This window comes from Martes martes, assembly GCF_963455335.1.
Source record: "Martes martes genome assembly, chromosome: 2".
Classification (NCBI taxonomy): domain Eukaryota; kingdom Metazoa; phylum Chordata; class Mammalia; order Carnivora; family Mustelidae; genus Martes; species Martes martes.
The window spans coordinates 135492457-135550933 of record NC_137889.1 but is presented as its reverse complement, the minus strand read 5'-3'; the positions used below and the strand labels follow the sequence as shown (position 1 = coordinate 135550933).

The window sequence follows — 58477 nt, the reverse complement described above, 5'->3', positions numbered from 1 at the left end:
GAAAGGGTCAGCATAAATGGAGTGTAGCAACTGAGAAGGAGGGAGGGTAATGTGAGAACTGGTTGCAGAGGTGGTGAGAAATCGAATCCTATAAGGCCTTGCAGCCAGGGTGAGCTGATTAGATCTGGTCCAGAGTGCAAGGGCAACAGCTTACGTGATCTGACTTAAAAGGTCACACTCCTACTCCATGAGAAGGCAAGAGTAGAACCAGAACCTGTCACTAATACTAGGATAGTCAGGATGGTGGTGGCCATTAGCTGCTGGACATTTACCCTGTGCCTGGAACCCTTTTAAAGCGCTTTTACCTGCAATACATTGATTAATCCTCACAACTGCTTTCTCCAATGGAAATTATTAGAATTTCCATATTACACATAGGAAAAAATAAAGCCTAAAAAAGTAAAGAAACTTGTCTCTGGCTAGTTGGATTAAAAAAAAAAAACTCCTTTTCTAATTATGTAATTAATAATAGTTATTTTGAAAAAATTTTTCTTAAATGACAAAAAGAAAAAAATAAATCACTTGAGATCACATCATTCTGACTTAACCACTGTTAACATTTTGGTACATGTATTTACAGACTCTGTGCTGTGGAAATATATTATCTACTATTTTCAAAAGCCATAGGACTGCTTACTTATATGTGACATAATTCTTAGATTACAGGGTTTTTACTTTTTATTATTAATTTCAGAAATATTGTCCACAAATCTGTCTTGAATGAAGGTATGAAAAAAAATGTCAAATTGTAATACATAGTAAACGATGGTTTAAAATTATAGCGTAAGTTCAGATTTTTTTTAACATAATGGAGTTCTCCAAAAAAGCATGTTTCTGTCCTTTCTTGTGCCAACAGTTCAAAACTCATGCGTCAGACACAAATTGCTCCCAAAATGGCCATCCCCAGTCACCCGCTCCACTGCGCTTGTTTGGGTCGGTCAGTGGCAGAGGCCGCCTCCGGGCAATCCCTTGCGTTCCTCTCCAGCACCCCCACACGTGCAGCCCCGAGCCCAGCACCTGGGGCCTGATGCAGCAGCACAGCAGACCCAGTTTCTGCCCTCCGCTTCAGCCTCTGTAGCCAGAAAAACTGAAAAAACTGGGCTTGAGGAGTAGGTCATCTTAAAAAACTGAGGGTCTGGGCGCTCAGTCGGTTAAGCGTCTGCCTTCAGCTCAGGTCATAATCCCCAGGGTCCTGGGATAGAGACCCACATCAGGCTCTCTGCTCAGTGGGGAGTCTGCTTCTCCCTCTCTTTCTGCCCCTTCTCCCACTCATGTGCTCTCTCTCACTCTCTCTCTCAAATAAATAAAATCTTCAAAAAAAAAAAAAAAAAAAAGGAAGAAAGAAAGAAAGAGAGAGAGAGAGAGTCATCTCAAATAAGAGACCCCTCCGTAAGAACGTACTTCCAGAGATAAATGCCTCTGCCAGCCAAAGTTAGACATGTAGGTGCCCCCCATTCGTCCAGCTTGATGACACCAGAAAATCATATAGGAAGCTTCTCCTAGAACTCTTTCTCTACTCTACCTTCCTCTAGAACTGTTTCTCCACCACTGTCCCGTTACCTCCCTTTCCTTTCTGTACATCCTCATGGTGAGGACAGTCATGGTTCCAAGCCCGCTACCACTAGTTATGTGACCTCAGTCACGTTATTTAGACTCTGACCCTCAGGTTTCCTCCTCTTTATTTGGAGATAATCCTTGGCGAGATCATTTTCAGGATTTAAGGAAATCATCAGGTTCAAGCTCCTGGGATACAGTAGACTGTCTCTACATGTTGTTCCCTTCTTGCTACTCTCCTGTCCTCCCATGCCCACCCTTCCAACGATCTCATTCTCTGCACTGGCATGTGTGGTGTGGTTGAAGGCCCCATGGACCTTGGTTTGAGCCCCAGCTGGCCACGTTTGTGTTGTGGGACCCTGGGTAAGTCTTCGAACTCTCGTGGTCTTGGAGATTACTGTCAGATAAAAATGAGGTCACAGATACCAAATTACTTTTTATTCAAGATAAAGCTCTCCAAAAACTAGGAGAGAATGGTAATAAGAGAAATGGCCCTTGGATGAAAATGATCCTATAAATAAGATAAATCCACTGTATAATCAAAAAACTTTCAATAAGCATTTTCAGAGGGACCATTTTGAAATAGGAAAGTTAATTGTGAAATACCCAGATCTTGTACAGGATTGGCGGAAGGGAAAAGAAAACTGACTTGCCCCCTCTCTTATCATATATACAACTGAGAATGAACAAACATAGCCTGCTTCAATTCACTACCTTTGGCCACACTGAATGGGGGACTCCCAGGGGAAGCCAGTCCAGAGAGAGAGAAAGCCCAGGCTCTGTGGAGGAGGGGTCCCACCTTCTGAACAATAACAAGGCTGCTGCTCTGATGGGGAGCCCGTGCTCAGCCCAGGCTTGAGGCACGGACCAGATGCCAGGTTGGGCAGAGATGCTCAGGGTTTACAGAAGATGAACCCCCACACCCAGGCCGATCAGCTAGGATTGTTCTCTGTGGAGACAGAGCGAGGCCTGCCACAGGGCCCTTGTCTATCTTCCTCTATCTTGAGCACAGGGGCTTTGGACCTGGGCTCTTTAAAGATATTCCAAAAGTTTGGCCTACAGCCTCTTTTCATGGGAATTGAGCAACAGACCCAGCAAGGAGGAGCAATGGGACCTTAAATGACCTAAAAGGACACTCTTCATTCAAAAAGCCTGGCATCCAGCAAATTACATTCAGAAAAGGGATGCTTTAGCATGAAGGTCCTCTGGGTATGGGCTGCTTATGGGTCAAAGGTGTCATTTCAATGCCAGGGATCCCCAACATGTCATCATCTTGTCCTGGTCCATGACTGGAGCTAACGGGCCTGTGGGATATTTTCATTTCTGGCTAATGCGTTCAGAGTTGGAGTCCCATTTGGACAATGAGGACAATGAGGAGCCCACTTTGTTCTGCATCTCTGTTCTAGCGGATGGCACCTGCACCCTCAAGGTGACATTTCACAGCCTACGTCATCACAGCAAAAGGTCAACCTCGAAACCTCCCCAACAGAGGAGGAGAAGTATCCTTTGGCTGGATGCTCCAGAAAACATGGGTGACTCTATCACAGTCCAGAATATCCGTATCTTAATAAGCCTGATCTCTTCACCCAGAGTGCCCAGCAACCTAAGGCAGGTTGGGCTGCTATTGGTGGCCCATGGAGCAAAAATGTGGTCCTTCTCTAAGACCACATTGCCTTCAGAAAGTGAGACTGGCAAAATCGGCACACACAAGGGATTTGACTAGACTTCAGAGGGACTATACGGAGACAGTGACTAAATTTGTGACTGAGGAATTTGGCGATACCCCAAATCCCCATCAAAGTAACTTGACTGTGATATCGGGAAGGTAGAAACAGAATGCGATTATGACTTTAAAAGCGTAAATCTGCCTAGTTGCCTGTATAGGAGGCTATGCGGAGAAACCGGTTTGAAGAGACTAGAGCAGGTGGAAAAGAAGCCCGAAGTCTCAGGAGAGGCTGGCAGGGCCACCTAAGCAGGAGTGAGTGGGGTGGGTGGGCAGTCTCATAATTTCAGGAATTATATCAGAAGTATTTCTCTTGGGGACCACACAACTAATCTCATTTATTCTAACTTTAGGCTAACGAAGCAAACATTTGGATGGAATTTGTCTTCTCAAGTATATTTATCCACAAAGGAAGACTGTGCTTGCCATGACAACGTGGGTATTCCGGTCTGTTGGTCATAATTTGGGTATGTACATCAGTCTCTGAGGTCTGGTCAATGTGAATCCATTTGAGGAAGGGCAAGATCAGGGCCTCAGTGAATGTGGGGTCATTTGTGGCAAATGAGTCAGCTGGAAATACCCTTCTATTCACTCAGTATACAGTAATGTCAATAGAATATACAACATACCCACCCCCCCCCGCCCATGGTCTCATTTGCATATGAAGGATGGCAGGACCTAAAAGCCTGAATTATAACCAGGTAAAATAATTTATAAAGCAGTAAAAGCAAATAATACTTGGGAAAATGCATTTGGTTTTGACGGTAGTGGTGTTTTTCAAATTTCGGCATCCTATTGATTTTTCCAAAGTAATTTCTAAAGCAGGTGCCTCTTTGAAAATTGTTTCCCGCTTTTCTTTCTTTCTTTCTTTTCAAATTATGTCACTCAGCAGCTTCAGCAGACCCAAGCCCGACACGGATTTTCATATCCCACCACACAAGGACCACAAGAACCAGGCACGCTGCAGAGGAAGAATACTTGCCCAGAGTGGACCCAAACAGGGAGAGCTGGGCTGCCTCTTCCCTTCCCCCATGCCCCAGAAGATCTAAATTTAGTTTACTGGATATACTGCAATGACATTAACATGTTGCAAGAACAAGAATCAAGCAAAAGAGAAAAAAAGAAGCTTAATGTGATGCGAGGTATTTTAATGCCATAGCAACTATGATGTCTTCTCTATTATTCAGTTCACTTCCTCAGGTCGGGTTATTCTGCCCTCTCCTGCTCTTCCTGTTGCCATAATCAAATCAGGTCACCCTGAATTCGGGAGTCCTCTTCATGACTGCAGTCATGTCTATTTCCAGCAGGATGAATTTTCGCCATCTCTTCCTTTGCTCCCCGGACCTTTATTCGGTGCCCTTGATGTTCATTGTTGCTCTTTGCTGTGCACCACATGCTGTAAATGCTTGCCCTTCATGCACATCTCCTCCCCCACACCTTCTCCTCGCTGCTCCTCTCCCTGCCCCTCCCTCCAGCTTCTGCAGTTGTCACTAACACAGCCACTTGATTAGTGACTCAGTAATTCAGGATCCAAGCACCTTGATTCTCCTGAATGGCCCAAGTCTCTCTTCTTAGATTAAGATAAAGATCTCTCTCTCACCCCCCAGATCTGAGCGCTGTGAAGTTGAGATGACTTGAGTCTTGAATATTCAGTCTGTTAGAGTTGCCCTGGCTTCTTCCCCTTTCCCTTTTCTGTGCACGTCCCTGGGGCTCTTCACGCTCTACTTAACTTTCCCCAGGAAAAGAATTTTTAGAGCCCACTTACAGATGGAAAAACTAAGGTCCAGAGAGCTTAATTGCCCAGTCGCATGGTTTGCTCCTGAAGGATACAAAACCAATGGGGTGAAAATTCAATCAAATTGGCGAGCTCGGTGGGAAACAATCTAGTTAAGGGGTGAGCAGTGCCAAATTAAGACGTGATGCTTATTTAAGAGTTCCCTCACCCATCCTGCTCTTGTCTCCCTGTTGGCAGTATAAACAAATCATCAAAACAGAGCCAGGGTATCAGCCACAGTTCCCCCAGGACACCTGAGACGGTCCTGCCTTCTAAGATTGTGAAGGCTCAGAAGACCATGGTGGGGGGCGGGGGGAACCTCCAGACCTACCAGCATGGCTGGATGAGAGATCACTTATCCTGGAGTCACCAGCTCGGGGACACTGACCAGCACTAGTGAATCTCCCATGAGCTCCCTTTCCACTAGGTTTTTCACAATTCATTTATTGCATGGTGATGAATTGCTAGAATTTTCACCCCTAAATGTAGGAAGGTGCATAAAATACAAGATGCCTCTAAAAATATATTGATCGCAAGAGTTCTAGGAGTCCTATAAGCAAGCACCAGCCTTCTCTGGGGGAAGGATATGGGCAGTAAAATGAAGAAGATAACTCAGTATTGTGACTACTCACTGCAGAGGAAGAGGGACTTACGTTTCCCAAGCTGAGTGTGAAGAGAAGGGTATGTCCCAGGATGCCAAGGAAGCAAGACTGAGCAGCTTAGAAAAGTCACGTCTCCGTGGGAGTGTAGAGGCAATCCCACCCCGGCCCTGGCTGTCCCGGGTCCCGTGCGGGCCCCCTCCTCCTGGTGGGGCTCGCTTGCTGCGGTGCTCCTGGATCTGCTGAGTTAGGAGCTGGGCCCTGCTGCCGCCGCTGCATATGGTGATTAAGAGCTTGATTGATTTTCTAGCCCGTGACCACATTGGTGGGGACAGAGTACGACAGAGGAGAATGGCGGGGAGCCAAGTGCAAAGAGGGTTTATGAAATGAGCTCTCAATGAAGGACACTGTGGGAAAGAATGCGATGGAAGCAGATTGGGGGCCGGTAGATGTGGGAAAGTAGAACAACTCAAAATCACTCTTCGGACTGGAGCTAAAACAAAGCACTTCGCCAAAGCACAGGAAGACGATCCAGTCTGTGAGACTCGACCCTGTTTATAGAAAACAAAGTATTCATCTCTGCAAAATCATCGTGGACAATGCTTCACCTTCACTCTGTACCAGGCACTGTGCTGGGTTCTGGAGCTACAGATAAGAAGATGATCAGAAACATGCATGGAATGATTTGTCAAAACGTAAATGTATGTGAAGGGAACCATTAAAACTGTTTTGCCTAAACTCTGGGCCCAGAGCCAGCAGGGATGAATGGGAGGGGAAGGGGCCTCTGGCTGTGTCCCCACTGCCACTACTGGCTACCTCGGTGCAAATCTGAGGAAGGTTCTCAGGGAACTTTTATTCCCTGTTTCTTATTCTGACAGGAAGGCCCCGGGGGCTTCCCACCCCCCCCCCCTTACAGCCCAGAGGAGGTCTGCTTCAGGGATGGGGGCCAGGTGCAGGGCTCCAGGTGCTTCCAAAGCCTGGGTGGAAAGTGAACACTTGACAGGGTGGCGGGGTGGGGAACCTCACAGCACCCGGGGACAGTCGAACATCCTCCTCTAAACCTAAACTTGGGGCAGCACACTTGGGATGTGATTTCTCCCCACGCCCCCACATACCTGCCTGCATGTCTATGGTTCCACCTGTGTGTGGTGAGGGGCGATTTCTTCCAACCCACCTTTCACCTGCTCGAGCTCCCTTTGACTAAAGGAATCAATTATTTTTGCTTCCTTTACCCTTCAGCATCTTTTTTTGCCCCCTGGTAAACTGGAGAAGAAGATGAGGATCTGGTGTGTTTTTGCGCATCCATATCATACATAAGGGAGGAAATGATATATTTAATAGGGGGAATTAAGAACAAATAAAATTCAAAACCAGTGAATGACCAAGCTCAGTACCTGATGGCTTTTGTTTAAAAAAATCAGAAATAAACTCCTCTTTCTGCGGTTCATGTTTGAAAATGACGACATAACGTGGAGTGGTTATTTCATTCTCCACTGCAGGAACAGCTCTGTGTGGCTTTAAAGCCCAGGTATCTGCACTGGAGGACTTGAAGGAGGTGCAGCTTGAGCCAGAAGACTTCAGAGGGGTGTAGTCTAAGCCAGGGGACCTCAGAGTAATCTAGCCTCAGCCAGGGGCCAGGAGGGGGGTGCTCAGTGGTCAAGCCTCAGCAGTGGGGCTGTGTGTGGGGGCGCCCTCAGAGTGGTCAAGCCTAGGCTGGCAGAACTCTGAGTGGCCTAGACTAAGCTGGAGGGTTCCTTATACCAGCACAGCCTCACAGGAGGAAATCAGAGTGGTCTAACCTAAGCCAGGGGACCTCTGAGTGCTCTCCCCTAAGCTGGGGATCTCAGAGTCGTCTAGCCTAAGTCTGAGCAGCCTTATACCAGAGTAGCCTAAGCCTCTTATCTCCTGCAGGAGGAATTCAGGCTGGCAAGGGGAGGGGGCTCCCAGGCCCCCCCTGCAGGTCAGCTGCACCAGGACCCAAGTGTCCTGGTCCAGGACCCTTCCCTCTGTTTCTAAAGCAGTGAAAAGGGATTGAAATTCCTGGCAGTGTATGGTACGAGTGTCCAAGTGTCCGAGTGTCCCTAGCATTGTTCTTTTTTTTTTTTTTTCACAAAGGGAACATGAATTTAAGGAGAAACTCACAATACTCGATAAAAATATCTAGCATTTAAGCATAAAGCCAAAAACAAGGCGTGGTCGCCCGGGTGCTGGAAGTACGCTGAAATCCTGAAAGTCTCATTTGTTGTTCAGGAAACAAAATGGAGCAACTTTTCTCTGCTCGCTCCTGTCCCCTCCTCCCGTGGCTGTTCCTGGCAGATGCCCAGAGCAGCACCCTGTAATTCCACGGGACATTGTGTACATTTGCATCCGTTCAACCAGCTATTTACAGCCGCCCTTTACCGCCACCTGTAAGAGGCAATGCCATAACGAGTCTAAGTGGCTGGGCCGGGAACTGGGTGCCCCGTGACTTTCTCCACTTGAAGAGCCCGAATCTATGGAGTGGTTGGCCCTTGAAGGAACAAGGAGACAGCTGGGGCATCACACGTACAGGGCGGAAGGCGCGAGAAGGAGGCGCGCCAGACGGAGAGTCCTTCCTCGTTAGCTCCGCTCGGTGGCTCCTTTTCCATTACCGCAACCGCGAGGGGGAACCTGCCGGGCCTTCCGCGCGGCGTGTTTCCTGCCTGATAACGAGCCCGCTGCCGTTTGGATTTGCTGAATTTCTGAATCACCCGAGCCGCCCGACAGTCCCGAGGAGGGTGGGGGCTCGGTGCGCTGGGGTGGGAGCCCCAGTTCGGCGGAATCGGGGCTGGATGTCACCCCCTGGAGTCCAGGAAACCTGCTCACGGATGTGATGCCGCGACGCAGGGACACCTGCGCTCCCCTGCGTGCCGCACTCGTGCAGCTCCGGGTGGCAAACGGGGTGAAGTGGGGGCGAGGGCGAGAGGAAGTTGCGGTGCTGGAGCGTCAGAAACGCTGCCTTGGCTTCCCCTGCTCTTTGGAGGCTGTCCCGAGGCGGAGCTGGAGGGCTCTGCACGGCGGACTTCCAAGTTGCCCCCGCACAGCTGGAGGTCGGGAGTTCTAAGCCCCCCGAGGGCGGTGCCCCAGCGGTCCCAAGTACCCGCGAGAAGCCCGGTGCACCCGACCGCGTGCGGCGCTCGGAGCGCACCAAGCCGAGCAGAAGCAAAAGATAAACCCCGCTGGGCCCGGGGGCTGGCCGGCTGCGGCGCAGAGTCAGCGCGGACCCGGAGCGCCTTTCGTTTTAAGGAGCCTTACTTCTGGGAAGGGACAGGGAACTGTCAATCAGCGAGGGAGGGAGCGCACCGGCGCTGGGTGATGTCAGCGGATCATCTGCTCGATAACAAAGAGGGGGTATTACAGGAGAAAGTTGCAGCGGCGGCGGCGGTCACGGCGGCACCCCGGAGCCTCCGAGGCGAGGGGCCAGCGGGCGAAGGGAGGGGGGGGGGACGGCTGCTGCCGCAGCAGCTTAAGACCAAGGAATTGAAAGGGCTGTAGGGGGAGGCAGTGCGAACCAGCCCCGACTGCCCCTCCTCTTCCTCCTCCTCCTCCAAACTCGCAGGGTTCAGCCCCAGCGCTCGCTCAGCCGCCGGAGCACCCGGACGGACGGGAGGCAGCCGCGCGGCCCCGAGCTGGGCACGGTCCCCAGCCGCCATGGATAGCGACGACGAGATGGTGGAGGAGGCGGTGGAAGGTACAGCGTTTCTCTGGGGCTGGGGGAGGAGGCGCCGAGGGCTTGGAACGCGGAAGGAGTGGCGGGCAGCGACCGGCGCGGCGCCGGGCCCCGCGGCCCCCACTGTCCCCTACGCGGGTGGCCCGCTGCCCAGCTCGGGCACGGGCCGGGCGGCCACGGCCACGCCGCCGGGAGCGCGCACTGCGCGGCGGAGCGCAGGCCGGGAACGGGGTTCCGCCGGGCCGGGGCCCCCGGCAGGGTACGGCCGCTCCAGCCTGCCGGGCCAGCGCCTGCATCCGCCCTCGGAGTTGCGAAGCTGCCCCGCACTCTGGCCTCGCCCCTTTCGGGGATGGAAGGTGGGGGTGCGCGGGAGGACAACCCCCTGAGACCCGCAGCCTCGCGGAGCGCTCCCTCCCGCCCGGCTTTGGCAACCCGAGCCCCTCTCCGGCTGCCAGCCCTTTCCTTCCGCTCGCCGCTGCGACCTGCGGTGACCGCGGCCGCGTCCGGGTTCGTCCCCCGGCGCAGCGCACGGGGCCGACCCAGGCACGTGGCAGCCGCGGCCGGGGCGGCCGCTCTTCCGAAAAGATGAAATCATTGCAGGGCAACCACCACGTTCCGGACCCGGGGCTTGAACGCACGCCGACCGGGAGGCCCTCCCCTCCGCTGCCCCCGAGCGAACTCAGGCAAACCGCCCCTCCCCCTTCCTGCTTCCGAGCTCGGGTGCCGCCGCCGCCACGCTGTGCAGGCGCGCCGCAAGCCCTGACCGAAATTGCTGGGTGACACTTAACTTTCTGAATTCCATGCCGTTGGCTGTGGGTGATATCACCGCCTCGGTGTCGTGTTTCTCCGCCCCTTCTCTTCTAGCGCCCCTCCCCCGACTTTTCTCGCCACTTTGTTTTGCTGAGTTTCCCCACCTCTTTTTTTTTTTTTTTTTTTTTTGCTAGTTCTAAAAAGCGAGGTGGGGACGTTATACAATCTAGTTGTTTGTATCAGGAGATGTTATGATTTTGTAACAGTGAGTACTGGAAAATACTCCTTAGCATGTTTACTTTTTTGATTCCACCCCAGACAGCACGTCGTGATGTTTTGCAATGTTGTGTGGTATTATTCCAGAATATTTTAAACCAAGCGTCCAAGTAAATAACGTTAAGATTTTGGTTGAATCTGGTTTCTATCTAATTTGTATAAACAAGTTGTCACAAAAGGTAATGAAAAAGAAAGTAGCAACAATGTACAAATGCATAAGGATATATAGTTATTGCTACACTGGGAGAAGAAATCAATTTTTATGTTTTCATAAAACATAATTAATCCCTTTTGCAGTGATCTCGAGGTCTTACGGTGAGATTAAGTATAATAATAATTCTGAATTCTCTGGAAGATATCCATCCTGATGTAACTGTTAAAACTTATTTCTCTATGCAGCTTCAAAGAGTGTTAGGTGTTGTTGTTTTAATTTCACAATGTTGTGAATTCACAGAACTGTTTATCTAATAATCAAATTCAGTGTTGGGGGCTTCTGGCCCCAGAGACAGTGATTGAGAGGGTCCATTGGAAGCCTTCATTTAATTTAAATTATTGATTTCTTGTGCCTTCATGTTATGAAGGATAAAAAATGTGCTCTCTTCAAATTGTTAGGGCTTGTTCTCATTCTTCAAAGCTTACTTTTATTTGTAAAAATTTAATGCAAACCCTTGATCACAGGCAGTGCTCCCCAGGTTAAAAACCACATTCCTTTTTGAAGCTGTTTAGAAACATAAGGCCCTGTTGTTCATGGTCCCTGGGTTCCTTGCAGAAGGTGAACAAGCAGATTTAGAAATGTGTCTGTTGGTTAGTCCTTTATATAAACAAGGAAGAATCTGTTATATAGGACCAACTGTATGCATTACTGTCCCAAATCAAGAATATGCTTGAGGGTGAGGGGGTCACTAGTAATACTCATGCTGGCACAACTAGTTCAAGCCTTGAATGTTTGGGAGCAATCCAGGACACATGGTCACTCACTGTACCTGACAGTAAACAATGAGAGTAGGACAGAATCTTTTAGAGTCCTTAGAAGCATTTAAGGCTCAAACTCTGCTTAGTGGGTGTGTGTGTATACACGAAGTGAACTGTACCAGTGGGCTTTTCTCCAGCCATTGTTGGCCTTTCTAGTGCCATCTGTAACAGTCTTTGCTTATCATCTAACACGACCTTGGGAGACTGGTAAAAGGCTCCATAAACAGAGCCTTTCGTCTCCACAGTTCCGTTGTCTTCACTATTATGATCACTGCTGTAATTGTTTAGTTCTTACTGTGTTCAGACTCTGTGCTAAATGTTTCACACAAATGTTATCCACTCAGTCTTATGAAGTGGGCACTAATAGTATCCTAATTTTACAGGGGAGGGAACTGAGGTACAGAAGAGTTAAGAACTAATCCAGGGACACTCAGCGAGGTAGGAGATAGGCTTAGACCTCCAGAACCTCACTCCACCATACCAGACTGTCTCCCCACATTTTTCCCTTTTTTTTTTTTTTTAAGTTTTTAGTGAGTCAGTCAAATATATGCAATACTCAGTAACTGGGTTTGGAAGCAATAGTTAAGTACTATGTCAGTACCAGTTTTTATCACTGGAGAGCTTGGTTCTGACAGAGTTCAGTGACTTTCAGAAAAATATATTTGGGGGAAGAGAATTTAGCTGACAGCCTCTCCAACAGACATCGTTATTCCTCTTTTTCTTCTTCCTTAGCAATTTATCCTGGGGAAGAAATTGGTCTTCGCAGGAGTAGAGCTGAAATGTTGGTTCTGTCAGGGTGGAACCGTAGCCTGGGTAAAGTTCTAGGCTCTGAGTGGATGAATCCCGAGGGGAGGTGGCCAGTGGAGGGAGTAGCTGTTTACTGCTGCTGGGTAGGCAGCAAACCCTGGGCCTCAGAGGGCCCAAGAAAGCCACCTGAGATCCTGCTGTGGCTTTTTAAAAACTCTTCCAGGCTTATTAGTTCAGTAGGAAGTAGTGTTTATTACTAGATTTATTTCTTTGTCTACCCATAGATAACAAAGATGAATACATTGTGGTCTCTAATAGAATTTTAAATACATCTATCCTATCCAAACAGATGAATTATGGTGGTTGAGAGGAAGTAAAAATTACTTCCAGCTTGGGGAGGGAGATGGAGAAAGATTTCCCAGAAGAGGTGGTATGGAGTTGATTCTAGTGGAAAGGGGGCCTCAGTGATCGAACACAGAGGTTGGTACCTTGTCATTATGGAGGCACATTCAGAGACTAAACATTTGGTTCTGCCAGAACAGAGGGCCTGGGAGAAAAGTGGACAATAAGACAGGGGAAGAGGCTGTGTGTCAGAGGCTGAAAATGTGGATTGTGTGCTGAAAGCCATGGGACGCCACCGGGGCTTCTTAGAGCTGGGAATGACAGGAGCAGAGTTCTGCTCTGGGAAGGTGAACCAGCAATGGTGAGCAGGATAAGGGATCACCTAGAAGATTCCTTGAAATAATCCACATATGTGGTAAAGCAGGCAGGAAAAAAAAAAAAAAAAAAGAAAGAAAGGCTTGGAATAATATAGGAGATACTGAGGAAAAATACTCCAAAAAAAGCAAGTATCAGAATGTCTGAAAGTAGGGAGAGAGGATGAAAACAAGCAAGCCAGTATTCCACTGCCCGCAGCTCCTCAAAATACTAAAAATATTTTTAAGTCCCCTTAGTATCTTATCCTGCCTGTCTCTAACAAGGCTGGCTCGTGCTCTGTACTTGGGGAAAATGCATGCCAAGTGCACTGGTAGGACCCCTTCCCCGTTGGCCACGCACTAAAATTATGACCCTCTCAACTAATAATTGAGGTCTCACGAAGAAATATTCTCAAAAACCAAAGTATGCTTTTAACACCCAGTGTAAATGCATCATCGTGAGGGGCCTGTTCTTTGCACTAAAAAGAATCAGTTTGCCTTTTATTATTACTACTTTTTTAAGCAGCTCTATTCTACAAAACCAACAGTGCATGTAAGGGTCTCTTGTTCTGAAGGAAACACACTAGACACAGGCGTGTGCTCATGCGCACGCACGTGCAGACGTGCACGCACGCGCACACACACACACACACGCCCTACTCTCAGATCTCCTGTGGGTAAGCCTGAGGCAGTCAGCAGCAGTGTGTCTGACCCAGAGGGAATTTCCTTTGCGGAGATGGACCGTCACCGCCCAGAAGACAGGCCTGGCTCTCATCAGGTGAAGAAAAAAGCTCAGAGGTAACTGGAGGGGTAATTTTTAACTTTCTAACTGTTCAGTAGATACTGATCTTTAGGACAAAGTGAAAAAGTAAAAGTATGAGACTGTTACATTTTTTCCTTCTCTAACCTCTATAAATATTTAAAATCACACTGCGGTCGGATCTACAGCACATGGGCTGGGATGGTATGATCAACGCAGAAATAGTCATTCCAGTGAATTTTCCTGTTGTTTGAGTCTGGTGTTCAGCCTCTGTTTATCGGGAACAGAAGGCTGTTGGCTGACTCGGAGCATTTTTACAAATTGACCTCAATCAGAGCAAGGAGGACTAGTGTTTCTCTTTGAGTTAGGTAACGCTTGGAAGTGATAGGAATTTGCAAGCAGGACATGCTGTAGGAGATCCTGGTGTTTTTTTGAGAAATACTGTAATTCCAGAGGCTTCTTCCACTTCTCTTCCTGGGTCCCAAGAATACCTACCTTTTTAGGGATACCTTCTTCCGCCAGCAGCAGGAAAGAAAGGATATGCTGCTAGTTTGCTCTTATCTGGAGAGAAAAAGATGGAAAGAATTGGGGAAGGGGCTTTCAGTATTCATTAGCACCGTTCAAAGTGGTTAATATGTTTTTCAGGTGCAAGGCGTGGGCTTCCTCAGATGAGGAGATAAGCTTGGAATGTGAGGGCTTGTTGTGAGGTGTACTTGAGATAACAGGAAAGGATGCCCTCTATTGCCAGATGCCTAATAGGCATGCAGACTTTTTTCTTCTCTGTAGAGCAGCGGTATTGACTAATACTGACCAGACAACTATTCCATGATGCTGTTATCCACATGGTGTTTGAACAAGAGCTATACCAGATCGTCTACAGAAGCTCTAATGTTGAATGGAGGTGGGAGGGCCAAACAACCAAATCTCTTCTCTTCCCTACATTACTTTCTTCGGAAAGTCTCTTTGTTGTTGTTAACTGTTGGGGTGGTTTCAGATACCAGGTTCTACTGCTAGGAAAACCACTCCAGGCTATTAAATATTCAGGGTGGAGTTCTCGAATGATCACAGGTCTTAATTTCTAGCTCTTTTTAATTGATCCTTTTCATTGATAACATCATCCTCCTTTTGGAAAGATGAGAGGAAAACAAAACAAGCCAACAAGAGGGCCTGCTGTGCACTGATAGAGGGAGAGGGAAACATCATGCATCCACATCTTCCCAAACACACCGTGTTACCCAAGAAATGGCTCGTGTTTTCTGTCCCTATCTCAGCTAGGGGCTAAGAAGGTGTTGGGACCACTTTTCACTGGCCTGTTGAAAGACACGCTGACATGAGCATCCTTCATGGGATGGGATTGAATGTTTTTGCTTTCATCTCCATTGGGATCAGTACTGTCCCTCAGGTGCTTTTAGCATGTTCCATGTGAAGTGTCCACATGACACTTTAAATTTTCTCTAATTTTCCACCGCTGGGGATGCACCTGCAGTGTTTTATTCAGAAATAGGACAGGACTGTCATGAATGAGGGAAGGTGGAAATGAAATTTTTACACTGGTTTTTTTCCTCCTCAGTGTTCATGTTTATTATAATAGATCTCTTCATCTAAAGTACCATAAACATTTTCATCAAACATTAACATTTTAAAGTCTAAAATATGTGAACTTTTTTCTGTGGGGAAAGCACTTTCAACTAATCAGTGACCACTTCAGTATAAGGCTAAAATGATTATTCTGATATACCTAAATCATAAGTAGAATGCTACATCCATAGAAATGTTAATCCCAGCATTTCGTAGAAGCAAGCTTTCAGCTATACATGGAGTGGGTTTTTTAATGAAAAGAAAAAAAGTATATTTAATTTATTTCAATGAGAGAAATGTCACCAGTACATATTTAGAAAATAATTGTCCAAATTATTTCATATGACTTGAGTATCATTGAACATGCCATGTGTAGTTAATTTTTGAGTGAGAAGAAAGCAATTATGGCCTGGTTGCTTTCTAACCATTAATTTCCTGGCCTTTTGTAGAAAAAAATTTGTGCTAAGAGGAAAGTAACCATATCAATTGTGATTTAAGTAGTCACGTTTTATTGTAATATTCTAGATAATTCATTCTATATAGTCAAGTGTAGCAATAAAAGTGTATTTGTTCATTGTTATTTTATGTTTATAATCAATAACACAAATAGAGAGCTTTTTTTGTTCATAATAACGCTTACTTAACCTCTCTTCTAAGGGGTGATTTTTTTTTTTATCATGTCCACATGAAACCATTTTAGGAGACTAAAGCATTCACTGTGGTGGTATAGTGTGTGTTTTCCTTTATGTCTGTAAGCCATCTAGAAGCCCCATTTAAGTGTTTAATGTCCCTGCATTGCACACCGTGTTTAATGCTTTCATACCTTTTTCATCCATGACCCAGGTTGTTAACCCAGGAAAAAGCCAGGAGATTAACTACTGCCTTCATTTTCACCCACCTCCATAAAATTAGCTCACCAGAATAATTGGGGAGATACCAATGAGGTGAAAAATGCACATAATAATAAAAACCTAAACATTGACTGTAAACATAAATATTGGAATATACGAGTCTGTGACCCAGGAAGAACCAGCAATTTAAAGATCACAGTGTAATAAGAGCTGCTGATGTTCAAAATCACTGTTGAAATGACCGCATGGATACTTGCAGCTGCATTTAAAGCACAAACCTTCTGAACATAGTGGGAGAGGGTAAATGACAAGGTTATTAATAAACATTCAAAGCTGAAAGACACTGTAAAGGAAAGCAGTAAGTTCAAGGTTAAGCCGAAGTTCAGGCTTAGAAGGACTCTGAGTTCATGTGTTAGTACAATGTTAGGTGTATAAATATTAGGGCAGTTTCAGAGACGTGGCTGTGTCCCTTGTTGTATGAGTATGACAGAGCAAGCAGTAAGGTTTTCAAAAGACACCGGCTAGCAGTCCTCCACATCCTCCTACATAATGATCTGTAAAATTATATCGTATACTGAGTTCTACAACTAGATAACTTATTACAAAGACAAAGTACCTTACAATAGACTATAAAATGGGGCTCTCTCAATCTCATTTCAGTTAAGCAAGAGAGTTTGGGGGCATTGATTCCAAATATGAGCAGTGTCATGTAGGGAAGTACTTGGTAAATTGCAACATGCAGATGTTATTATTGGGAATAACTTGTAGTCCCCAGTAAAATGCCAGCTCGTTTGTGCTTCCTAGTCTGAAATCTGTTTAAGTCCCTCTGCTGTAGCCCCCACCTGTTCACAAAGTGTCCATAACAGATCAGTTGATACTGCTGATGCAGGCACAGAACGCTTGGTAGGTGCTCCCCCCCAAGGCAGGCAGGGGGCCCTCCGGCTCAAAGAACGTGCTGGCAGGATCTGAGTGCAGACATGGTGGTGGGAACGCACTGAAGATGTTAAGCTTTGCTGTGTGCTTCCCTTTCTCCAGGGCACCTGGATGATGATGGATTACCACACGGGTTCTGCACGGTGACCTACTCCTCCACGGACAGATTTGAGGGGAACTTTGTTCACGGAGAAAAGAACGGCCGAGGGAAGTTCTTCTTCTTTGACGGCAGGTAGCCCTCACAGTTTTGTTGAGTTTGGTCTTGTTGCGGGGACGGGGTGGGGGGGGCGGGGGGGGCGGAGTTACCAAATTACTGTACTTGAAGGAATGATACAAATGAAAGAATTTAAGTGGATGTTTTGGTGCCACTTACGGAAGAGGCAGAAGTCACCCCAACAGCCATACACTGCTCTGGGGACCCAGGGAGTCGTTCGTGCTCCTCTGGGGAGTCTGCCTGAGGCTTAGGTCCCTCATCACCGCGTCCTAGGCTGTGCTTGCCACAGCTCCTCTGTCGTGCCCCAGTCAGGGAGCTCCCATCAAGCACACGTTAGTTACGGGGCTCACCCAGTTCTTTGATGGATTTCACCTGCTTGTCCACATAATGAATCCCTGTGAAGTCACACAGATGGGGGTTGTTTTTGTCGGGGCCCAGCTTGGGCAGCTCAGGTAGCAACTGATTCTCACTTCTTTTCAAGGACAACACACACTCCAGTGCACGCAGCCCTCTCTCTCTCCGCTGTCACGGTCTGGTTCCTTCAAACACTTTGAAGGATGATGCGGCCACCTCGTGGGTTCCGCAGCTTCGTAATTTTCTCAGCATATGCCCTGTCCTCATGAGACGGGTCAAGAAAACATTTAGCAAGACTCTTCAAAGCTGCCTCATCACAGGTCAACCAGGGAGACACGGGACGGGTGAACACAGGGTGTTCAACTCCAGATTCATGGTGTTTGACAGGCTGCCCTTTGGGATGACCGTCATTATGTGTGGTCCCTCCGTGGTGATGTCACAATTGCTACCTTTGATGCTCTGCCTCTAGCTGAAATACGTTCCACCGCAGGGTTCTTGTTATTTTGCTTTCATCTCCCATCTGAGAATGCCATGAGGCAGAAGCTCCTTACCCTCTTGAAATAGGTGGGAATGACCACAGGAATGACTTTCTCTTTCAAGAAAAGATGGAATTGTAGGGGCACAGTTTTCCGACCGTGACTTTTAAACCATGTCAGTTTCAGAAACTGAGAATGACCGTGTGAATTTCTCAAGCACTGAGAGGAATTCAGAGACACGGGAAGGCCAGCTCTCTTTCTGCCCGCTTGATTGAGGAACAGGGAAATGGATTTAGCTAAAGCAGATTCTAAGATTCTGCAGGGTAGAGCGCTGCTTCTAAGCTCGGGACATCAGTAATAAGCCAAAGCTTCCTATGCCCGGGAATTCCTCTGGGAAAGGAAATGTCTGAGCTGACAGTTCAAGGGTGACGGAAGGACTGGCTTGTGACCAGAATGCCTTTTCTGTAGATGGAGTGGGTTGTTTTTAAAGTTTTTAACAGTTCTTCAGGCCCTCCATTATCTGATACAATGAGGAAAGTAACAAAAACCTATCACAGAACTTTTGTACAATTTCATTTTCATTATTAATCCCAACCTTCTCTTTCCTATGCTCCCCAACCCCACACCACATCTCTTTTCAGTGAGCTTTGCTTACAAACTGTACATTTTTTTTAAGATCTTACTTTTATGTAATCTCTACACCCAAAGTGGGGCTCGAACTCACAACCCTGAAATCAAGAGTCACACACTCCACTGACTGAGCCAGACAGACACCCCACAAACTGTACCTTTTAAATGGCCAGATGCTTCACTCTCTTTCCTTTGCCCCCCTGTGGATGCCTGATGGACACCCGAGTCCCACACAGGACTCTTCCAAAATCTGGTATCAATGCTTGCTTCTCTCACGAATCCTTTAACCTGTCCAGAGGGAAGCTGCTCCTGCCTGTTCTCACAGCAGTTTATTTATACCTCTTTTCTGGAAAAGTGTTACTTCTTCTCTCATGCGGCAGTTATTCTTTTATTCATTCAACAAATGTATATTTGTGCAAATATCTTACTTCCCCTAGAGGACAGAGGTTTCCTTGAGGACAGAAGCTGTTTGACCTGCTACACTTCGTGGCACTTTCCCTTAATTTGATACTTAAAAAAAAAAAAAAAAAAAGAGAGAGAGAGTCTTGCTAAATGAGTCTGGAAGCGGAAAGAGAAGGTAGAATTCACCCAGAACACCCACTCCACCCCCACCACACACACACACTCTCTCTCTCTCATGCTTTCAGTCTGATAGCTGATGATCCCACCCGGTCATTGACTCCCGGGAAACAGTGCAGCAGGGTCAGCTGACGGGAATGTTGCTGACTTGCTTGCTCCCCAGACCTGACACGCAGTGTTGAAGGGCTAGACTTCTCTTCCGCACCAGTGTGCCAGGAATAAGCTGTGTTGGCTCCAAGATACTGATCCTGTTGGGCGTGGGAGGAGCTGAGTGAGGCCAGACCCTTCCCAAGCCCTTCCCTCCCTCCCTCCCTCTGTCAGGCGGGTCACTTCTAGCTGCAGCTCGATTTACCCACGTCCCCCTGCAGCCCTGCGCATGCGTGTCCCAGCGTGAAAAAGCTGAAACACTAGGTCCCATTGAAACATGAGGCCAATACCTATCAGTGGAATAGAAATTGATTGCCCTTTTTTTTTTTTCCTTTTTGAGGCATTAATTCACTAGTTTTTATATGTAGCAGTCAAACATCTGGAGAGACTTAGGTTAGATAGAATCAAAGAATGATGGTATTAGCACAGTCCTCAAGAGGTTACTGTTGTGCCCTTCTTTGGATAGATTGGGGCTAACACTTAGAGGGGAGAGAGTCGTACCACTGCTTTTATGATGTAGTGGTATGGTGACAGGTTCTCAAAAGGTCACTGTCACCTCCTTTCTTCAACCCAATACTCAGCGTATTATGAGACATCTGTTAAAAGGATATGCCATAAACATGAGTGAGGTAATCTTATGACTGAAAAAAAGGCCGTGGAATCTACTGGGCCTTTTTAAGGAGGGTGCAGGATGTGGTCATAGAGAAGTCAGCTGTTTCTCCATGAAACGGTACCCTAATTTAGGTTTGTCTATTAATTTTTCTCCCTATTAACTGCTCCTAATTTTTAGGGTCTGATGTACTGGGTAAAACAAAGCAGGGACCCTATGCTTTCACTGCCAGTCAGGAGATTTAGTCTGAAAAAATTCCCCCCAAGAGGGCTGAAATCAAGGTTTTAAAATAGCAGGTGAGGAAACAGAAAGTTTCTGTGAGAGGTTTTAAAAGCTGTCCAAACCTGTAATGCAGGCTTATGTTCCCATCAGAGGATTTGTTTGCAATTGCCGGAACCTGTCTGGAAAATTGCAAAGTGTCGTGACAAAAGATTTGGCCTTGGTGCGTTCTAATCTTATGTGACACCTGAACGGGGCTGTGGGATTTCTGTAAGCAAGCTTACTTGCAGTACAACTCATGGACAAAAAGCTGTACGTACTTAATACATACAGCTTGATGCACTTGGAGGTAAGTATATATTCATGAAACCATTACCACAGTCTATGCCATAAGCTACATACATGATTTATGAGAGGGTTACAAACACACACAGATTTATAGCAGGGAAATTCTAGAATCACTTTTCTATTTTATGTAGACTGTGATAATCCTGAATAAGAATTTTAAATATTCAGATCACGAGGAAAAATGGCCCTGTTAAATTTTTTAGGCAAGTTCCTAGATAGAAGCAGAATATTTTTCAATTGCACATAGAGCAAATACTTGGTAGAATAACAGACTTTAAGAAATACACCAATGTGGGGTTCCTGGGTGGCTCAGTCAGTTAAGTATCTGACTCTTGGTTTCGGCTCAGGTCGTGATCTCGGGGTCCTGAGATTGAGCCCGGAATGGAGGCCTGCATTGGGCTCTGCACTCAGCAGGGAGTCTGCTTGTCCCTCTCCCTCTGTCCCCCCTCCTCATGCACATTCATGCTCTCTCTCATAAGGAAGGAAGGAAGGAAGGAAGAGAGGGAAGGAGAAAGAAAAGAAGGAAGGAAGGAAGGAAATAAATCTTTAAACAAACAAAAGAAGAAATACACCAATGTAAAAAGTGAATATGCCTCCCCTTTTTCTGTGCCCTCATCCCCCACATCACAGAGGGAACCACTATTGGCAGAGAATTTAAGCATATTAATTAAACATATTCAAGGTAAAAAAAGGAAGTAGCTATTTATTTCTAAATCAATTTAAATAGCCAAAATGTACATTGTACCTTACTACTATCTTAGCCTTAGAATGTTTGCTAGTTTTGAGATCTTCAACAGTGGGTCTGTCGTTTATTATATGGCAAAATGTAGAACAAAAAAACATTAAAACTGGCTTAAGTCAGACCAGTCATTCTTTAACAGATAAGTTATCCCAACAATTAGGAATGAATGGGGAAATTGACCTTATTTTTTAAATTGTCGTTTCAAGCAGCTATTGTTTTCCATTTTCTCCCCCTTTGTAAGGAAATGAAGAAAATGTCATAAGACTGAGATTAGGTCATTGGGACTTAACATCTGCTCTGGTCCTGAGAGGAAGGCATTAATGTGGTGAGAAGAAGGGGATCTAGAGGCTTCATTGCTGTGGTTCTGGGGTCTCTCTGGCACCACTGGACTGTGGTGGGGTAGGGGACATATTAGGAAAGTAATTAACATGCGGAGTACTTTGAGGTACACATCTCTGATTTTTATACTAATCCCAATTCTGGATGTCCATTTCAATGCATTTTTTTTCTGAATTGTTCTCATTTCAACCAAGATTTATAGATACAAAGGTAATTTTGTAGAACTACTTGAAATTTTAGGGTGATAACAAGAAAGAGGTATTTCAATGCAGCTTGGCTTTGGGCTGGATAATATTAGTGAGTTGTGTGGTTTTTAGCCTGACTATGAGATAAAGGTGAGGTAATTCATTTAGTTATTTATTTTTTTATATTATTGATGCTTCCCCTTAAGATGCCAGCTAGATTTCAAAGTGTTACTTACTTCTCCTAGTGTTGATTGCTACATTCATGTGTCCAGCTAAGAGGGCCTTTTGTCATTTATCATTGGCCAAATAATGTAAGCAAGGCTGTCCATTCAGTGAGCCACTGCGAAAGGCTGACATTTTCCTGGTGACAGGCCCATGCATGATTCCTTGTGTTTGGATTTTGGAAGGTGCTTGGTCACATTTCGGGGGAATTGGAGCCGGAATGGACTTCTGAAGTCAGGTGTTCCTGTCTCCCGTACAAGCCACAGTTCTTTCTATATTCCTGACAGTCATCCAGCTTTTGCTGAAACCAGGCTCAACAAATACATTTGTCTGTATTCTAATGAACTGTTCCAGTTGAGGCAAAATTTTTTGTGAAATACAGAAGGGAAGGGAGTGGGGAAAAAATGGATAACTTTGAATACCTATCATCTGTTCAACACTGGACACGTTCCCTTAGGGACAAGCTGTATTGTAGGCTTAAAATCCTATTCTGCATAAGAAACTGAGACCCAGGGGCGCCTGAGTGGCTCAGGAGGTTAAAGCCTCTGCCCTCCGCTCAGGTCATGATTCCAGGGTCCTGGGATCAAGCCCTGCATCGGGCTCTCTGCTTAGCAGGGAGCCTGCTTCCTCCTCTCTGTCTGCCTGTCTGTCTGCCTCCTTGTGATCTCTGTCTGTCAAATAAATAAATAAAATCTTTAAAAGAAAAAAAAAAAAAAAACCTGAGACACAGAGTGGTTAAATAACTTGCCCAGTCACCCATCAGTGAGTGTTGGAACTAAGATTCAAGCCAAAGTGAGCTCAATCCCAGAGCCCTCCTTTTCTCACTACACCCATCACTCTCCTCCAATGAGGAGCCAGGAAATAGCCCTGACCCCAACTGCCTTTCTTTCTTGCTTTAAGTTTTCTTGAAGTCACTCATTAGCTGTCATTTGTGAAAAGTTCAAAAGAGTGCTGGGTAAATTTATTTACTTACTTGTGGGGCTTGACCAACTTTGGTAGGAGCTTGGCAGATTGATGGGAAGTTTACTTAAAGAAGCAGCTCAGAAGAACTCTGATCTGTGAACTTGTTTCCTCATTTGTAAAGTGAGGATAATTAGACTGACTTCTCCCAAGTTGTTGTGAAGATTGAATGAGAACACCTGTAAAGACCTTGCAGAGTGGAGGGTACCTAGGAGGCACATATGGGGAAACATGGGTTTGTTTCCTGTTGCTCTGTGTCTACATTTTTCCAGCTTCATTGAGATATTATCAACATATGATATGTGTAAGTGTAAGGTATACAACATGCTGATTTGATACATTTATATGGTGAAGTGATTACCACAATAAGGTTAGTTAACACCTCCATCCCCTGATATAATGACCTTTTTATTAATGGTGATATTATTGAAGATCTACTCTCTTAACAACTTTGGAATACATAATACAATATTGTTAATTATAGTCATCATGCTGTACATTAGATCCCCAGAACTTATTCATCTTATAGTCTGAAGTTTGTCTCCTTTGATGAACGCCTCCCCTTTGCCCCCAGCCCCCAGCCCCTGGCCACCACTGTTCTGCTCTGTTTCTATATGAGTTAGGCTTTTTTAGATCCCACATGTAAGTCAGGACATACAATATTTGTTTTTGTCTGACTTATTTCTCTTAGCACAGTGCCCTCAAGATCAAGGATGGAGGGGTGCCTGGGTGGTTCAGTGGGTTAAAGCCTCTGCCTTCGGCTCAGGTCATGATCTCAGGGTCCTGGGATCGAGCCCCGGATCGGGCTCTCCGCTTGGCAGGGAGCCTGCTTCCCTTCCTTTCTCTCTGCCTGCCTCTCTGCCTCCTTGTGATCTCTAAAAAATAAATAAATAAAATTTAAAAAAAAAGATCAAGGATGGATTTTTATTATTATTTCTCACTATTACCATTACTGTTATTTGTCAATAACAATAGCTGGCAGAGTTTTCTTAAAATTATTCATTTATTTATTTTTAGGCAGGGGGAGAGAAGGTGGGAGAGGCAGAGGGTGAGGAAGAGAGAGAATCCCAAGCAGACTCCCCGCTGAGCACAGAGTCAGACAAGGGGCTCGATCTCACAACCCTGCGATCACGACCTGAGCCAAAATCAAGAGTCCAGTGCTTAACTGACTGAGCCACCCAGGTGCCCTTAGGATTTATTTTTAGAGAGCAAAGCTCAGTTTCACTAATTGCTCTTTGGAAATTTTACTGTCATCTTGAGGCTTTATAAAAATCAGATCCTGCAGACTCACAGATCTTCTACTAAAGGATAAAAAAAAACTTTCAAGATAGACAACACACCCTATCACAGGGAAGGCGTGGTAGGGCTCCATTCAGCTTGCTTATCACACCTTGTAAGAAGTTGACGTTTCTCTCAGAGAGAGCCCGAGCAGATGGTTTGGGTTTGTGGGGGATGTTCTTTATCTTTACTTACTGTTCAATATTTTAAGAGCTAATGTATAATATAATATTGTATGTCAATTACATCTCAGTTTTTTTTTTAAAAAGGTAATATATATTGTCACAAAATAATTGTTCAGTGTTTTAATACTACGAGTCACAAATTAATTTGGTTCAAAGTGGGAATTTAAAGTAGAATTATGATTCATTTAAAATTTCCCTCTTGATTCTTATTTTACAACAGCTGATGACAGGAAGGGAACAGAGTTTATGCCTCACACCGTGGAAAGCCTGGTCCCCAGAATACCAAGGAAAGGCCAAAGCTGTCACATCTCCTAAGAACACTTTTGTGTATTCAGATATTAAAGAGAATTTTAAAAAGAAAATTTAATAATATTTGAGTAAAATGCAGATGTGTAAGCCTAGATAAATAATTATAAAAATTACCAATTTCTTTTTAAGCTAGATTTCCTAATTTATTACAGACATTTAATTTCAAGAGCTTTGATAAAATAGATAACAATGGTCTGTGTGTATATGTACAGAAAGAAATTTAATTAAAGTTGATGTTTTAATTTTCTCCACATTTTCTGGTTACTTGATTCGATGCTGGTGCCAGAAAAATCTAACAGTCGAAAGACCATTTTTGAAGTTTCTTAACATACTAAAGAATCTGCCAAGATGTTGAAAGATACTTCAGGAAATAACAGTCAAGAACGCTATATATAATATGATCCCATTTTCATTAAAACAGAAACAACAAAGGTGGGAAAGTGCATGATATGTAAATGGGGACAAAGCCCTCAGTGGCATATGGCAAACTGAGCGAGGGGAGTGGGAATTCCTGCTTTCTGCATCTTTGTGGTACTTCGTTTGGTTTGGTTTGTTTTACAATGAATACATGTTACTTTTTTCACTTAAGCATTTATTTCATTCTTCTGCCAGTAATGGGTCACTCATGAATTGTTCCAGACAGAGGACCCTTTCTTGCCTGTTTGTTGGTTTGTTTGGTTTTTTCAGTAGATTTAAAGCAGTTTTAGTAAATGTCTTTGACTACTCCAGTATCTCATAACTATTTCCCTGATGCTGTTTAAAGCCCAGTTTCTCAGGAGAAAGCATGCTTAATAAGAGTGTGCATGCTTAATAAGAATAGCTATTACTTATTTGGGCAATCACTACATCCCAGATCATCTCCTAAGTACTTGATATATATTAACCCTATTAGTAGCTGCAGTTTACAAATGAAGAAATGAAGTAGGGAGAGTTCAAGAGACTTCCCTGACGAGCAGAAAGAGTACTCCCTGCCCTTGAGTAACATTGTTATGTTCCCTCTCAGTCGTCTCTTCTCAAAGCAAAATTAGCCCAGTTTCCTTTTCCATTCTTTCATTTAGGAAGTACCGCTTGAAGATAGGCTGTGCTCCCGTGTCCGGGAGGGATGCATGGGTGGGTAATGCCTAATTTGTTCCTATGAAGGGCTTACAATCTAGTTAGAGAAGTGGGATACATAAGGTGACCACCGGTCAACACCTGGAAAGTTCTGTGATGGTTCATGATAAGGCTCCAGTGAGAAGTGTGGCCTGGGTGCGGTGCTCAGGGTGGACTCTGGGGGAAGCAGGGTTCTGTAGGGAGGATGGGCAGGCTCCGGTTAAGCCAGGATGAGCAGACTTCCTCCAAAATGCAACTGTCCATCCAATTTCAGCAAGAGGATGAGGAAGCTACTTGTATGTAGTTTCCTTTCCGATATTCTCTGATATTAACAATTTAGTGGCCACAAAACAATGCCATTGTCTCAGCGTATTTATTTTTTGAATAGAAAAATGCCAGAGGCTTGAGAATATTCACTATTACCCCAGGTTATTTTTGTTTTGAATGAAAAAAAAAAAGAAAGAAAGAAAAAAGAAAATCTGACCTGCGGCTGATTTCCTGACTGTGTCCTCAGGGATTTAAAACGTTTGGTTACCTGTGTTTTAAAGGTGGAAGCAAGGGTACCATGGTATGGGAGGTAAGATATAGACAGGTGTGTGTGCTTGGGACCAGTGAATAAACTTATGTGAGCAGGGACTCTAGAACGAGAGTCAGCGAACTTACCCTGTATAGGGTGAGATGGTAAACACTGTCTGCTTTTTGGGCCACCTACAGTGCCTGGTGCAACTCTGCAATTGTGCCTTTGGGAGAGGAAAGCAGCCTTGGAGGACGTGGGGAAGGAACGTGCGTGGCTGTAAACTGCATTTACAGAAACAGGCAGCAGGCCATGGTTTGCCAACCTCCCCTGGAAGAAAAAGTTAGAAAGAATGGCGGGACCCTTGACCCCAGACCCAGAAGCTTTTATTCTGTTTCCTTCGTGACAGAGGATGTCAAAGCCTTATCATTTTTCTGGCCCTGGAGGACCCAGTTCATGCGATCACGTGCCCCTTTGGTCCTCAGATTTCATCCAAGCTATCCTACAGACCCGCTAAGAGAGCTGAGCTGTTTGCTCAAGCAGGTGCTGAAAAATATTGCAATCAGTTTTGTTCTCCAGCGCCTTAAGAGTTTGCATTTGTGCATCTTTGTCATTTGGGCTCAGAGGGAAATAGCTGTGATTCTTAGTGTTACGAGACTAGCAGGGATGGGCTCCAGTATAAGGGAGGATGGGACAAGCTACTTGAGGGGAAATATGTGCAAGTCCATAATACTGTTAAGTGATTTCCAAGACCTGTGCTTTGTGGATTTGACCATGACCTGAGAAACATTGGCAGACTAGTGTGTCAGGGGAGAATTCTGCTCAAACACACGCAGGCATGTTCTAAATGCTCCTGAGAACTTAGCCAATAGGGTTGCTAGGCTGAGCAAATAAGAATCCAGGACAGTCGCTTAAAATGGCCTTTCAGATAAGCAATAAAAAGTATTTTAGGATAAGTGTGTGTTCTGCTCAATCTTAGGGACCTATTTATAATAAAAAATGATCTGTTGTTTATCAGAAATTCAAACCTGTCTAAGCGTCTTATATATTTTATCTGGCCCACCTAAATGGGAAGATGGGTGAGTAAGTAGTGTTTTGCACTCTTGTATCATTATGTGAGTTGATTAGCTATCCTTCCCCAAGGTTGTTCATATATATATATATATATATATAGAGAGAGAGAGAGAGAGAGAGAGAGAGGCCATGGGGAGGAGCCTAATGGCCATATATAAATATATATATATATGTATATATATATATATATATTTTTTTTTTTTGGCCATGGGGGGAGTCGGATCTCATTAATTCCAACTGATATAGAATTTTGCTTATTTATGCAAGGGCTATGCTAAAGTGCACTCTATTCTCTTCATGAATTTACTCAACCTATTTATCATTGGTAGTACAAACAGAACTGAAACAACGATTTCTCTCCTTGGGAGACTACCCATTGTGTAATTACAGTGTGATCAGAAGCTACGGTTATTTAGCTTGTGCTTTTCATTTAAAGATCATAGATCATTCTGTCATTCGGTAAGCAAGACCAGACTTTACCAGGCACAGCCAGGTGCAGCCACCTCAGTCCCTGTGGCCCCTTGGCATGCCGTCTATTCGCATGACACAGTGTGTGCCTGCCAGCCTCTGCTGTCGTGTCCCTCGTGCTCTCTAGAACCTCCCACAATGCTTGCTACTTACAAGGTACCCTATAAATGTTTGTTAGTTGAATTAATGGGTGAGTGCTATCCGCAGATGTTAAAATAAACCATCACTGTTGCTAAACATCTTACATGTTAAATTTAAAAAAATATTTGAGCTGCTCTTTCCCTTATTGCAAGTGGCAGTACAGAGAAGCCATTTTTGGTCAAGTTAGTTTCATGGTATAATGGCCTTTGAGAAGCTAATCCTGAAAACATATTGAAATGCCAAAAGTGTTCTTTGAGGGGGGAGAGACAGGGAGGTTCTTGTAAATTCATCATGAGCTGCACCCTTGTGAGTTTCTTCTGTTGTGGAAGGAGGGGTCTCAACACTATGAGGTTGCTAATGATATTAACAAGGTTCACCTTGAGGTCTTCCTTACTTGCCCCCATTTGCCCTGATCATGTACACATGCACATACACACGCACACATGCGCACATGCCTATACTTAAGTAAATCCCCATACATCATCCAAATAAATGGAAGGGATTCTTTTGACTGGATATCCATTATGGTTGTCACACATAAGTAATACATTAATGACTTCGATAAATATGTAGATATTTACATTCTAAACCACGACTGTATTATTAAAGACCACTGTATACAGGCCATCTGAAAGAGCCTGAGAACCCAGTGACGTCTGGACCACTCTTGAGGGAATTAAACATGGGTGTTTTATTTATGAAAAGGGTACTGCCGCCATTCCTCTTGCCCGGTATTGGTCAGCATCTTAGCCTTGAAAACATATTCAGATGAGGCTTGGTCTCTCAGTTTCCACCTGTGGCTTTGTTCTTCTCTATTTCTGCTAGCAGAGAAAAAGCATGAATGGGAACTGGGAAGTTAAGAATGAAATTACCCCCCCCCCCCGTCCCTAATCCCACCCACATCTCTGGAGTATTTTTCCTAGAAATGTGGGAAATTCAGGAGGTGCACTGAATACGGGTCAGCAGCGAAACAGAGCTGGGCATGCAGTTCCTTGCATGTGATCCTTTCTTTTAAGAGAGTGGAGTCATGGTCTGACTGTTCCCTTTTGTTCTCCCTTCTCTCACAGCACCCTGGAGGGGTATTATGTGGACGATGCCCTGCAGGGCCAGGGAGTGTACACTTATGAGGACGGGGGCGTGCTGCAGGGCACATATGTAGACGGAGAGCTGAATGGGCCCGCCCAGGAGTATGACACGGATGGGAGATTGATCTTCAAGGGGCAGTACAAGGATAACATTCGGCATGGAGTCTGCTGGATATACTACCCAGTAAGCCTGGTGACTGTTCATTTTGCTGGAATGTAACATGGGTTAAACCAATGCTTTGGCTCCTGGCAATAAAGAGTAAAATGTATCCTCTGTGTTAGAAAACGTGAAGCTGTGAAACTGGAGAGTGGCAGGAGCTGAAGCCCCCAGCTGCTGCCGAGGTGTGCCCCTCCCTGTTACTCGCTGTCCTCCTAGACTGTGGATCCTCACAGCCACTATTCATTCCTCCTTGGTGTTGTTCTAGAAAGGAATGAATAGTCATGATTCAAATAAATTGGAACTAAATGGCTTTATTGTTCCACTAATAAAGATAAAAAACATATGCTTTTTAGAAATATTCTTTTGGGGGGGCGCCTGGGTGGCTCAGTCAGTTAAGTGTCTGCCTTCAGCTCAGGTCATGATCCCAGGGTCCTGGGATCCAGTCCCACATGGGGCTCTCTGCTCAGCGGGGAGTCTGCTTCTCCGTCTCCCCCTGCCTGCCACTCACCCTGCTTATGCTCTCTCTTTCTAAAAATAAATTAAAAATAAGTAAATAAATAAATAAATAAAATATTTTAAAATATGCATATATAGAAATATTCTTTTGGTATATAGCAAGAGACGGTGGAATAGTTCATTGTTGCTATTAATTTTATTCTGGTTCTCATGCAGGAGACCTGGCCCAGCAATCTCCCATCTTCGGGGATGTACTGCACTATTATTACTTGCTCTTACAACCCTACTCCCAACTTTATAAGTGATTTTTGGCTTGTGTTGCTTAAATTAAGGTGATTAAAATTAACTTGCCTTTGAGTATTTAACGTTTTCCAATACTTTTGGAGTTTACTAGAGCAAAATGATGTGGCACAACCCATGGGGTTGGGAATTAATGCTCTAATTGTTTGCATTTCAAATAGCCCATCTGTTATTAGTGAATTTTCTAAGAACGTGCCAGGAAATAGACCTTAGAAAATATTTTGTCTACTATTTTATTTTGTCCGCAGCATCTCGCTGATTTGAGTCAGTAGAGCATGCAACTCTTGATCTTGGGGTTATCAGTTCAAGCCCTGTGTAGGATATAGAGCTTACTTTAAAAATTTATATATAATAATAATAATAGTAATATTTTATTTTCTCCAGAGCTTCAGTCAAAATACAAAAGCATTTTTTTTACTCTGAACCCTATCTTCTTATGCTTAAAAAAAGTTAATAAAAACAAATGATCTGTTACATGTGTGCTAGGAAAAGCAGCCCGAGCTAAATCTCCTTACACATTATTGTTCTTTAAAAACAGGTTATACTCTAGGGAACAGGGCTTAAGGAAAGAAGACTGTAAAACATGTTTAAAATAATGACCAAAGCAATGACATATCTTCTTGGTAGGCTCTGCAGTAGATCCAAAGTCCTTTCAGTTACTGCCTCGAAGGCAGGAAGAAGGACGTGGTGGTGGTACTTACCAGTTTAGGAAGACTGAAACTTTTGTTGCCTTGTGAGGAGGCCGGGGGAGCATTTGCTGCCTGGCACTGGGGATCTGTTGACATGACAGTGAATCATGAAGTCAGAGAATGTGGAACCCTCTGTGGGAGCCTGGGTAGAGGAAAGAGGCAAAATGGGGATTACCAGAGCCTCCTCCCACCTGCCATCTTACTTATGACGATGGTCAGTTAAGGTCTCTCGAAGAGATCAAAGATGCACCAAGATGAATGGATCCATTTGACTCAATGTAGTTGCATCTGGACGCCTAAATGGTGCGCCTACATTTTAGCCTTTGGTGTTAATGATTATCTTTTTAAAGGCCAAAAGGAGACTCTGCCTTAGGAAAGAAGCACTAGGGAATTAGGAGCATCCAGAATTAACTTGGAATAACACTTGCTTTATATATGGTATCTGTTGGCAGTGAGGGAGCTAATCAGCCCCCTTTTCTCCCTGGATTCAGATTCAACTGAGACACCTGTGTCTCTAGGTGTCAGAGATCAAGGTGGGTTTATTCTAATGGCAGTGGCAGATTGGAGATGGGGTGTGGACCTGAAGTCAAAATGGGCTTCTCTGCTTTCCCCCTGTGAACTAAACAGTTGGACCAGCAGCAGATAGAGCTCTAGAAAGTTGCAGGTCTCCCCCGGGGGAGTAGGGCCTGCCTGAGGGAGAGGGGGACAGGTGCAGCCTGCAGGCACCGGCAGCTGCCAGGACAGCGTGAGTGAAAATGTAGTAGGACCTCTGGGAGCAGCTGGCTCTATCCTGTTAACCCCTACCCAATAAAGAGATGGGTGTCAGTGGGTGTCAGACCCTGCCTGCTCACTAATCAAATGAATGATTCCTTCTCCCATGAAAAGGAGCCACTGAGCAGAGGACAGAAGGCAGCGGCTTCCTCCTCGACACTCCCCGACACAGCAAACAAGGACGGTTTTGTGATCTGGAGTCAGAGCAGGCAGGGAAAATCATGATTCACCCTGTAGTATTTATAAGCTTACTCTCAGGACAGCTTATGTCCTTCAAATTTTTACCTTGGAACAGTGATGTCGCTTGGGTGGCTCAGTCAGTTAAGCGTCTACCTTCGGCTCAGGTCGTGATCCCAGGGTCCTGGGATCGGGCCCCACATCTGCTCAGCAGAGAGCCTGCTTCTCCCTCTGCCTGCAGCTCCCACTGCTTGTGCTCTCTCTATCTCTGTCTCTCTCAAAAAAATGAATAATCTGTTTTTAAAACGTACACCTTCTTTTCGAAATAAAAGAAGAATCTCTGCTTTATCATACTAGACAAATACATTCACCACCTCCCTGACCAGAAGTTTAAAGTACTTAAGGAAAAAAAAAATGTGAGAGCCTAGAAAGACAGAATTCTGCACTAATAAGGAGTGACAGTGGCTTACGTCAGTTACAGCATGTTAGGAGCACAAGTGTGCTAACACCCTTCAGCTCAGTAATCACCACTGAAAGCCTGAAGGCAGATCTTACAGAAAGTATCATCCCATTTATGCTGGCTTATTAAGAATTAACTCTGGGAGGAGAGCAATTAGATAGCTCTAATGCACTTTCTATGCGTTAAAAATGCTGCCAAATGTTTTTCTTTCTATGAAAGTGCTGTGGTTCATTTTAAAATTCATGACCCTTTTTCTCCAAAGAGCAATTAGACTATGGTGAGCTGTAGAAATCATGGACCTGGTGTTATTTATTCCTGCCCTCTCTCAGTAAGCAGCATTTAAGATCACTCAGAAGCTGTCCTACACCACTGACTTTGAGTAGCTGTTTCTAGAACCTTTGAGTTGGAGAAATAACCAAGCTTTCAGAAGAAGTCGTGGCATTACTGTTGTTATATTGAACCCACATAGGTCTCAGATTTTCAGTTATACCTTAAAGACCCTCTGCATGGGGAGGAAAAAAGGAAACGTCGCTTGGACCCTAGATTCAATAATTTTTTGATTATGTATTAGCTTATTTATTAGATTATTGAACTGGTAATCCCAGTTCAGTTCAAAAAGCATTTATGGATCACCTACTCTGTCCCTCGCACTTACCAGGATGCACAGTTATATCAGAGCCTGTGCCCTAAAATATTTAATGACCCTTAGGAATGCAAGCAAGCAACAGTTAAGCAGAAAATACAGATGGCTTCTCTCCTGGAAGGAGACAGAAGGGGGCAGTAAAGAAAGGAAAGTGGGAAGAAAGAGGTGATGGGGGAGGGAATCAAATTTAGTTGATTTTTTTTTCCCTTTTCCTTGTAATGCCATAGAAAGTGACAGTGTAGGATTCTCACAACAGCAGTGACCACAGTCCTTTTGTTTATCTCCTAGGACATGTAGACAACACTCTTTACTCACATTCACTAAATTAACTCTTAGATACATTTGAACTAAAGATTTTCCTAATGGACCTGAAATCCAAAAATCCCACATGGAGAAGTGAGATGGTATGAACAGCGGGTAAAACCATCTTGCTCTAGGTCCTCATCATGCTGGGTGTGGGTCCACAGTTTAACATAGAGTTACACCTCCTTTAATAGTTTGTAACTAATATTACAAGTACAATGCACTTGCTTCTTAGATAATGAACCAAAATAGAGTGTCGATAACTTGTCAGGATTAAAAAGTGGGGCTCAGTCTCTGACTCCCTAAAATCGGGCTTTTATGCTTCTGTGTGTGTAACTTCTAGCAGTTTATTTGTATAGGGCTGGCTGGGGAGGTATGCATCATGTTTTTCTCACTCACTTTGAGCTTTGAGCTCTTCAGCTGTCATGTTAGCACTATCAATGATGGCAGTACGCAACAAAAATTCCTTGAAGTCGTGTCCTGTGGATAAATACTACATGTAATGTTTTCTGGCTTTTGGTTTCTCCTGTCAGGATGGAGGCAGCCTTGTGGGAGAAGTAAATGAAGATGGGGAGATGACTGGAGAGAAGATAGCCTATGTGTACCCTGATGAGAGGACAGCCCTTTATGGAAAATTCATTGATGGAGAGATGATAGAGGGAAAACTGGCTACCCTTATGTCCACTGAAGAAGGAAGACCTCACTTTGAGCTGATGCCGGGAAGTAAGTTGGATCTGCTTCAGATGGGTTGCTCTAATTCCAAAGGAGGTTGTTAGGGCATATTTGAGAGAAATGAATTTCTTTGTCTAGACCACTTGAATCACGTATTAATCAGCCTTGCTGCATAACAGACACGTCAATACCTCACATACAGGTCGGCTGGCGAGCTGTACTCCAGCTGGTCTAGGCTGGGCTGGGCTGGGCTGGACATGGCTGGACTTGAGGCTTCTTATCTTATTACGCCCTATAGGTCTTAATTCTGGGGCCCAGTCTGAAGGGACTTTGGTGACCTGGGTCAAGATTTTCCCAGGTGGGTCCCAGGAAGCCAGTGCATGAGTAGACACCTGTGCTGCTTCTGAAAGCTTAGCTTGAAATGGACACCATGTCACGTTCACCCACGTTTCACTGCACAAAGCAGATCACACAGCCAAGCCAAATATCAGTGAGATGGGGAAATAGATGCCATGCGTTTCAGTAGCAGGTGCTAAAAAGTCAGGATAAAGGCATAGCTGTATAATTCTGAAACGGGGAAGAAGTGAAGAGATGATAGCAGGAATTTGGTGAATTTCAAAAGGTTAGATCTCAGAAAAAACTGAAATACAGCTTAATGATACTAAAGAATCAAATTAGGTAGATCTCTGGGTTGGTACAAATTGTAAAACTGATTCAGCCTGAGCTCTGATTGGGAAAGATAAATCCATGTTGGTATCCCCTGCCTCCTTCAGAGCCCAGTATCTCCACGGGGCACATGGTAGATATATGAGCGAGCCCAGTGGAATCCATATTAGAAAAAAATCCTATTTCCTTTTAGAAATACGGTGTGGTATACTAAGCATTTTTTTCTGAGTATAAAATTATTTACTGTAGAAAGTCTGGGGGAAAAAAAACAAGGAGGAAAACCAGGATTTTGTATTTTGGGTAGCATAACAAACAAAATCTGTTTAAATTGGTCTGATTCCTTGAAAGCAAGATATGCCTGTGTGTCTAATCTAAGTTAGGTTATACAGAGAAAAGAAGGAGAGAAGAGAATAAGTCTATGCATTAATCGTTCTAAATAATATTTAGCTCTTTGTGATCCAAAGGAGAATCTCCAGAGGAGAGTGTCCAAAAATAGGAAATCTAGCATTTACACTTAGGTCCAACTTGGTTGTTTTAAATGTCTCGGGTTTTGTTTTTTTGAAGTTAAAAATTGAGGCAGCCTAAATGCAGTGAGGGATTTTGGATTGGATCCTGGAACGGAAAGAAGGCATTAGTGGAAAAACTGGTGAAATCTGAAAAAAGTCTGAAGCTTAGTTAATAGTAACATAGCTATGTTGGTTTCTTAATTTGGACAAACATACCATGTAACTTAAGGAGTTACATTACAAGAAATTGTGAGGAGTATTGGGGTGCCCTGTACTATCTTTTCAGCTTCTCTATAAGTTTAAAAGCCTTCCAAAATGAAAAGATTTTTTTTTTTTTAAGTGAAACAGTAGTCTTCGCACTTCAAATTCTATTCTCTGTGCTCGTCACATGAGTTCTGAACAGAGAGAGTGCTACCGTGTTTAGAAGTGAGGGGCTCCGGGCCTGGGGAGGGTCCCAATGGGGGATGCCCATTTTAAAACTTGAGAAGTGGTAGCGTGTTTTAGCAGCAAGAGCCGTGAACTTGAGAGTCACCTGGTTTGGGTTTCAGTGTTAACATTTACCATAGTAGGGTCTTGGGCAAGTTACATATCCCTTCGGAATCTGTTTCTTCATTATAAAACACAGCTATTGGCAGCAAGTATACAACAGCATAAGAGAAGTTATTGTTCTCTTTGCATTCCTCTTGGTGTGAGTAAGCAACAGATTTTGGGAAGCGAGGGTGATAATCTCAGAGAGTTATTTTCCTGAGAACTGGTCGTGGTGGGCTCACACTGGGTTTTTTTCTTGCCTCATCTCTTCACCTTCTCCGCAAAGGAACTCCTTTCTCTGGTAATTCCTGTGCCATCCTAAGGCTTGGCTTGCCCCTTAGAATTAATGTCGGTCAAGGGAATGAATGGATTCTGGTCAAAGGGTGTGGTATAAATTACAGAGGAGAGGAGGAAAAGTAAAGGGTATGTTCCATTGGCCTGGAGCATTGGCCAGTGGCAGAAAAACAGGAAGGGACGGGGTGTGTTGGAAAAGACAGCATCAGCCCCTTGAAAGCAGCCGGGGATGCTTTGCCTGTTTGCCTCTGCCCCATCCCGAACGTGGGGCTTTCCGTGTAGCTGGCACATGGTACCTTTGTGATGACAGCTTTAGTCTAGGGAAGGGAAGGGGGAGTTCAGAGATTTTCTGCACAATAGAACAAGTATTTCACAGAGAAGTTTCATTTAAAAATGTGGGTTGTTTCTTTTGTCAGCTGACTTCCTTTAACTGGTAATGTTGGTCCGTTACCAGTTGGCCTTCTGCTGCCCTGCTTTTATGGCGGGGGGCTTCTTCTGCCCCTTGCAGGCCACATTTCCTAGGCTCTTATGTGTTGGCTTCTGTCTGGGTTTGGCCACAGTGGGGCACTGGCCAGGGACACGGAGAGGGAAGGCATCAGGGAGACGCTGTCTCTGTGTCCAGCAGGGTCTCCAAGCAGTGGCCTGTCTCCTGATTCCATCTGCCACCGGCAAGGGTCCCCTCAACATCCCAGCTTCCTTGGCCGGGTATACCCCAGCTCTCCAGTCCCAGGCACACCACCTCCACCTTTGTCCCTCCGGCTTAGGCTTACCTGGCTGACAGCTCCTGCCAGTTTCTGGGTTCCTCACTGGTCCCTTTGGCTTCTCAATTCCCCTGTGCTCCGTAGAACCAATTCCCTGAGTGAAATCCTCTCTTCGAAATATGCAAGTGGTCTGTTTCCTAGGTAGACACTGACTGATCTGGATTGCTTTTTTGTGTGTGTGTTTTAAGATTTTATTTATTTGTTTGACAGAGAGAGAGAGATCACAAGTAGGCACAGCAGCAGGCAGAGAGAGAGGGAGGAAAAGCAGGTTCCCTGCTGAGCAGAGAGCCCGATGCGGGGCTCGATCCCAGGACCCTGAGATCATGACCTGAGACGAAGGCAGAGGCTTAACGCACTGAGCCACCCAGGCGCCCCTGATCTGGACCGCTTTTTTTTTTTTTTTTTGACAGAGAGAGATCACAAGTAGGCAGAGAGGCAGGCAGAGAGAGAGGGGGAAGCAGGCTCCCTGCTGAGCAGAGAGCCTGATGTGGGGCTCAATCTCAGGACCCTGGGATCATGACCTGAGCTGAAGGCAGAGGCTTTAACCCACTGAGCCACCCACGCACCCCTGGACAGCTTTTTTAACTTTTAGTTTGAGGCATTGATTTGGGTTTTGTGATTGTACCAAACAAACAAACAAAAACCAGAAGGAGGACCTGGTAACCTCGGAGGAGTTGCTTAATGGGATGATTCGTGATGCCTTAGTGCCTAAAAGGAGTAAACCTTCGGTTCTAAAATGTGTTTCTTAGGAGGGATTAGAGCACCGACATCTTCATTGTGCTCTGGGAAGATTCTCGGAGGCTAATCCTTTGCAGAGAACCAATATTAATTCTAGAACAGTTGTGTGCCTTAGTTTCTGGAATAAATTACTGATTGGCTTCTGAACTACCTTTATAGAAATAAGAAGACTTTGTTTTTGCCTTATCAAAAGCAGTTCTGTTCTTAATTCTGGGGAGGCGAATGTTTATTTTTAGTGAAGGGGACAATTGCCAGGGCTGGTTGGTTGGAGTCTACAGAAGGGTGTCTAAAGAAAACCAAAGAAAACTCTAAAACCATCATCCAACCCGATCTGACCAGAGAGATCTCAAAATTTCATGACAAAGCAGGTTCTTGATTAAAAAATTTTAATTGCATAAGCACTTTGTGAACCATGTGAAGAAAGAAAATTTAAAGGCCAAAAATGGGATTTTAAGAGATACGTCTGAGGGCTGTTCATTAAGACCTAAAAATAAACTCAAATGCAAATCTAAAGACCGTGCGTTTATATTGAAGAGTTTATCCTAGTCGGTGTAACTTGAATAACAGTTTTTGTTATTTAACTCTTGCTTTGAAAGCTCTTCCCTAACTCGGTAATCTCTAGATTGAGATTTACACTTGCTTTTCAGGTTCGGTGTACCACTTTGACAAATCGACGTCATCCTGCATTTCTACCCGTGCTCTTCTTCCAGATCCATATGAATCAGAGAGGTAACTTTTTTCCTTGTGGTTTGAACGGCATTGTTTACGGGAAGTTAAATAACCCTCGTGGTGGGAACTAACCCTCCTCTGAGCAGAAGAAAATATTCATAGAGTCCGAGGAAGAATGTTTTATGCTTGTATGGAGTCCGTCCCTGTGAGAGAGTTTCTCCACCCAGAAAGCACAGAATGGCCATGGGTCAGCCCCAGAGGAAACATCTACGTCTAAAGAGCCCTCTAGACCTGATGTCCCCTTTCTTGGGGCCCTGGTACAGTTGATGCTGCAGCCACATGCTGGCCTCTAGGGGGGCATTTCAAACTCCTTAAACCTCTGATCTGGGCAGGAACCAGAATGCCTCCCTTGCTCAGCCCAGCCACAGGGGATCTCGAACACTAGACAATTTCTTGATTTACGAAGGGAGAACAGCAGTGAAAGAAAGACTGTAGGAAACCTAAAAAGCTTCCAGCTTACAAATGATGGGCTTCTGATTCAATAAGCTCACTCCCCAAGTGTCAAGTGCTGTTCCATTCCATCCTCTCTGAACTCCAGCTGTCCATTGTGGGTGTGGCTTTCCCTAGTACTCTGCCTGAGATTCTTACCCCCAGCAACCGGCCTGTTCATGAGGAAGAGAGCCATTAGCAGGTGGTTCTCTCTTTGCTTCGCTCTTCGTAAGCATGAGTTACAAAGCGTGACTTCCATTCACTTCCTGTCCTGTTCCCATCTGAAAAATAGACTTCTTCCCTGGTCGCACTGACAGGGCTCACACCGCAACGTCACCATGAATGAATGGCCTCTTTCTTGATACAGAGCCCTGGTCCATTTACAAAGGGAAAGTTCGGTCTCTTGTTAGCCCCAAAACACAGTAGGGCGACCATCCTATGTGTGGGTCCTTTTTGTTACTGTCGTTGTGATGAGGCTGTGTAAGGATGCCCTTAAAATTCACAGTGGTTTATGAATGCACACATTTTATTTTACACTCATGTTTCTGTAGGTTAGCTGAGCTTCAGCTCCTTTCGATTGGGCTCGACTTGACTCCTCTTGGCTCAGCTCAACAAGGCTAGGCTCCAGATTTCAAGTTGGGTTCAGGTCTATTTCACATGTCTGTGTTCCAAGACTCCAGCTAAAGGAGCAACAGCCCCCTGGGGCATCTTCTGCCCATGGGGATGAATAGAAACTCAAGGAAGCTGGCAGAAATTCACCATGCCTCTTACCACCCGAGTCCTGGCACGCAGTCCTCCTGCCCATGTTCAAGTAGCAAAGTAGATCCTACGGCCAAGGCCAGAGGGATCCAGGCAGGGTACATCGTCTCCCCACTCTGAAGGAGCACCACAAGGTCATGCAGCAAAGTACCGGGACGTATAATTCTACCATAGGGAAGGAGGAAAGAGTCGGAAACAATAATGCAGTCCCCTGTAGTCCACAAGAGAAGCAGACCATCCATGTAACACAAATTAGGGATGACCAGTTCCCCCAAAGTGATTACAGCCCAGCGCCCAGAGAACTGATGTAGCTGTTGACAGGGCACACATGTACTCTCCTATTAAATGTGGTTCAGTAGTCATGAGCGCTGTCTTCCTCTGAATGCAGGGATTGGCAGACCCCTTCTGTACAGAGCCACACTTCCCATATTTTAGGTTTTGTGGGTCTCTATTGCAACTGCTTGGCTCTGCTTCTGTCTCCCCAAAGCAGCAATAGACAACACTAACTAAATAGGGGTGGCTGTGTTCCATAAAACTTCATTTACAAAAAGGCACAGCTGCCAGATGTGAGCCTGGGGCTGTAGGTGCTAGACCCATGATAAACTCTTCTTTTGGGAAGTGCTTATTGGATATGTTTTATTAATTGTCACTCTTTCGTGTGAAAGATTCATCTTGGGGCTAAGTTGAAACAGTCTTTCCCTCCTGTTTGGCATTGACAAACTTGGGTACAGCTTTAATTACTTTGGAAATGGTTTACTTATCCAGGAAGACAGTGAAAATACTCAGTCCCTAAAAATGTAAGTTTAAAAAAAAACCCTATATCAAGCACTTTCTGAATACAGTGAGACCTTGAACAACACAGGGGTTGGGGCACCAACCCCTGCCCCTCCCCTGTACAGTTGAAAATGCACGTGTAACTTTGGAATCCCCAAAAACTTAGCTACTAAGAGCCTACTGTTGACTGGAAGCCTCACTGATAACATAAACAGTTGAGTCACACGTATTTTGTATGTGATAGGTGTTATACACTGTGTTCTTACCATAAAGTCAGCGAGACAAAAGAAAATGTTATTAAGAAAATCATAAGGGGGGAGGTGTGCCTGTCCAGCTCAGTCAGCAGAGCATGCAGCCCTTAATCTTGGGGTTGTGAGTTGGAACCCCATGTGGTAGAGAGATTACTTAAAAATAAAACCTTAAAAAAAAAAGTCATAGGGGCGCCTGAGTGGCTCAGTGGGTTAAAGCCTCTGCCTTCAGCTCAGGTCATGATCCCAGGGACCTGGAATCGAGCCCCACATCGGGCTCTCTGCTCGGCAGGGAGCCTGCTTCCTCCTCTCTCTCTCTGCCTGCCTCTCTGCCTACTTGTGATCTCTCTCACTCTCTGTCAAATAAATAAATAAAATTAAAAAAAAAAAGTCATAAGGAAGAGACAAGACATTTTCAGTACTGTAAGTAATCCGCATGTAAGTGGCCTGCGCTCACACCCATGTTGTTCAAGGGCCGACTGTGTAGAATAATCCCCATATTGGAGAGTGGATTTTAAACACCACTCTTAAAGATACAGGAATACGAGTTCTTCAGTTTCCAGTGCCAAACACTGTGGTTTAACTTCTCATGCTCCCTCCCTTCCTTCCTCACTGGATTTCTGTGAACTGATGCTTCAGATTCATTAGCATTACTGATATTTTGGTGGTTGATACAGTGACATATCAAACGAAAAGAACCGTGATTTGGCCCTTTTTTCTATTTAGGGTTTATGTTGCTGAATCGCTCATTTCCAGTGCTGGAGAAGGACTGTTTTCAAAGGTAGCGGTGGGACCTAACACTGTTATGTCTTTTTATAATGGAGTCCGGATTACACACCAAGAGGTGAGTGGGGTCGAAGTGGAGAATCAACTTGATTGGTTACAGGGCTTGGTTTAAAACACTCTTAATTTTCCTGTTAGCCCCTTTATTTTAGTATTCGCTAGAAGTATGAAGGAATACACAGTCTTTTTTTGTAAAATTGATGGGATATTGTCTACAGCAATTGTCTTTGCTATAGCAAAAATACCACACTGGAGAGCCTGGGTGGCTGAGTCGGTTGAGTGCCTACCTTCAGCTCAGGTCATGATCCCAGGGTCCCAGGATCGAGACCCATGTCAGGCTTCCTGCTGGAGGGCCAGGGGGAGTCTGCTTCTCCCTCTCCCTCTGCCTGCTGCTCCCCCTGCTTGTACTCTCTCGCTCTGTCTCTCTCTCGGTCCGCCTCTCTCTCAAATAAATAAATAAAATCTTTTTTTTTTAAATACTATACACTGGGTCGCTTGTAAACAACAGACATTTATTTCTCACAGTTCTGGAGGCTGGACATCAAGATCAGTGTGTCTGCAGATGTGGTGTCTGGTCAGAAACCACTTCCTGGGAAACCGCCTAGGGACATCTGGTTGGATTCTGTCAACAATTAATTTATGATCTTGCACAGAGGGCTTTATAAGAAGGCCCCCTACTTCTGTATTTGCGAAAGTCATACAGTCACACAGTAACCTATATCCAGGCAGGAAAGATTCTATTGCCCAAAAAGCCGAAAACAAAAAGTTAAAGAATAATCACCTCTTGCTTTTAAAATACAATCTTTGATGTATTTTTCAGAATTCTGAGGTGTTTTTGTTTTTGCTTCTTCACGTCACAATAAACTGCCTTACATGTCCACTCAAGGGCAAAAAGCCGGCTGCTTGAGACGGCTTGCAGTCTCCTTCTGGTCCCACTTGCATTAAACAAATGGGACGTGGACTTATTGCTCATATCCCTCATTCATGTACTTCCCCTTTTCACTTACTGCTGTGGAATGCTACAGGGGAAATGCCATGAAATAATCAAGTTTTTGCCCATTCACAGCCGTCATACAAAGATGGCGAGACCCTCAAAACTGAGCCATGGTCTGGCACACAGTACGGTACCCCCTGGTGATGGCCAGACCTCTGTGTCCGCAGCGCTGCTGGTCCAGGAAATGGGGTGAGCTCTTTGTCCGAGGTCACAAATACAGTAACCAGCAAAGTGCAAGCAGGCTGTCAAATAGCAGAATCTGGCTCCCCGCGAGACTCACTGTGCTATGCCATGGACCCGAATGGGGCCCCCTCCTTGCCTTCAAGAAATTTAGATCCTGTTGGGGAGGGGCGCCAGGGTGGTGCAGTCAGCTGGACTCTTGGTTTCAGCTCGGGTCCTGATGTCAGGGTCGTGGGACACAGCCCTGCATCGGGCTCCGTGCTCAGTGGGGAGCCTGCTGGAGATTCTCCCTCCCTCTCCCTCTGCTCTTCCTCTCGCGCTCTCTCCAAAGTAATAAATCTTTAGATTCTGTTGGGGAGATAAGAAAAATACGCAACTAATGGCAACATAAGGTAGATGGTACCGGGGTGTCTGGGTGGCTCAGTGGGTTAAGCCTATGCCTTCGGCTCAGGTCATGATCTCAGGGTCCTGGGATCAAGCCCCACATCGGGCTGTCTGCTCAGCAGGGAGTCGGCTTCCTGCCTCTCTCTCTGCCTGCCTCTCTGCCTACTTGTGATCTCTGTCAAATAAATAAAATCTAAAAAAAAAAAAAAGTAGATGGTACCAAATACCACATATCAGTATCATATGACAGGGCTGGAATATTAAGATCTGTGGAGATTTTTTTCACTTTCATTGCTGCTGTGTCCCCTACACCTAGAACAGTGCCTGGCATGTGAGAGGCAATCAGTAAATATTTACTGAATGAAAATCAGATACAAATAGCATAATTATAATTTTGGGACAGGAGAGGCAGTACACCTGTGAGAGTCAACAGTTCTTTATAAAAATGTGATCCTAGGGGCTCCTGGGTGGCTCAGTTGGTTAAACCTCCGACCCTTGGTTTTGGCTCAGGTCATGATCTCAGGGTTGTAGGATTGAGCCCCACGTGGGGCTCCCTGCTCAGCAGGGGTCTGCTTGTCCCTCTCCCTCTGCTGCTCCCCGTGCCGCTCTGTCTCTAAAATAATATTTAAAATGTTTAACATAATCCTATTTGCTCCAAAGAAAACCTGCCGTGCTGACATCAGCAGATGCTGCGGTATGGGTTGGAGTGGGGCAGTGGTTCGGAGAAGGGAATCTGTTGGTGCCTGCAGAGAGTGAGTGCTGTTGTACATGAGAGCGCACACTGGGAGTGGGGGACACTAGCCCCATGGATCCCCCACTTGTAACAAAGGTGAGGGACTCTGCTTGAAGTACAGTTTTGCATTCCTCATTGTTCGGGTTCCATCTGATGTTCTTCCTTGTGTGTTTCTTTTGCCTCATCTTCTTCACAGTAGGGCTCCCAGGGACCTGGGGATTGGTCAGAGCCCCAGATCCCACCACAGGAGGCAGTCACACACAGCAGGCTTCCCTGACACAGGGCCTCGCTTGGACAGGGAGGCGAGAGAGGGGAGTCCCTCCCAGGCTGAGATGGTCCAGCGGCTTGTGGCCCAGGAACCACCGTCTGGAGCAGGAGGGGGGCAAGGGACTCCCAGGAAAGAGCAGGCTGGAGAGGGGGCTGACGTGTCTAGGTGACGTAGGGTGAGGAGTCTCTGGGCCACAGAGCTCTGAAGGACGAGACAGTCTGGGGGCTTTGTGGCGCTAGGCTGGGACTAATCTGCTAGCAGACATGGGGTCACGTGTCTCAGCGAGAGTCCCAACAAAGTGGCTAGAACTCCACTTTGTTTGGGCTGTTGAAGAAACAACTGCATGTGTATAAACTTGAGTTTGGTGTTGGAGGGCTTTAGAGGTAACAGGTCGTAACCTGCAGTGAAGAAAAAAACCGCCTAGGGACATGTGGTTATATTTTTGCGTGTCTTTGTCAGGGAGTTTTTAGGTCCTTTTCTTCACCTAAGAGGAGGAAAAGTAAGTAGGGAGTAAGTTGAGCCGCCCGCAGAGGGTTCTCGCACCATCGATGGGGAGGGGCACCTTGGGTTCTTCTCGCGAATATCGCACTCACGCCTCGCAACGTAAGGGGGAATGAGTGAATGTTGCTGATGTGCTCTGAGACTGGGGGAGAAAGGGCCTCTCTAACGTTCGCTTTCTTGTTTCCTGCAGGTGGACAGCAGGGACTGGGCCCTTAATGGGAATACCCTCTCCCTGGATGAAGAAACGGTCATTGATGTGCCTGAGCCCTACAACCACGTGTCCAAGTACTGTGCCTCCTTGGGACACAAGGCCAATCACTCCTTCACTCCAAACTGCATCTATGATATGTGAGTATGACAGCAAGTGCCAGGGTGGGTCCGGGCCCCATCTTCAGGGGCCCTGCAACTGGGTGGGGGCATGTCACGGGGAAGGCCACTACCTCCGGGTTCCTGATGCTCCTCCCCCAGAGGCCTCGAGGTTAGGACTTGACACTCAGAATTTAAACAGCCGCTTGCTTCCCTGGCCTTGGTAGGCTCTGAGATGGCAAAGCGCTTGGAAGGGTCGAAGTGCTCTGGGAACACCACACTTCCTGGCTGCTATTTTTGGATGCTTTTTTGTCCTTAAGTGGTCTCACTCTGGGAAATTAAAGATAGTGTTATTTGAAAGATTAGAAAAATTAAAATTATTCTGCACCATGGAGACTCAGGAACTTTTTGGTGTTTGTGAAAGGAAGGAAGAAAAGAAAATGCTAAGCCTAGAGCACAAGTTCTTGGTGTTGGAAAAGACTGATTAAATCAGAGTCCCCATGACTTGACAATAAAGAAGAAAAAAATACTGTGGCATGCTACAGTGTGGATGGGCCTTGAGAACACTGTGCTAAGTGCAAGAAGCCAGTCACATAAGACCCCATAGTGTGTGAGTCTAGTGAGATGACTTGCCTGTTACAGCGAAATTCTTAGAGACAGAATACTTTTTTTTAAATTTTTTAAATTTTTATTTTTTTTTAAGGATTTTATTTATTTATTTGACAGACAGAGATCACAAGTAGGCAGAGAGGCAGGCAGGGAGAGAGGAGGAAGCAGGCTCCCTGCTGAGCAGAGAGCCCGATGCGGGGCTCAATCCCAGGACCCTGGGATCATGACCTGAGCCGAAGGCAGAGGCTTTAACCCACTGAGCCACCCAGGCGCCCCTTAGAGACAGAATACAGATCAGTGGTTGCCCGGGGGCTGGGGGGAAGTGGAGGGAAATGGAGCTGATGGCTAATGAGCATGGGATTTCTTTTGAGGGTGGCGCAGTGCACTAAAATTAGATAATGTGGTGGTTACCCACCTGAAACCCCCTGAATTGTATGCTTCAGGTGGGTGAATTTTAGGGTATACATTTGTTGAGTTGCATCTCAACAAAGCTGTCTTTCGAAGACTTAAAAAGTCAAATAGTCCTACCTCTCAGAATTGAGCCTCCCCTTCCAGCGGCTGGCTGACCTCTTCTTGTAGACCTCCACTGATGGGGAGGTTACTGTTATCCACGAAGGCAGCTATCTGGACAGACTGACATACTATGAAATTAGCTCTCAGGCTCTGATGATTAAAATGTTCTTTTTAGGAAGCCCAAATGGGTTTCCCTGTGACATCCAGCCCTTTGCCCTAAGTATCTCCCTATGCACTATCCCAGTCTCTCTTTGACATAGTAGCCCTACAAATATTTTAGCAGCTTTCCTATGCCCCCTGAATGTTCTCCTTCCAAAGTCAAGCATCTCTGACTATTCCTTGAAGAGTACAGTTGGCATTCCTTGGACCATCATCATTGATCCCCTTAGCTCGGCCAGAAAATGCCTGTTCCCCTGGGAGCCAGGCGGCTGTGTGCCACCTTTTCTGCTCAGTTATAGCTCACAGTCCCCTCCCCCCGCCGTCTCTTGCTTGTTACCAGGAGCAGGATCCGATCATGTGCATTTAATCTATAGGAAAATTGCCAGGATTTGAGTGTCCCTCCTCGCATCCCTGAGATGGCTTGGAAATGGTCCTGGCAGTGCCTTGCTCTCCTTGGCAGCCAGCACCGAGTACTGCAGCTCCGACTTCTGTTGAAAGGGCAGGTAGAAATGGCAAAGGACATGTGTCATGTGAAATGAAACTGACACTGTTATTAAATCCAGGGCTTTCGTGCCCAGTGTGAATTAGGCCAAAGCATCGTTCCAGGCTTGCACACTGCTTCCCAATGGTCTTTTAAAGCGGCGGTAACTAACAGTAACACATGCTATTCAAAAACTACTCTTTTAAAACAAACGAGTTCTGTGATTTTGCTGCAAGGACATGGTTTTTCTCACCAAAAAGAAGGATGCGCAGGAGACAAAGGAGGGAACCAGTTGTGCAAAATCAGGTCCCCAAGCTCCTCGGGGTTATTTCCTTCCAGCCCAGTGGGAACAATTGGTTCTATGGGGTAGTGAGAAGACTCCCTGAAAAAAGTAAAATACAAAAATCAGATACTGATCCATGACATTCATTTGCTTCTAGAATTATTGGTATCGTTCTGCACGCTTTAACATCAGCAAAACGATATCCCGGTATAAGCAGTAGTCTGCTACAAAATCCAATGGACAAGCAGACACGAACTACTGCCCTCATCGTCCATAGCGGTGATATGTCACCAAGGGCCCAAAGCACTGAGGGCAGAGGTTTGCTTTGACTGCTCATCGTGCTGCTGGCAAGGACTGAGACCTTTAGGCCTGTGTCCGGCTAATGGCTTCTCCTGAGTTCTCTCACTCAGGCCTCCCAGGATCTCCGAGGGGCAGCCTCTGTTCCTGTCCTCCCTGCCCCCGTCACAGACTGGAACCGCGGAGCTCCCAGCTACAGCAGCTAAGTGTCCCCCGTGCCGCCTGGGAGAATAGGCACCTGAAATGGAGTGCCTTCTTTTCAGTCTGCCCTTTTTCTACCCTCTGAAAATAATGATAGTAAGCGGAAAAATGAAAGTAAAAGAGGATTATACCAGAAGTCTTGGGCTTCTCATGGAATTCTGTCAGTGTGCAAGAAGTTTAGCTGGAGCTCCGCTTCAAGGATATTATTTTTTAATGCAATATTTTAATTTAGAGACAGAGTTGTGATTGTCTTATTTTTTTAAAGATTTTATTTATTTATTTGACAGACAGAGATCCCAAGTAGGCAGAGAGGCAGGCAGAGAGAGAGGAGGAAGCAGGCTCCCTGCTGAGCAGAGAGCCCGATGCGGGGCTTGATCTGAGGACCCCAAGATCATGACCTGAGCCAAAGGCAGAGGCTTAACCCACTGAGCCACCCAGGCGCCCCATGATTGTATTATTTTTTTTTAAAGATTGATTTATTTATTGGAAAGAGAGAGCACGAGCTGGGAAAGAGGGAGAGAGAGATAAGCAGTCCCTCCGCTGTGCGGGGAGCCCCACATGGGGCTCGATCCCAGGCCCCCGAGATCTCATGACATGAACCAAAACCAAGAGCCAGATGCCCAACCAACTGAGCCACCTGGGTGCCCCAAGTTTGAATAAGGACTTCCAGGATCCCTGGTGCAGGGGTGTCTGTGATGGAGCACAGTATGAGAATTCTGTGCCCATGGACACTCACACACAGACGTGCTCACCCCGTCACTGGCAGCAGCTCTGTCCTCACTTTGTGCCCAGCCCCTGTGAGGTGCTTTGTATAGGGGACCCTGTTTTGTCACCCTGACAACTCTTACACGATTAGGATTGCTAGTATTAGTGAATCTGTAGATGAGGAAAGTGAGATTCAGAGATACAGAAGTGGGCTTTCTGAGAGGGGGCAGGAATAATGTGCAGAACTGGGACTCAGAACAAAGTCTCTGACCCCCGGTCAAGTGTGCTTTCCAGGAAAGATGACACCTAAGAGGGGTGGACATGGAGGCCCCTTGGAGTGGGGGGGTGAGCTTGTTCCTTTGTCCTCCACATATAAGGTGTCCCTAAACCGCAGACACACTCTTTCCCCACCACCCATAGAGGGAACCAACCAGGTACTTACTGTCATGCCCTGTGTGCCGATCTCACTTAGGGCCTGGAAGCGTCTTCCTGTGGCGTCTCAATATCCTTTGCTCAAAATGTGACTATAAATGAATGAGATTGATTTGACCAGATGCATATAAAGATAAAGTGAATTTCTTTTCTGGCTGTGACTTACATATTTCCCTTCTGGGTTTCAGAAGCTGTTAGGTGAGCTAAATCTATTCCTTACCTGTGTCCTCCTCTCCTACAGGGGCTGGAGGGGTGAACCAGGTTGGGAGCCTCTGGCACAGGGACACAGCCGAGAGCGTTAGCCCTGACTCAGGTTCCAAGACGCTGGAAGCCGCTCCCTTCACAAGATGCTTCATGGGGAAATAGTTAGAAAGCAGGTTGGCAGAGAGGTCTAGGCTTCGCTCCTGGAAAGAAGTCTTCATCTACTTTTGTGCTAGAAAATAATATTTCCTCTGTCTGTACAGGGCGGAATCCAGTTTTTCGCTTTTGAAAGTCCACAGGGCCCTTCCGTACACCTTGCACAGTGCCCCAGTAAAGCCTTGTCCACAAGGCGCGGCCAGTAACCTGAGGCCATCACCGGCCAGGTGGGCCCAAACGCCTCCTGTCCGGGCTACATCCAATTTCTCATCAAGTCCAGGTTTTTTGTTGTTGCCCATGTTGTTGGTTTATAAATAGAGTGCCAGATATGCTCAAAGAGGAAGACGGAGCAGTGCTTCTTAAACTTGAACGTGCGTGTGAATCACCTGGGGGAGTTGTTAAAATGCAGACACCGAGTCAGCAGGTCTGGCGGGGCTGAGATTCCCCGGGTCTAGCAGCGCGGGAAGGTGAAGCTGCTGCTGGCCACACTTGAGGACCTACCCGGGGTGGCCAGGGGAGAGCTCCTGGGCGATTCCTGCCCCCTCACCACCGACCCCACCCCCCTGCAGGCTTTGCTTCTAAGCTCCTGATCCGCCCCAGGAATGACAGTGTGCATCTTGATGTCCAGGTTTGTCCACCCCCGTTTCGGGCCCATCAAATGCATCCGCACGCTCCGAGCCGTGGAGGCCGAGGAGGAGCTCACCGTGGCCTACGGCTACGACCACAGCCCCCCGGGGAAGAGCGGGCCTGAAGCCCCGGAGTGGTACCAGGTGGAGCTGAAGGCCTTCCAGGCCGCCCAGCAGAAGTGAAAGGCTCAGCCCTGAGCTTCCGAGACCTGGAATAGAAACTTGGATCTATGCACTACGTTTTCCGACAACGGGACAACCAGGGACTGCTCATGCTGTGACATCACATCCTCTCACTCCGCGTTAGCAACGACTTTCTCGCATACTAACTAGGTTTGACTGTATTACTCATACCAGATTTAAAATTAGCTAGCCTTGCAACAACGTCCTACTGAGAGGTATTGTCGCACACTTGACACAGACAGCGTGATGCTCTTGGGTGGTTCAAGCCTAAATCTGTACCACACTCAGAGATGCCAAATGATTAGACTGAAAAAGGGAAAGGGGGCTTTTCAGTCATTTGTAGTCTGTGGTTTTTCCATGAGGTTTTTTCCTATGGCCAACATAAAGCGTGTGTTCGCACTTGCATACGGGCCGTAGGGAGGATAGAGAATTACTACATTTTTATTCTCTAAATGTAGTATAATTTGCCTTTTAACCTTTGATCTGTATCTTGCAATAGAATGGCTTTGGTTTTTTTTTTCCCCCTAGCGAACAGAATCCCACTTTTTTGAGTCATTTCACCCGTCAGTCCCATTCTCTATCTTAGATATCTTTTACGAGAGAAAAAACTTCCAAATGGATTTTGTGTCAGTGCCAGTGCGTAGGTCTCTCTGGTTCTTTCTATATCATTGTTTCATTATTACGTCCTAATATAAAGAACTGGCTCATAGGGCCAGGGTATTATTCTAGAACTATTATTCTCGCATGTAAACAAAGATACCTTTGCTTTAAGATGTGAGAAGAAATGAATTTACTTCGTTTGCATTAAGTTATGGGAGAGTTGTAATATATACTTTAAGAAAGGAGAGAGGGAAATTAGTATTTCTAAGCAGTAACTGTGGCAATTTTGCAATCTCTTCAATAGTGCTAGTAATTTCTTCTCCTCGGGTACCCATTAAATGTACATAACATAGAGCAGTCCGGCTTGTGGCGCAGTGCATTGAATTCAGAAGTCAAACAACAACCTAGAATTCTAACGTGGAATTCTAAAGCTGAGGTGTTTTTTTTTTTAATTGCTACTGTTAGGAGAGACATACCGATCACTAGGTGCAAATCGAACCTTAATGCTACAACTCTTCATTGTTGTATTTTCAAAGCACTTACCTGCTTCAAAGCATTGTGAATTAAGAGTAACACCTGTATAGTTTCAAAGCAATGATATCAATAGCATTTCAGCCATTTTGCAAGCCACGTGTAATCACAACTGCAGAAATAAGGCGAGAACCCCTGTTTTTTAGTTTAGCTGGTTAGGTGTATAATGGACCCGGGATGGCTCTGAGTGAATTCTGCGAGTTTGGGGCTTTCGTTAGTGCCCTCACCCCCAGGCCGTAGCTGTGTCGTCTTCGGAGGCCGAGGCAAGGCTGCCGGAAGTGGTGGAGAGCGGCCGCTGCCAGTGGCGGCACCTGTTGCCTGAGCCAGTCTGGGCTTGAAAACTAAAGGCTTCCAAGCCACAGCCGATTGGGAGCTTTGGCCGAGCAGAGGTCGCTGGCTGGCAGTGAGAAGAGTAAAGAAACGGGCAGGAAGGAAGTTTTTGGTGTTTCTTGGCAGGTACGCATTGCTCTTAGAAAGAATTCAACAAAAGTGCTTGGCCCAGGGCTGCTCACAGTTCTCCGTTCAGGTGGACCCTGAGCACGGGATTCAGCCCTCGAAGACAGTGACAGAAGGGACCCTTCTGTCCTCTCCATGGCCAGGCTTCCCGGAGCTCCCCGCCTCCCCGGGGGTGCCAGTGCACGTGGCCAGTGCAAGGTGTGCGGCTAGCCAGCAGTGGTCTCCGGGGAGTGGCGTGGCGGGTAAGCTGATGTTCCCCACGTGAGAAGTTGTCAGGGCTGCCAGAAGGATCTCCCGCAAGGGGAACCCGAGTAGGGTTTTTAGATGATAACGCCTCAGGATAGGATAGCTTCTATTCTGTAGAAAGAGACCGTTCTGCAAACTGTGACGGATGGGCAGTCTCGGGACTTGTATGTATTCTGATGGGTGCTTTCATTCAGACGCGTCCCAAAGTGAGTGACTGTCTTCGGGAGAAAGATGGCTTGAAGTGGCCCGGGGTGTTTGGGTGTTGGAGCCAGGTCAGCGAGCAAGGTCAGGATGGCGCCGGCCACACTTCCAACACAGCTTCGCTTTGAAGGATTTCATTCCTGGTGGTGATACCATTCTTGTTGAGGGTGCAGGACGGGTATAATTTCTGTCCTCATGGGTTACTCTGATTATCCCCCACTCAAATGGAATCTTTTTTCCTTTCTTTCTTTTGATCTAAGGGATTGAAGAGTCTTAAGTAGTAATTAACCATCGAATCCATTTTTCAAATTAGATATTGAATGACAACACTGGGTTTAAAACCCAGCAGTGTGTCTGTGACCTTCAGACGAATCAGAGGAAACACCACACCCATGCTGAGCCTGTCTGTCTGTCTCCCTCCTCTCTCCCTCCTCCTTCACCTTCTGGGCCTTCTCTCTCCAGTTCCAGCTTCCCATCCTGTCTCTCGTCTGTGAGAATGCCTGGATGTCCCTGTCCCGCTGATCTCTTGCTCTTTTCCATCCTCTCCCTCCCCGTTCTGAGTGTCTCTCCTCTCTCGCTAGGCCCTCGGTGTGTACCTCTGTGCCTTCACTCCGTGCCTCTGCCCGGCTTTGTGGCTCCTGCTCCCCTCCCCGCCCCTCCCCCACTCCCAAATGGAAGACTTTGTCACAGAGTAGAATCCCGAGGCGGCCTTGACATTCACTGTGTTCCGCAGGTAGGTGAAGAAGTCGCTGGTGGGGGTTGGGGGTGAGGTTCCATAAGGAATTAACTGGTGCGGAAGGAAGGGTTTCTCCTCGTTTTATTTCTCTACCGAATCTTTACATCCACCGTGGAAGGAAACGTGTCAGGAAGCAGCCAAATCTGGCAGTTTTATGGGCGCGATGATCACAGCAGAACTGCGGAAGATTCCATGTGGTGGGGAATAAAGAAGTAACCTCGTGCTCTCCCAACACAGGCCTGGCCCCTGCGCGTGACGCCACAGTCTCGAGGAGGTTCACTCAGAGCTCTCTCATCCCCACCCCTGCATGACTAGATCTTTCCTTAGCAGCTTCTCTGTGACAAAATATTCTCTTGTTTTAGAGTTAGGAATAGGAACTAATCTGTAGGAGTATGTCCCCACGTGGACATTTGGACGGCCTGACAGAATCGCTGTGAGGACTGAATTTCTGACCCAAAGCAAAGAGGAGACGAAGAGGCAACAGGCAGGCAGGACTTGAGTTCCATAGTACCTATTCTTGTTTTAACCTGCTTCATCCCTGGTCTGCCTGAGAAACGAAGAAGGAAATTCGCGAGACCTCTTTTGAACCTGTCTGGGGCATATCGTTAAATGCATTTGCCTCCCAGGGGTTCTTCCCACTTGAAAAAGGATTTCCTTACCGCCAGCAGCCTGAAGAGGCCGACATGGAGGCAAGTGTCACCATTGACAACGTTTAATTGTAACCGTTAAGATGGCAGTAACTGTGAACTGTGAATTCAAGGGTTGCCTTCTCAGTGAGACAGTATGTGGCACTTTAGAAACTTTCCTTTAATATATAAAATTTTAAATCACTCACTGCAAAGTGCATTTAAGATCTTCCAAGAAGGTAGAGTTTTCTGTTTTGCCTTGTTTTAAAAACCGTTGCCTCAAGTTTCTGTCTTAAGAGTAGTGATTTAGAATCCAGACATCTTTTCTTTTAGAAAAACAAGCAAAACTATGTTGCAAGACTGATAGGTGTAATGTTTATTTGCCGCAGATCAAAGGTTCACAAAATACTTTAAATTTACATCTACTTGAGGTACCTTGATAGATGGGTTTTTTTTTTCTTTTCTCTTTCCCTCCAGGAATTTGGAGCCTTGGTGTCACTTTTTTATTTAAAAAAAAAAAATACTAAATTGTGATAGTTTTATTTTGCCAAATGTGTGCATACATATTCAAAGCAATGAAACTATTTCAAGCCATACAACCACAGGGGTGGAAAGAAACCCTTTTCACAAATTTTAATGTGTTTGTATGTAAATAGATGTTTGTATGAAATATTTTCATGGTAGAATGAATATATTTAAATGAAGTCGAATTATTCCAGTGCTATTTAAACAAATTACAAAATTTTTGGTGAGAATCCTCTGAGTCTATCGAGATACAATGCAGATCAATTTTGATTTTTAAAAAATCAAAAGCCTACAAATAACTCTGACTCACGGCAACTTCCCTGTGTGGTTGCGTCTGACATGGAGAGAGCTCGTAGGCTTCCCCAGTGCCTCAGCCGCTTCCTGGTGTAAGTTAGGTGCTCATGGAGGTGTGTCTACCTTTAAGTGATGTCACTCCTGGCCTCCGAGGGCCTGCGAGTGAATTAGAGGCATTAGAGACACTGGTGCAGTTATCCAGAGCACAATTTCTTTGCAGGGCAGCAGAATCCGAAGCCAGATATGGCCACGTGAACCTCGGAGCTGGGTTTTCTGGCCACCATCAACCGCCACCCTTACTGCCTAGTTACACGTGTCAGGGAGGCTGCCCTCAGTGGAGTTGGGGTCCCAGCCCCAGGGTGGAACTTCACGGTTTTGCCAGCCATCCCCGCCTCCTGGCCTCCACCTCACAGAGAGGAAGGAGGAGGGAGCAGCTGGCAAGGGGCCCATTTCTCAGCACAGTACATTTCCTGTCTCGGCTCTGGGAGACTATGCACCCAAGCACCAAACTTCCATCCAGAGAGAGACGTCCTCGGATAACGCAAACCCTTGCTTCCTTTGTCTGTGACTTTACACACTGTTGTTAGAAGTCGTTTTAATACCAAGACCAATCACATCTCTGGGACATACCTCCCAACTCTCCTGACTCTTGCGTTACTAGAACACTCCTTTATAATGGTATTCAACTTGAGTGGGTTGTTTTTGTGGTTTTTTCCCCCCTCTGCTTTGGTCCTAGATATACGAAATGATAAATATGACAAAATTTTCACTGTGTCTACTAGCAATATGTACACACATGCCAATGTATCTTATCATAGCGACTTGGTTATATTTTGGGTTACTGTAATTAACCTTGATTCTTGTGTTGGGAAACCACAGGGATGTGTGATGCCTGCTTATCATGGAAGAAATTAGGTTCATGGTCTGAGCTCCCTCCTTCAAAAGGTTTCCTCCTGGGTTTTCTATGTTCTCTCTTTATCCTAAAACGTGTTTATTAGGTTGTGAGGTATGTTTAAGGATTGGAACCTAGGGGTATGCTTTCATCATTTATTGAGAGCAAAAGTTAACCCCATCACAGTTAACAAAAGATTGGTCTTTGTGGAATTTGAACTAAATCTATGAGCCTTATTCAAATATCTATAATTCTATGATTTTTTTAAATTATGGGAAATTAATGAAAGATGTTTACATGAATAATGTTTGCCCTTACTGTGTTATGAATGAGTTTTTTTGTAGTGTGTCTGGGTGCATGTGCAAGAGAGTAGGAAAAATGTTTCTGAAACAAAACTTGACAAATATTTGTAATGAAAAGTAAATTTAAAGATTGCTATAATTGCGCTATAGAAACAATGCAAGTATTAAACAAAATATACAATCATCTCTCATTGTCTTCCTTTGGTCATTGAGGGCAGAAAGATGGTAACTTTCTTCTTTTTCTCTTTCTTTTTTTTTTAGTATATTTTTTAAAAGATTTATTTATTTATTTATTTATTTATTTGAGAGACAGGGAGCAAGAGCAGGGGTCGGGGGAGGTAGAGGGAGAAGCAGACTCCCGACTGAGAGGGGAACCTGACTTGGGGCTCCATCCCAGAACCCTGAGATCATGACCTGAGCCGAAGATGGGCGCTTAACCACCTAGGGACCCCATTATGACATGCCTACCTACGTGTTTAAATTACTAAGCCAACTTTACATGTTGAGTTGTTTTAAAATGTTATCAGCCATTTGCCGTTTTCAAAGCACAAGAAGAGAGAAGAGAGGAGGGGTGTGGAATCTTTATTTAACCTGACTTCACATACACCTACGAATCCAGAAGAATCCTCAACACCAACCCAAAGTCTAGTTAATTACATTAATGTTAAGGGCGTTAAATATAAATGAAATGATCGGGAAACAGCTGAAGGATGGGACGCTTCAGCGCACGGTTTAAGAAAGATAATGGGAATTTTATTAGATGTGATAGACTTGGGCCCTCTTAGGACAGCTTTGAGCTCAGGAAAGCAGGAACCCCTTGTTCCTCCCCAAATCACAGCTCACATTCCCAAACTCACTACTACAACACTCCCAAAGAACAAAAGCCAATGACACACACATAAAAAAATAGTGCTTTGTATCAGCGGTCCCTTGTGCCCAGGGACCCAAAACAGTGGTTTCTGGTAAGTGGGGCATTACTAAGGGAGGTGCAGTTAGGCATCAAACCGAAGCAGGCTGTGAGACCAACGGCTTTTATCTTCCCTCCCTCCGTTGACCAGTCTTTGATTTGCTCATACTTCCTTCCACCCAAGGAAGGAAAGGGAAGCAGGTAAGACAACTAAATCCAAACTCACCCTGGTCAGCTTCATCACTCGGACGGGGACACATCGTGTCTGGATCTTTAAGACAGAGTTTCACCCACTGACCCACAATATTAGTATTCTTCCTCCTTGCGGAAGAAACGGGGATGAGATTAAAATTCTAATGCAAATTGGGTAAGTCTGAGAAGCTAAAATCTCAAAAGTGAAGGATGAGGCAACTTTCTGGGTATCAAACTTGGTGTGGAGTCAAGGGTGGTAGAATAAGGTAAGGGGAGGAAGACGGAGACCAAAGTGTTTTAGTCTTGGTGGTCGTCCCACATATACTTCTCACTAAATGTCTGCCTTGAGGTTTTAATGTTCCAGACTGTTCTGCCTGCTGGTTCATATTACACTTGAAATTACTTCAGTGGCCATATCCACAATTAGGTAAGCCATTCAGAAGGATTTAATGCTATGCTCGACATTTATTCTTTTTTAAAAATTTTCTTTATTTGAGAGAGAGACAGCAAGAGAGCACCAGCAGGGGAGCAGCAGAATGAGAGGGAGAAGCAGGCTCCCCACTGAGCAGGGAGCCCGATGATGTGGAGTGGGGTTCCATCCCAGGACCCTGGGATCATGACCTGAGCAGAAGGCAGATGGTTAACCGACTGAGCCACCCAGACACCCCTGTGCTCAACATTTCACTTCAGCTCAGCATCTGACTGATTTGGAGTGGTTCAATAAGAAAGTTTTGCCCCAAAACGATTTTAGAAAACTGTTGCCTTTTATGTAAAAACATAATGCTAACTCTACAACAGTATATTGGTATATGTTTTTCTTAAAATTTGGTTTCTTTGTGAAAACCAGAAGCCATGGTTTTGAAATTAAAGCTTCACTTCTTATAGTATACATAGAAAAAGATGAATGGATTTATCTAGCTTGCTACTAAATTTTTACTTCAAGTATCAGAATGCTTCCAGCTTCAAGAAACATAAAAACCCAACTCAGTATGGCTTAAGTGATAAAGGAGACTTATTACCTCACATAATAAGACCCTCACATAATGAGATGCTATTGGGTGACCCTGGAGGTGTTAATTCAGCAGCTCAGCCAGGTCCTTTCTATCTTTCTACCCTGTAATTCTCAGCTTGTCAGACTTACCCCCAGGGGCCCACCCACCTCACAGTCACAGCATGGCTGTTGCAGTTCCAGACATCACAGCCAGCATCTGGTAGGTGAAAAGGAAAGTCTCTTCTCTCTACCACTGAGATAACCTAAACAAATCACTTGCAAGGGCCATGGGGGTGCCATGATTATCTGAGGGATGCATAGGGCTGTGTAGAGAGGAATGGGTGGCCCAAACAAAGATGGGGTTTCCCAGCAAGAAAGGAAGGAGAAATGACATTTGGGCTGTCCACCCACAGTATCTGCCTCATCTGCAACACAGGTTTTGTTTATTTTCTTTGGAGAAGAAAGGAGGTTAGTCTCTTTAAGTAAATAAATGAATTTTTAAATTAATTCGCATGAATTTAGAGTATTCTCAAGTGGTGGGCATGGGAAAAATTCTATAGAGAGACATTCATGTAGAGTTTATAAGGCAGTTTTAAATGTTTAGATGATTTCTTAACAGCCATATGATATGAGTACTGCTATTAATCCATTTTACAGAAGGGAAAACCGAGGCACAGAGATGTTAAGTAACTTGCAATTAAGTAGTAGTCATGGAAGTAGTAGAGGCAGAATATCGGCTGGGCTCTAGGCTGTTCTCTTAACCACAACGGTGGGAGCGCCTCTCTCCTGCCCTTCACATGCTAAGGCTATCATTAACATCCTTAATTTTCCTTTCCCTTGATCATTTGCTTAGCCAACCAATCAACTGATCTCACAGATTGTGGTCCCTCCTTAAGCCAATCCATGGGACACCCAGACCAGCTGCCACCAAATTCTCACCAGATTCTGCCGGGATCCAGAGCTCCCACCCTCCTCTGCCTGGATCTCATTTCCCAGTCCTTACCCCCACCAAATGAAGCTCCCTCAGTGACAAGGCTTCACCATTCCTGTGGGTCCTTGGTGGCCCTGGGAGGGCCATGTGCTGGAGAAGAGCTGGGCTCTACAGGCAGACTGGTTTTTTGCTTCTTATTTTTGTTTTTTCCTATTTTGCCCATCCCCTATCCTCTCCTTTCTGGCAACCACCAGTTCTCTGTATTTATGAATTTGTTTCTGTTTTGTTTTTCGGGTGTGGGTGTGTTTAGATTCTGTACATAAGTGGAATGAAATGGTATTTGTCTTTCTCTGTCTGACTTATTTCGCCTCACACGATAGGCCCTCAGTCTATCCCTGTTGTCACTAGCGACAGGATTCTGTTCTTCTTGATGGCTGAGTAGCATCCCACAGTGTCTACACACCACCTCTTCTTTATCCATTCTACAATCTGTAAACACTGAGGTTGTTTCCATATCTTGGCTATGGTAAATAATGCTGGAATGAACAGAGGGGCGCATGTGTCTTTTCAAGGTAGTGTTTTGGTTTTCTCCAGATACATACTCAGAAGTAGAATTGCTAGATCATCTGGTATTTCTAGTGTTAATTGTTGGAGGAATGTCTAAACTCTATTCCATGGCTGCACCAATGTACACTCCTACCGTGCATGAGGGTTTTCTTTTTCTCCCCATCTTTGCCAACAGTTATTTTTTTTCTCATCTTTTTGGTCCTAGCCATCCTGATAGGTGCAAGGTGACAGCTCAGTGTGGTTTTATTTGCATTTCCATGATGCTTAGTGATGTTGAGCATTGTCTCATGTGTCTGTTGGCCATGTGGATGTCTTCTTTGGAAAAATGTCTATTTAAGTCCTCTGCCCATT

The 58477-nt window shown here is 45.5% G+C and overlaps 1 protein-coding gene across 2 annotated transcripts; it reads left to right on the top strand.

Moving 5' to 3' along the window:
• Positions 1-8198: 8198 nt before the first annotated feature.
• Positions 8199-53034, top strand: SETD7 (SET domain containing 7, histone lysine methyltransferase). 2 transcript variants are annotated; one of them, XM_080795625.1, is made up of 8 exons: positions 8199-9359; positions 17003-17132; positions 29054-29255; positions 33564-33753; positions 37843-37924; positions 40861-40978; positions 44168-44325; positions 48949-53034. In XM_080795625.1, the coding sequence occupies exons 1-8, from the start codon at positions 9320-9322 to the stop codon at positions 49127-49129; spliced, it is 1101 nt and encodes a 366-aa protein (XP_080651751.1). In that variant the 5' UTR covers positions 8199-9319; the 3' UTR covers positions 49130-53034. The 2 variants fall into 2 exon arrangements, with proteins under 2 accessions (XP_080651751.1, XP_080651752.1); XM_080795626.1 differs by lacking the exon at positions 48949-53034 and adding an exon at positions 45939-46075.
• The last annotated feature ends 5443 nt before the right edge of the window (positions 53035-58477 follow it).

What these genes read in the sequence shown, in the direction of transcription:
- SETD7 (XM_080795625.1), top strand. Translation starts at nt 9,320, where the DNA reads ATGGATAGCGACGACGAGATGGTGGAGGAGGCGGTGGAAG. An exon ending in GGTGGAGGAGGCGGTGGAAG is followed by an intron (nt 9,360 to 17,002) that starts GTACAGCGTTTC and finishes CCCTTTCTCCAG; the next exon opens with GGCACCTGGATGATGATGGA. An exon ending in CTTTGAGCTGATGCCGGGAA is followed by an intron (nt 33,754 to 37,842) that starts GTAAGTTGGATC and finishes CTTGCTTTTCAG; the next exon opens with GTTCGGTGTACCACTTTGAC.